The sequence below is a fragment of the Anarrhichthys ocellatus genome, unplaced genomic scaffold (genome assembly GCF_004355925.1).
Source record: "Anarrhichthys ocellatus isolate YVR2014 unplaced genomic scaffold, GSC_Weel_1.0 scaffold26, whole genome shotgun sequence".
Classification (NCBI taxonomy): domain Eukaryota; kingdom Metazoa; phylum Chordata; class Actinopteri; order Perciformes; family Anarhichadidae; genus Anarrhichthys; species Anarrhichthys ocellatus.
Genome location: NW_022280056.1, coordinates 427,452 through 498,598, shown reverse-complemented (window position 1 = coordinate 498,598; position 71,147 = coordinate 427,452). Strand labels below are relative to the sequence as shown.

At 42.7% G+C, this 71,147-nt stretch overlaps 4 protein-coding genes across 10 annotated transcripts; all 4 read left to right on the top strand.

The window, feature by feature from the left end:
• The first annotated feature begins 38,612 nt into the window (after positions 1-38,612).
• pecam1a (platelet and endothelial cell adhesion molecule 1a) lies at positions 38,613-51,924 on the top strand. Of its 7 annotated transcripts, none has more exons than XM_031862207.1 (15): positions 38,613-43,561; positions 43,670-43,693; positions 45,231-45,524; positions 46,222-46,518; positions 46,611-46,871; positions 46,981-47,265; positions 47,410-47,706; positions 47,790-48,065; positions 48,321-48,459; positions 48,605-48,672; positions 48,781-48,825; positions 49,200-49,292; positions 49,377-49,433; positions 50,067-50,089; positions 50,715-51,924. In XM_031862207.1, exons 1-15 carry the CDS (start codon positions 43,504-43,506, stop codon positions 50,862-50,864), a joined length of 2,367 nt encoding a protein of 788 aa, XP_031718067.1. In that variant the 5' UTR covers positions 38,613-43,503; the 3' UTR covers positions 50,865-51,924. The 7 variants fall into 7 exon arrangements, with proteins under 7 accessions (XP_031718067.1, XP_031718065.1, XP_031718064.1 ...); XM_031862205.1 differs by having other exon boundaries at positions 48,772-48,825; positions 50,718-51,924; XM_031862204.1 differs by having other exon boundaries at positions 48,772-48,825.
• Positions 51,925-60,383: 8,459 nt separating this feature from the next.
• Positions 60,384-62,908, top strand: ppp1r27a (protein phosphatase 1, regulatory subunit 27a). Its single transcript, XM_031862353.1, has 3 exons — positions 60,384-61,151; positions 61,291-61,441; positions 62,020-62,908. The coding sequence occupies exons 1-3, from the start codon at positions 60,701-60,703 to the stop codon at positions 62,189-62,191; spliced, it is 774 nt and encodes a 257-aa protein (XP_031718213.1). The 5' UTR covers positions 60,384-60,700; the 3' UTR covers positions 62,192-62,908.
• A 415-nt stretch (positions 62,909-63,323) lies between these two features.
• On the top strand, positions 63,324-66,557 carry mcrip1 (MAPK regulated corepressor interacting protein 1). The gene is made up of 5 exons (XM_031861933.1): positions 63,324-63,412; positions 64,088-64,181; positions 64,422-64,540; positions 65,585-65,689; positions 65,803-66,557. The coding sequence occupies exons 2-5, from the start codon at positions 64,174-64,176 to the stop codon at positions 65,865-65,867; spliced, it is 297 nt and encodes a 98-aa protein (XP_031717793.1). The 5' UTR covers positions 63,324-63,412; positions 64,088-64,173; the 3' UTR covers positions 65,868-66,557.
• Positions 66,558-66,999: 442 nt separating this feature from the next.
• alyref (Aly/REF export factor) lies at positions 67,000-70,452 on the top strand. The gene is made up of 6 exons (XM_031861930.1): positions 67,000-67,399; positions 68,763-68,924; positions 69,066-69,213; positions 69,344-69,407; positions 69,489-69,678; positions 69,761-70,452. The coding sequence occupies exons 1-6, from the start codon at positions 67,163-67,165 to the stop codon at positions 69,773-69,775; spliced, it is 816 nt and encodes a 271-aa protein (XP_031717790.1). The 5' UTR covers positions 67,000-67,162; the 3' UTR covers positions 69,776-70,452.
• Positions 70,453-71,147: the final 695 nt, after the last annotated feature.

Genomic DNA, 71,147 nt, shown 5'->3' with positions numbered 1-71,147 from the left:
TCAGATGGTGCCCACACACATTTACTACGTTGGATTTTGGTGGACAATCGCACCCACTTCATGCCGTGATTGCTCAGCTGTGCTGAAGTAATAAAGGAGACAAGGTTTTAACTTCTCCTGTCTAGACCTCTTTTTCATGTGAATAAGGTAGTGAAACACTATAAATTACTTCCAGCAGGGACTGTCAGCAAATGTGAGTTGTTATCGCCATATTTAAACGATATGGTACCCCCCCCTCCTCCTCTCTGTGAACGCCGGCGTTTCATTCCGCCTTGGGAACAACTATAAAAACTTGATTCCCGCTGTGGTCGTGTGTCCAGGGAGTTTGCCATCTTGACTGGGAGTATTGGGATTGACCTGGGGCTCTGGTTCAGGACTTATCCTGAGAACTGCTAATCTCCACCAATAACATCCTGGCCACCCTAAAGGGAGAGGTCATGAACAACAGGGCGCACACAGATTAATCATTTGACAAGGCAGATTATTAGAGCGTGAGAGAAGTGCGAGCAATAACACGGTTCAAATTGCGGCTTATCCGTTCTGTCACGACTGAAGAACGCGTGGGAGGTGCTTGGTCACCAGGATTTAGCCACTACCATGGCCCAGCAGAATAATCACATCCATGCGCCAGTGTTCATGGCACAACCAGTAACTCTCCAGCATCACTAGGAGTCTCCATGACAAATATGTTACGTCTACTTCTGCACCTGCTTCCTCTGCCACGCGCGATCTCACTTCCCCTTCCTCGTCTCGTCTCCGGGGACGCCATCAGGAAGCCACCTGAACGCTGTTCAAGCAGTTCTTCTTCTACCCTTCAGAGAGGTCTATAGTGCACAATATCTCACTGTCCACAACCACAACTTCCATCTTCTCATTGTGCCTTAATTCCTCTTTCCCTTTTCTTTTTTTCCTCTCAATAGATAATGAACCACTCACTAGCCTTTTGTAAACATGTTTATTCTTTGGTGAGACACAAAGAAGACGAGTATTGAAGCCACATTATTGCATCACTAGCTTTTACTGCAACAACTCAGGCTCATTATCTATTTGGCATGTGTCTAAAAGAAGCTTCAGTGTATTCTGTCATTTAATCTCTGGTGCAAACCAGACTGGTGCATTGACACGGCCTGAAAAGATCCACTTTGATGTGATGAATGTGTGATTTCCCCAGATAACAGCCGCGTAACTTGCTGTCAGTCATTAGAATAATGTCCTGTGACTTATATTCAGCTCCGGGTTTGTTTCTAATAAGTTAGTGTGGACTCTTAAAGCTATGCTAAATGCTTGTCCATACACACACAGTATGCTACTGTAAATACCACACTGTCTCTGCTGTGTGCCAAACGATCCACTGAATACATTGAGATGCTTTTGTTTCTCACTGCAGCTAATGTAACAACATCCACTGACCCCATGGATCCCATTAGAGCGTCTTATTTACTGTACATGCTGCTCGCTGCTTGGTTCCATACTGTCCACTCCAATGGACACCACTGTCACTAATCGCTTACAAAGTGATCGTGCTCCAACAGCAGGGCTCACCTCCAGTAACTCATCTTGCATCCCGTAATGGGAGCATGTTTAGCTGGGGCTCCCAGGGAGGCTGGTGCAGTCAGGCGTGGTGGGGAATGGGAATGAAGGGATTATGAAGGGCTCTTAGTATTTGCCCTACCCAAAGACACACACACACACACATTTAAAGGGGGCCTAGGCAAACCAAATTAGGCTGCCAAGTTGTGTTCTCTGTCTTTCCTGGCCTTCCTCTCCAGAGCCTTTGATGGTCTGCGTCTCTGAGGGCTCCGCCATCATCAGGGAGAGATGAGAGGATTGAGGGGTTTAGGCCCGCTCCGTAAAATGAGAGGGTAAGAGCCCATTCAGACTGAGACAGAGGAAGACATGACCTCTGTCAGATTAAAGTGAAAGGTCATCATGAGTACATTTCAAGCAACAAAACAAACTGCTTTGAAATGACTAAGATGTTTGAATGGTGTGAGATGGTCTCTGAGTCGCAAAAAAGCATCAACTGATTCACCGTGATTCAAACTCTGTAAAGCTTCACATTCAGCAGGAATCACCAAATGCACGGACTTTAATGAAGGTCATTGGACAGAGTACGATTTAACCATTTTCATTTCTAAGATCGCTGTTTCCAGAAGAGTTTAGGAGAATTTAAATGGCCCGTGTCTTAGAAAGTGAGATTTTCATGCCTTTTTTTTGTAAGGCAGGTCATGCAAACATGCTTGGTTAAATGAATCAATGGCATTGATTTCGTAATTCTCCTTGAGTAGGTTGAGATATAATGGTGTGTGTGTGTGTGTGTGTGTAAGCATTTCTTTTCCTGTCTGAGTGTGTTTGCATGCTCACTTACATATGTTACTTTGCTATAAGCTCTTTAAGAATAGAGAATCTATTAGCAGCTGTAGGGGGTCTACAAATGCACGCATAATGAACGTGACACGCATGAATGCACACACACACACACACACACACACGGAATACTGGTTGAGACTAAGCAGAGATAAGCCGATGGATTAAAACAGCGCCAAAATGTCTCTGATGTAGGGGACAGACAGTTATGTAACACAGAGAAATGCTGACCAAGGAGAGCAGCTTTCTGGGTGTGTTCATGAGTGAACGTGCCTGTTTTTCATATGTCTGCAGTGTTGAGTTGGTGCCACACATCTTATCAAGGTGATTATTTAAAAATCAAACTTGACCTCAGAAGAAAAGTTATCCTGCAGTCCCTTCAGAGAACACAAGCAGAACTAAACTGTAGGTTATATTTGGATGTACCTTTGCCTTTACGTACAGCTGCATGCACATACAAATTTAATCAACCAGCTCTGCTCTCGTCTTTGCTGCCTGAATGCGCTGATTCCCTTTACAGCAGTGCCATCTTAAAGCCCCACCGCATCAGGATGTGCAGGAGGAACTCCCCCTACAGGTCTAACGTTGAAACAACAGCACTTTGTCTCATTGCTGTTCCGCTGTTGCTGCAGCTGCTTTTAGATACTTGTTACTAGTTTGCGGTTCTCGTGGCCACCGTGGTCTGACCTTGACTTCTAGCTCCTCTCAGTATGAAGATATTCGGCTTGGTGTGAAAGAAGCCAAAGTGCCTCTCCGTGAGGATGAGATACAGATTGCTCATCAGGTGGACTGCAGGGAGACATGGGAGGAAAGAAAGTGACTTGAGGATGAGATAAAGAGGCAGAAAGAAGTGGAGGCAAAGGATGGAGTAGAGAAGAAGTGAGTCATGAGGATCAGATTTGTTTGCAATCTAGATTTCAGAATATGTTTGAGTGGGCGTGCATGACTTAAACATTATACAAGAAAATAAGTTTAGCATGAATTAATAATATGTAGATGTGTTCATATAAATTTGATGTAAATATTTTATTTAAGTGCTATACCACCAGACAGTTATGTATCTTTGAGACACTCTTCCCCTGCCCGTCTCCTCCCTCCTGACCCTGTTGTTACCGAGCAGTCACGCAGCACATTTGTTTTAAAGCAGAGCTACGTGAGCGAGCGTCTCCTCCTCCAGCTCTCCGCTCGAGTCAAAGGGAATTCCTGAGCGGCGCTCAACCTCGACTCTGCCATCTCATCTCCCACGCCGCCTCTCTGCCTCCCAGCCTCTCGCCACTTGTTTTTATAGAGTTTTCAGGGTTTTTATGTTTTCTAATATGCATAAGAGTAAATATCTTCGTTGTTAAAAGTAAATCTAGTGTCGTGTTTGTTGAATGACATCATGTCAGGCACAACTGGACTATCCAGTAATATCAGATCCTCTACTTTAAATGTGCTGGGTCGAGGTTTTCCAACAATGTGTGATGGAAGTTTTTAAAAGTACATCTACAGCCTGCACTTCAGCACTCGCACATCAAACAATATTCATCTTTCTTCAAGGAATAGTTTGAGAAATACAATTTTGCTCTCCTGGAAAGGGTAATAAAGATTGATAAAACTTTCATGTCATATAAATCCGTCTGTTATGATTTGACGCTATATAAATAACTTGATTTCAATTGAATGTCTGTTAGTGAGCATGCAGCTTGTTAGCTTAGCTTAGCCTGAAAACAAGGGGGAGCAGCTAACCTGACTCTGTCCAAAGATGTTTTTCAGTGAGCAATTAATGAATTCAGAGGTGTGGATCGCCAGATATTGTTGCGTTTGGACAGAGCCGGGTTGTTTCCACCTGTTTCTAGTCGTTACGCTAAGCTAAGCTCACCAGCTGCTACCTAGCAACCTGTCCACATATTTACAGCATAAGCAGGTATGAGGTATCGATCGTCTCCTCTAACTCTCTGCAAGAAAGTGATTTCCCAAAAGGTCCAACTGTTACTTTAAACATTTGTAAAAATTGAAAAACGTATTGGGGCCCATTTAAAGATATGCATCTCATGCTCTCTTGTGTACGTAGTTTGTTGGTTTTAGTTACTTGGAATAATCAACAAGTCTCTCTCAGCACTTTGAGGTCCATCTGGAACAACAGGCTTTGGCCCTCCGTCAATCAGGGAAGTTTAGCCTGAGCAGGTTGTAGACCAGACCATGCACGAGCCAGTTATTAGTCTGAACCATATGGATTCTCTGACCAACAGGAAAGATTTGGCTCCTCTGCGGACTCCGGGCATCTGCTGGGCAAGGCCTTCCCAAGATGCTGAACTTATTGTCTTTTCAGTTTTTCAGTTTTTTGTCACCGCACCAACTCGTCAGTTCATCCTCCACATTTTTCCATGTGCTCACTCTGCACGCTCCCACCTGCCCCCATAATCCTCTACACTGTCAGTCCGCTCTCCTTGTCCTGATTTCAGACAATCCTCTCCTAGCCTCAACCAACAAGGTGAATTTTAATCAACCATTATCACTACTTAACCGAGCCGCCGTTGCAGGATCCAAGCCAAAGGTCACTTTGTGTTCCACATATTGACATCATGATGACACAGTTATTTATATCATGACATATTTCATTATGTTACTATTGAGAATCTCAGAAACCTTTAGCAGTCTTAAAATGTGCTATTTTGAAGATGTGTAACAGTAATACTGACTTTATTTCAGTCAGACCTCTCAGCATAAAGTCTCAGTGCTAAATAGTAGGATTCACATTCGTCACTGTTTACATTATCTTGGGGCCCTCTACCTCCAGGGATTCCTTCAGGCAAATTATCAGTCAAGTGATGACGCTCATAAAACCCTGACGGGTAGCGTGTGCTCGACTGAGATTGTATCGATCCATCCGGCGTTCACATGAAGGCATGCAAGAGAGTGAACGTTTTAATATACTGCGTGCTCCGCGTGTAATATGGCGAAGCTCACACGGGGCGTGAGGAGCCTCATCAGGGCTCACTTTACTTTATTCCTCTATTCTCACTGGAGTTTAAATTGTCAGCTCCACCTTTGTGCTGTAATGAAACATAGAAGTGTTTAATGTCAATTCAACTAATGATTACTTACACCGTGGATTTGTTCATAGATATCTACACACTACATTAAGAGGTCTTGTTTGGCCTCGGGCGAGGTCGCTGATTTACCAGGATACATACGTAGATCCTGTGAGACGGCCTGGGAGCCATCAGAGACTTTGCCATAATGTTTGTGGTCAATGTTGCAAATTAACAAGCAGGGCTGCTCGATGAGGCAATGTTGGATTTCAATGATTTGTTTTGTGTGAATTGCGAGGTATATAACTTGCTTGGATAGACAGAAAACACATTTCTGTCTTATAGAAATAGAATGAGTAATTAGAGACATTTGCCCTGACACACATCACCTCTAAGAGGATACAGGGCCGTGTCTCATATTCATCGGTTTAATTCAACCTTCATTCGTTATCCGCAATCTGGCGCTCTAAAATGTGATTGGTGGTTGATAGCTGGTGGTCACAGCTGAGCAGCGATGGGGAACAAAGGATGAATAGAAAGCTTCTACAGACTCAGGTGTGCCTCGCCTCTGAAGGCTGAGGCCTGCTCACAGCCGCTTGGGATGGATCGAATACAATACAATAAAGAGGACGGAGAGGATATTATACGGAGGAGTGTGATACAGTAAATCTTTTAGAATAACTCACAATACATCATGAAAACAAAAACTGAATTCTGATGTGTTTCTATCTTTACTTTTCCTCACCCTTACCTCATCATATTTGTTTACATCGCAAGTGAAAATGTATAAAACATGATGCAGATTACTGTAGTAAATTATAACATTTAGATTTATTGTAGTGATTTCCTTGTCACAGAATAACATCTCTGGGGTTTCACAAATTAATCACCTCCTTACAATTCTTTTTTGCATTTCCTTGACCATCATGGAGTCACCATTGTTGCGAGTTCAACAGTGTTAATGTCTGACTGTGTGTGTGGGCGTGCACACGGGGCAGAACTGGTCTCTATAAGCACCGAAATGTTGAAAAAGAATGACACATTTGCAGTCCTTGAAAAACAGAGGTTAAGCTGTGAGGTCTTTTTAAAGAGCGGTTTGGTTCTTTCTCTAATTCTGTGAGGACCTTCACACGGCTGCCTGCCTCACAAAGCCCACACGTATTAAAACATCAAAGCCTGTTCAGTGCTATGTTGAACTGTGCAGAGATCCATGAGTTGCTGTATTTCCTAGCTGTCGATACGTGCCTCGAATCCATTAAGTGAGAGAGAGAGAGAGAGAGAGAGAAGAGAGAGAGAGAGAGAGAGATATGAATAAATAAGTGAACTTGGTTGGAGGAAAAACCGACCAGAGCGGTTCCTTTAAAATCTTTGGGCAGTAAGAATCGGATACATTTTTAATGGCATACGGTTTGCTTTTCTGTCTCCTCCCATATACCACCTCTTTTCTGCCGGTGCCCCCGCCTCTTGTGTGTATTTTTGAAAATCACCCCTTCATTGCTACAGACCGCTTAAATAATTCACGTAAAAGTTTTAAAGAGCAGTTAGATGATCTTTCAGCCTGTGAGGAGCCAAAGAAATGGTAAAAGTTTTCCATGTTTTCTTTTCCGAAGTTTCCTCACATCACGTGTCAGGAAACATTACCCTGACTGTGAAAAAGGCAAATACGGCCACGGTGTGAACCCGTACACGCACATATTGATTCTGCAATGGGCCGGTGAGGCAAGAATGCATTATTTTTACAGTGAACATAAAAACTTATGAGTTCAGGAACAAGGCTGTTGTGATGGCACAAAGTGCTGGGGACCGTGGCAGGGAGTCTTTTTGGCTCCAATATTCGCACCAATCTGCTATTTGAACCGTCTTTCTCATGAAACCTGTGTGAGTGCACTGTAAGCAGAGCCTGTATTACAAATGTTCTCATCCCTCCGTCTCTCCGCGGCTGTGATTCAAAATCTGCACTCCGTTAGGTGCTGAAGACGGGGAGCTTGTTATTGTGTAAGAGTTTCTAGCTATGAATACATCAGTGTGGACAAGGACACGAGTTTGTTCAAGCATTCGTAAAGATACGGGTGAGTCTCTGAACCACCCACCGTCTCCCACACATCCAAGAGGACCGTTTTGTAAAGTTCTGCCATCTGTTTCTGTGCTGAGCTACATCGTCATTTAAAAACGTGACATTGACTTCAATGGTCCTGGATGGTGTTTTCCTTTCACTAGCACATCACCATCATAGTGCTGAACCAGTATTGATCATTCACACTTCAATGATAACGATGAGAGGTAACAACTTTTTAAAAGTTTACCTGACTGGCTCTCGTACTTTTCTCTCAAAATATACAAAATGTGATTGGTGATTTATTGTTTATTTGTTGGGGTTTTATGTGGAGAGTTGGTCGTGGAGGTCGATACCACTCTCATATCTGTCTGTGTAGCGCTGCAGATGATCACGCCCGGAAGTTAGCGTCACACTGGTTCCCTCATCAAAAAGACAAGAGGATTTTTCGATTGGATTATTAATTATTGCAGAAAATAAGCTCTGTGGCAAACACGAGTTTACGATACCTACAGGTTTTTTCCGCAAGACAATCGTCACAAATGAACACCACTGTTGTGATTCTGAAGGGTGAGTGCAATCAGCAGAAGTAAAAGCGAACAGGCTGTGAACAAACAACAGCTTTTGTAGTCTCATTTAGCCATTTGTTAGCAAGCGCCTTTATTAAGACACGTGAAAGGTGTATTTACTGACATGTTATACATCTTAGAACCAAACGTTAAAGTCTCTTAAGCTTAAGTGTTAACCACGGACGTGTTTTCAGGCCTCCAACCAAAAAAACAATACTTTTTTTTTTTTACTTTGAGACGAGGTAAGAAAAAGTGCAAAAATGCTGACTCATTTCTTTGTTTTAGGATTCATTCCTGCAGCACTCCATAAGGCTACAGTCAGCGGCCGGCTAGCTTAGCATTTACCACATAACTCCTTGTAAACAGTGAATTGTATTTCGTATTATTGAATTTTAACAGAATAAACCTGTACGTTAAAGGAGCATTATACAACTTTCTATATACACATACAATGGAGAATGAAGTCCCTCTCCTTCTGTGTGTGTTGTTATCTGAGCTTCTCCGCTCTGTGTTCACATAGGATGCTTTTAGTGCATGTGAGCGTGCCCCACTGGTTGTACAGCTGATAACGCTGTCCCAACCGCTCAGCTCTGTCAACAAGTTCACAGTAGATTGTACTGTTAGCTGTAAAAGATTGGACTTATATTTGAGATATTTTAGAATAACAGCTTTACAATGGAGAAGAACTAGACTCAACTTAAACCAGAGATTTACTTGATGCTAAATCATGAACAGAAGAGAGAGTTAAATAAGCAATGAGACACCTGCAGAAACCTCCTGGGGTGAGGGCGATGATGAGAGGATGCTGTGAGCAACTTTTCTACTTTCAGAAGTGTGTGTCTGCTCACTTCCTCGTGTCACTGTACTGCATGCCCTCTTCATGCATCTGGTACAGATAAAGAGATGATATACGTGTGAGTACAACAACCGGGATAACAGAAGGCCCAACAGCCCAACAGCCTCCTGCAGTGAGCGCATTACCCACCGTAAGGGAAGAGATGGTTTCTCAGCTCACGGCATGTTTCGTTAAGAGAGGCGGGGAGATTTATCCTCTTCCTGTTTCTCCCCCCCTCCGATGAATGTGAGCGATGTTCCTCCATCTCCTCCAACATATGGAAACAAATGTACCTGGGTTACTGTATATGTTCATGTATGAAATTGCTTCTACAGTAGGTTTGTGTGTGCTGTGTATCAGAATAATAGCCCTCCTATGTTCCTACTATAGTAACTCCTGTCAAAGTGACAAAAAGCACCTCTGTGCTGATGTTGCACATGAAAGCCTCGGGTTTTATTTCTTGGAGAGAGAGCGAGAGAGAGCAGAGGAGAGGAGGAGGAGGGGGGTGGAGAAATGGATAGGCATAAATATGGAAATATAAATAAACTGCAACCTCTGGGGTTCCACCACCCACCATCTCCTCCGCCCTGCATCTGCTTACACCCTCAGTGAACTTTGTTATTTACCCTGTTATTTGCTATTATTACCATGTCTTCATCTCTGGTCCCATCCTGTTCTTAATGCTGCCGGTAGCTGCTAAGGTGAAGGATGTCGGTCCTTTTGTTAAGTCAGCCGCTGTCACTGCTGCCTCCTCCTCTAAGCCTCCATCTCCACATCCTCCTCCTCTCTACCTGAGGGGATACTGTTAGGAACGCTGCCACGAAAGCTTCATGTTTTCGTGCTTCAGCCCTTCATATGTGAGCGACGTCTGAAGGTGTCATACTGCACGAGTTGCTGTAAAATTGATGCAGTGTATTCATTTCTCCTCACATCTGTCAGTGCTTTTGTAGCTGACAGATGTTGTCTGATGAAGGGAGACTGCAAGGAAATGATTTGGATCTGTTACAGAGGGTTGAGGTAAATTGCATATTGTTGTTATTATTATGCATCATTATCAATATTGTGATCATTATCACCACAGGCTGCTGTCCAAAAACTGCAGGTGCTCTATTGGAAAGACTCAGAATATTACTTAAAACTTTGCGAAAGAAACAATAGAATCTTACTTGAATATAAAATCTCAGGTGAATGATCCTTTTAAATCCTTGTAAAGGATTAAATGCTCCCTAATGCACTGAGGCCATTTCAACCATTTTTAGCATGTAAAGCCTTCTCTAAATAAACTCTAATCCTGAAACTGCAACATCATCCAGCTAAGCCATGATGGTTTTCTTAGAAAAGTTGAAAATTTAGAGGTACCAGTTATTTTCAGAAACATTGTTGTTTTCTTTCTCCTCCACATTTATACAATATCTTAATAATTAGCTTTGGATTCTACATTTTAACACATGAAGAAATGAAGCTCATAATATTGCTTTTCTACATCCTACTTTCAACTCAACGACACAAAACTTATTCAACATTATACATACCTTTTGATCATTTTCTCAATCTGTAGAGGATCATTTTTCAGCTGATCTGGAAGCAGGACAATCAGTTTATTCTAATACTGTAATGGTATTATTGATACTTTTACTGAAGTAAAGAATGTTTTTGTACTTTTTTGTACTTTTTCTTCAACAAAATAATCATGCTGCTGGAGTAATGATCTGCCAACATTCAACGGTTGTTAAAGATATTACTGAGCTCATTACACATTTCTTCCCCTTCGTATTTCTTTTAGCTTTATCTGTTTTGTTGCATCACGTAAATCAAAGATAACAAATGACTCTGAGGCAGAGACCCCTCTGTTATAAATCACATGAACTATCTTCATCAAAGCATAATTTGTTTTTTTCCAGGAAGGCTTGTATATTAGAACAGTAAAGAGAAGGGACGGCGATGTTGTGATTGTAATCTTAGAAACACCTCAGCTTAATTATCACTTTGGATCCTGGCTGTTTGGGCAATGAAGGATGCTGCCTGTTGATTATTTATACAAGTTGCTCATTGGGTTAAAATAAGCAGTACAGTCTCAGTAGAGAACTCTTTAGTCATTCATATATCTGTGGTTGATTGAAGGCAGTATTCAAGGTTACTTGGAAAGCTGTATACTAGTGGCAGGGATGACATTGGTTAGAAACAAATCCCCGACCAAAATAAAGGAAATTAATGAAGATTTGTTTCAACCGCATGTGACTGATCTGATATTGTTTTCAATGTTCAAAGAGATGAAATTAAAACAACTTTACTTAAAACAATATAATTAAAGCATACAAATTATGCAATTGTTTTTGCCTAGAGCAAGTTCTAGTCATTATGTATGAAGAGACACACAGTCGAGTAATTTCAGTGTTAAACAGAGATGTCTGTATTCTTAGCAATGGTTGTAGAGACATGCCCAAAACAGTAAGATATAGAATCTCACAGTAAGAACAATTTTCGGTTTGGTTCTTATTCGTTTGCTAGCGCAGCATAGCAGAGCTAATGCTAGTAAATGGTATGCGAACATACTCTGCTGATGATAGCTCCACAAGTTTTTACGTAGAAACGTAACGTTTTTAGAAACGTACATCTCCTTCCAACCTCATTGTTTAACCATTCGTTCCGTATCCATAAAACCAGCCTGAAAATGAAAGAAACCTGAAACGATGGCATGAGAGTCTACGGAGCAGAGCCGGTTAGTTGTCGGACCCTGGCCAGAGGCGTCTGATGCTACGCTGTGATTGGCTAGTCTGAGTTTGAGGGGGTGCGAAGGTTCAATTGAGGAACTGCCGGCCCTCTGCAAAGTACTGCACTAGCTGCTGCACAATGCTGCACTGTAAAGCTCCACCACTTGCTTTTGCAATGTGATGATTGCAGTACTCTCGAGGCCAACACTTAAATGGGGTCTGGCAAAACACAAAGGCTTGCCTTAATGGTAGTGCACTAAAAGTCCATTATCCTTTCACAATGAGTAACGATAATTTATGTGAACATTGTCTGCTAAATGTGATGTTTTACAGATGGAGTTCTGAGTGCAGGGTCAGCAGCAGAGCAGCTGCTCTAAGGTGGCAGTTCTGTTGCCTTTGGACAGTCAGGTTAGCCAGGTCCCCCATGTTTCCAGTGTTCATGCTAAGCTAAGAGAAGTCACTGTATATTTAGCATACAGATGTTGAGAGTGGTACTGATCTTCACACCTGTCTCGTGGCCCAGAGTTTTGTTCATTTCCATTTATTTATTGTTGTGTTTAATGATATATTATCATTGATTGGGCAGCGTTGAACTTTTCCAACCTTACTTGGAAATGCTAATTTGCATTTCAGGAACGTTGACATCTAGATCGCACTGATTATTTATCAGCTCCACATTAGGCATAAAGCTGATCCAGACACACTCTCGATCAAAGCTAGCCGCTCTGTGTGAAGATCCAGCATGTTTCAGTCGTCTGAGACTGATGCCTTTCAAATCTGCTCCCGTCTGCTGAAATCTGCTGTCAAAGCAGATTCCAACATACAACAGGGATAACCTATTTAGAGATTAATCCTTGTCTCGTAAAACATTTATGTATATCATGGCTGCCTCAACCATTCGGGAAGTTCGGGCTGTCTGGGGCTCTGCGTGCATAGCTGAGAGATGATATTGCACTTAACATGGTTTTGTTCCCTGCAGTGACATGTTCTCAGCTGACATCCGGTCAGCTTTACTCCACGTGAGTCCATCTTCTCCTCACTTCACTTAACCTCCTAAATAAAGCAGCCTGAGAGCTCAATCCATTAATGTCACTCAAGCACTCGCATATCTTGTGACGCTTCCAGAAATAGACTTTTAAAATACAATTGTTATTGAGTTACACCGTTATATTATTTGCTTTATGTGTGCAGCCACAATTTGTCTGAGTGAGAAATAACTTTTTTTTTGCTCATTTAATTTGTTTTTCTTACCCTCGAACACCTTCGTTAGTGTCAGCGGAGAGCTTTAGCGTCACCAAATAATCCACAAAATTACAGTTCTGGGGCAAAACCAGTATTGTATTTTTTTGCTTAAAATTAAAGAATCTATTTGTGTGTCAGTTTTCAAAGCCCATGTCAATTATTTTTCACTAAATATTTAATGCTTCCGGTATCTTAACTCAAGCAGTCGTCAGGATTCTCATTTGTTTTTTCTGCCTTTTAGAAACTAATTCAGCGCGACTAATTGCTTTCTCTCTCATACTTCAGGACGTCTCTGAGCGACCGTTTCTCCGACGCGGGTTGTGTTTTTTAATAACAAGCGGATCTATAAGTAAAGATCGGAGGCTAGCCGCCTACCAGGGCTCGCAGTGATGAATAAGTCTTGACAGCGTTATTGAGGGATATATTGTTTTCTGGGACGTCGGAAAATTTAATCTGGTGAGACTTGTGAGTGGATCCCAGTGGGAATTGTATCGATACACAGAGTTATGAAAGCACCGTGCCACTTCTGAAGAACAGCTCAGAGGTCACACTGTGTTGTAATCTTTTTTTCTTACTAAGGTATGATTCACTCCATGTTCTGAAACGTGAGGGTGAGCAGATTCCCTCACGTAAAAGGCTTCATGCATATTAACGTCATGGTTGTCTCCTTTGGGGAAATAGACACTGTTTACATGAATACGACATCAAACTGATCTCTCCACCCTTGAACCTCCACATGAACTCTCTATAATGTGGTTCTGCTGCTACAGCCTTCCTTGGTCTAGTATGACCAGTGCTTTTTGGTGGCTAATGTTAGCAAACGTAGACATTGCTGTGTAAATGACATCACTGAGTCAGTTCACTGACTTTATGTCTCGTCTCTGCTTGTTTAGGGTCTCTGAATTCTCACTGTGTAACATTTATTCAATCATCTGTGCCCTAAATATTACCACTATGCAGTGTCCCAAGCATGTACTGCTGCGTGAGGTCAGTAAGGCCTGCATTCAAATACTGCATTCAAAACTGAAACAAAGGGTACACATTATGACCCTCTCTCCCAGTGACCACCTGCAGAATATCTGAGCTCATTGCTCTGTAGCAGGTCACAGTCCCGGGTTGGTGGTTGCTGCATGATCGGCTGAAGTCCATAAACATGAGTGACAAAAGGAGACCGTAAATTCTGATAGAATCAAAGAGTAGTTTGCTTTTAATACAAAAAAATAAATAGGTGCATGGGGCTAATATGCATGGTGTAATACTGCATAAACACTCGAATATGGCATTCGCTGGGGAAATATAAAAAACAGCCACTTCTGCATCTTTTATCTGTAATTTCCGTTTCATTGCGCCAGGCGTTGCGTTTTATGTGAATCTATAACAATTCTGAAAATTTGCACTGATGAGGCTCCAGCTCTCCGGGGCTGAATTAAGTTTATCATAGAAAAGCTGGACAGTGCGAAAAACAAAAGTTTAAAAAGTGAGATAGAAAGATGGAAACGTGACCAAACATTGAACATGAGCTGGAAGTACAGAGCTCTGAGTATGGAGGAAAGCAGTGGTGCTGCTAGCGCATACATCAGCGCTGCTTTATTTACAGTAAAGCCACTCTGACATGTGATTATTAATTATTAATCTTCATGACATATAGATTTTTTTTAGTGCTCCCTCTCCCTTCCTACATCAGAGTGCAGCCATTAGGGTAACATGATAAATAAACTGCCTTTCTGTCATGAGTATGCCTCTTTACATTTAAAAAAGCATTAAGACGATGCACTCTTCTAAAACTCTGAAGCATGAGGTTATTTTTAATCTACAGGTACCGGCCAGTTGTAAGGAGACAAAGCTTTTAAAATCCTATTGCGTTGTAATTGTTAAAGCTTTTTGCACGGAAGGAGCTTCCTTGTTGTTGCATTTATTGAACCAGTCCTGCAGCCGAGTCCCATTTTTTTTACTTATAACCCTCAGTGGAGCTATAGATCACCGAGACAACAGGAGACGGCAGACTAAAATCCTTTTAGAGCAGTAAAAACTTCCTTTAAACAGCCGATGGTAACAATTTCATCTGATACTTTTTTCGACTTACAGTATTGAGGACACCTGAAAGAAATATCTTTCTTCTCCCAGCTCCTTTACCATATTATTGAGACCATTTATCACCGTCATCTACCGGCCATAAAGACGTCACACTGTACACGGGGACGTACTTTGGTTGCTAACATATCATTTTCCTCTTCTCTTCCTCACCTTTCCCCCCTTCAGTGGATCGTTAATGCAGTCCTTGTCTGCAGGATCCAGCCGCCTGCGTGAGTATTTATAAGCAGCTGTCACATATTGGCTGCATCAATAATTAGTCACTGTAAAGCCATTTGGGTCCTAATTACGGGCGGGGTCCACCATGGGGGTGACAGTGATACGTCACATGTATATCGCACATGCAAATGCAGGGCCTTTGAGCATCATCTTCTGAACATGTTAATCTCTGCAGTGCATAAAGAGGTGACGCAGGAAGCAGACACTGTAATCACTCATCTCCTGCACAGAAAGAGTACAATACATTTAGATGCAGTCACTAATTTTAACTGCAAGTGGTGATGCGAGCCATATTACTGTGATTAAACACTGTGGAACGTGTATATCTCCATCACTTATCAGCAGTTCTTACTTATGCATTGCTGCGCTCAATTACATTTTGGTAAATGGAAGAAAACAAAGAAGAGGAAACAATGTGAAACTGGTCATTTCTCTCTATAAGAGTGCAACATTTAGGTGTCACCCCTTTTGTAACTTTATTTATTGTTATAATTTGTTATTATAAGCCTGCGCCCCCTCATGAAATCTCTAATCCAAAAGATACTTTTACCGTTGTTTGTAGCATGACAGTTACAAATTTAGAACAGATCCTGCATCCTCTTGAGAGCGACACAAGTAATCGGATGTTTACCTGCTGTAAATAATTAGCACAAAGGATTAGCAGCGGCCCTGTAAGTGTCTGTGTACACTGTGTGATGCGAATGCATTTCTTGTGTGCGTGCGCAAATGTGTGATGCACGGCCTGTCGACAGCCATTGATCCGTAACATTTCTCCTGCGGCACCATTTGCAAAATATACAGATTTCTTTAGCTCTGCATGCTGTAGCACCTGGGAGCATCTTCTGTATATCTATGGCTGTAAATAAGTGTGTGTGTGTGTGTGTGTGTGTGTGCGTGTGTGTGTGCGTGTGTGTGTGTGTGTGTGGGCTGCACATGATGCCTCGTAAAACAAACCTGATTGGGGCTCTGGCACGTTGATGAGCATGTTGTCATCAGCTGGCCCCAGACTTTTATGACCTGCCACACCTCTCAGTTGTACCACAGCTCACCGGTGTTTAATGAGAGCTGCTCCCACACACAAGACAGCAGAAACGGTGCAGAGGAGGGGGGGGGGCTGAGATGTAAATTCTAGACTGCCGGCTGTTGTGAAGGTACCGGGACAATCGCAGAGCTCTTGGCTCGTGAAATATGTGTCCCCTGATAGAGAGGGACTGATAAGGTGGGCAAGGGGATAACATGGGAACTACAGCATCGACTGACATTTCACTAACAAGATCACCATTGCGAGCGCACCGCGTGGATCATTACTTTCAGACATTCAGGCCTGTGCACATGTATAACAACGTATAATAATGATCCAACAGTGATTAGATGCTGAGACTGTGCATTAGAGGTTAGTGTGAACTGGAGGCTTTAATGATTTAGTGCCATGTTTGGCTCACCAAAGCTAAATGCCTCTCGAATTCCATTTATCCTGAATTTCACAGTCAAGAATTTTCTCTTGGCCGGGGATGCAGGTAGTCTGACCCAGATACTGTGCAGTCTGATGAATTATTTTGTCTCTGATCTTGGTCTAATTCCAGCTCAACTGAGTGTAGTTGCAGCAGCAGCTAAAATTATGGTGCTTTTTTTCCTCTTTTTTTTTATTTTTATAAATGAGTCCGTGTTGTCCCTATCGGGACCTGATGCTTTATTCAGCTCCTGTGCCAAAGCGCTGCGAGTTCATGTTCCCTCGGTCTGATATTTGAGAGATTATGAGATCAGCAGAAATTAGGACGCTGCTGCTGTGACGGCTTTTGACTGACATTAAAATATGACTTGTATGCTGATGCACACACACCATCATCCATCATCAACATCGTTGTCTTTGTTATAGTACCTGAATACTTTTCATTTAGGGATAGTTTTACTGCCCTTTAGGGGAGTTACCTATGCTCACAATAAACAGCCTCCAATTAAGAACGTTTGGTGCATCTTGAGTTGACTTCTCTTATTCTTTCTCTTCGCAGAACATTAAGAGAAATTGAAGAGAATGTTGCTGCCTGATGCACATTGTTGTCTAATTACTTAGCTATCTTCTACATTATTGATATTGTTCATTAAGGTGAGATTAATTGTCTATCGGCAACCCCATCCCCCAGGGTTACCAGTGCTGAGTAGCGGCGCTGCTGACTGTGCAGTATAGCTGATGGTAACGGGCTCTTTACTGTCACTATGAGTGATGCCACACCTCCGGTCATCATGCACCGCCTCAGTAATGTTGATCCCAACCTGTGGGCCACGCCGTCCTAGACTACTCCACTACTCGCATGCACGACATCAAGGAGATGTTTGACTTGTGCAAAGAAATGAATCAGCATCAGTCCAGAGGGAAATGTCTGCTGTTTTCACTGTTTTGCTGAATTGACATTGATTTGAGACTTTCTAAAAAATAAACCGGAGTCCTCGCCCTAATCATCGATACCATCCGTCCGTCTCTGTTTTGCTGTGTGCGCCATGAGTCTCAACATCTTTAGCGTGTGGTTGTTGTGAGCAGTGATGAGCCACCCAGAGGAGCGAGACTGGTTGTTTGGCTGGGACCGAGGTTACCGGAGTGAATGTTGTCCACTCACTTGGTCCGCGTGCCTTCAAGAGACGTGTTTGACCGAGTGCCATCGAGTCTATAAAGAGGAGCCACAGTCCAGTGAGAGTGAAGCGCCAGCGTGAGCAGAAAGTCACATTAGAGGAAACCATAAAAAATAATGAGCGTGTTATTTTTCTTTTTCCAAATCCATAAATGCTCAATATTTTGGTTTTACAGCCCCAAACTTTCAAATCACTCTCACTGCTCTCATCAGCCTTGTTTCCAGCCGCAGCAGACAGCTGTTTTCACTGGAAAAAGCTGCAATAATCCAACTGTACCGATCTGTCCTGCCCAGAGCGAAATGGCACACAGACATGAGGTGATAATATGTTGTCTTTATAGCTTGGTCCGCTTCCCCCATGTGGCCAAAAGCATCGATTTATACTGCCTTAACACATATTCAAGGTTTGTTTGGGGCTTTTACTGATTCCCCCAATTATTTTGATATGTAATACTTTGAAATAGATTAGTTTAGAATATGCTTTACACAATGATAGAAAGTCAATATTAAAAAGGGGATGAATAGGAAATACAGTAAACTGCTTATCATGCAGGTGAGATTCTTTTAAGGCTCTTCGTCAGACTAGAGTGGAGAAAAAGAAAAAGAAACATTGTTGTTATGAATTCCATTCACATGTCAGCCAATGTCACCAGATGCAATATCCAAAGCCTTGTCTTCCCATGTCAATGGGACTCATGGCGAACTCATTTTGAGCTGTAACCTTTATCCAGCTGACCACTGTGTTCTCTGATAACCAAGTCATAAATCACACATGACGCCTGTCACAACGAGCAGAGGTGCAGCTCGGGTCTGGTGATGCGGCTGCTTGGATTTCTGCTTCGGTGGCTCTCATCAAATATCATTCAAGATGATAATCCCAGTGGTGGTGGAGGCGGATCTGTGCTCTGAGATGTGGGAGGTTTGCCATTTATCTTCTCTCATCTTGTTCGCGTGTGTGTGTGTGTGTGTGTGTGTGTGTGTGTGTGTGTGTGTGTGTGTGTGTGTGTGCGCGCGTCACTCTGAGTCAGTGTCTCTCGACCCGGAGGAGCAGAGTTCATTCAGACGCCCATTTGGTTGACGCTTATTTTGACTTTTGCCTCAGTTCAACTTCTGGCAGGATTAATTCAGGTTAATTTATTTAAATTACAATAAATCTGGTTGAATTTATACTCTACTCTGACATTTATTTTAGTCATAGTTTTGCCGTTGTATTTAACACTTAACACTTGTAGTATTGCCTGAAAGATGACATCTATTAATTCCCAATTATTTCCTTGGAGGTTTCCTGGAAAGATTTGTGCCATTTTGTACTAACCGATACAGATACAGTTCTGAGTTTAGGGAGGTGTGCTGAGTTTATAAGCCGTTGTTGATTTCGGGAAGAGTTGTCCCGTCGGAATTGTTTTTGTCTTACAACTTCAACCCTTTCACAGCGTGTTTTCAGTTCATGAAAGTTAACTTTAACTTTTCCGGATGCCAAAAAGTGTCTTATTCAGCTTTTGGCTGTACGTGTCACTTTCGGTTGCAAAAACAAAAATGTCAATGGCTAAATTGCCGAACTTGAGGCTTCAAACCCGCAGTCCACAAACCAATGGGTGACGTCACGGTGACTACGTCCACTTCTTATATACAGTCTATGCTGCCGACTGTCCAATAAAAGCATGAAATATACACAGGTGTATGCATTTTACTAACATGACGAAATAAATGTCCTTGAGCGCATGACTACAAGCTGCAACTGTCCTGATGAAGTCAGTGACCGTATATATTTTATCAGATCATCATCATTTTTCTCTTACTGTCAATGCCATCATAATTTAGTGGATATTTTAGTCGTTAGGGGCTTTCACTAACTTCATTACCAGTCGGGGAGCTCTGAAGGGGCGGTGAGAGACGCAGAAAGCCTCTGCAGCAGAGGGGAATAAAACCCAGAGGCATTAAGACCTTGTAAGAGCGGCATGTGAGCAGGAGGTAGAAGATCTCTGTAATCCACAGGGAGTAAGAGACAGGGATTGAAAAAGAACAAATCAGAGTGGTGGTGGAGGAGGAGGGTGACTTTCCATCATGACATCTGAAGGAAGGGGAGACGCAGGTGGACAGAGCAATCACGTCCTCCGCCGCTTCTCCCACCCGTCGGCTGTGTGAAGTGTGAGTTACTGCAACCAAAGACGGAGTGTGGCCAAGTGTACAGTACATCAGCCGCAACATATGGCCGCAAGCACGGCACCGAATACAGTAAATACACATCAGCATGAAATGTGTCCTGTTTCCGCTGTGAGCACAGATTGGAGCTCAGCACAGACAATAATTCACTCATGTATTGGTTTGTACACGGGAATGAAATGAGCTTTGACGCCCACTGAAGGGCTGTTGCAGAGCACAGAGGTAGGGCCGCTAACGAGCGTGTTGCAGCTGTGATTTCACATGCTGGTGTCTGAAAGATGCTTTGCAGGATGGAGTTTAGGTTTGTGGCTTGCCTGCCGTCTTGTTAGATGGAGCCCAAAAAATACCAAACAATTTTGGCAACACTTGAGTTTAGGTTGAAAAAAACAAGCAGTGACCTCCACCTCTGAGAGTTCCCTCTCTTCTGTCAATTATGCAATGTTCATAACATTCTCATTATCTCTGTATTTTTTTGGCTAAAAACTGTAGTTTCAAGTGAGAAATTGGAGGGTTTTCCCATCAAATGAAATACTGGCAGGTTTGTTTTGGAGGCAGCCTCTTCTTGGACGAACTGCATCAGAAGGCACCTTCCCCACAAGGCTCCAGCACTCGGCAGCGGGGACTGCTGCTTGTTATCCACACACGGGGAAAGAAATCCTGCCAAACTGACATGCAGGCAGTTTAAAAACACATCACGTAGTAGTCTGACTTTTGCTGGCATCAATGTGAATCTCACTGTTGAATATTATTGAAGCTGAGCTGTCTTGAGCCTTTTTATTAAAATTTCAGAGAATGTCATCATCCTCTGACTGAACATCAGAAATCAGGTAAAATTTTGAGCCCCAAATGGACGTGCAGCATTTTACGATAAACTCAATGGTGTGTTTCCAATAGAGTAGAATATATTTATGGTTTGTCTGTACGCTGAAGCGGTGGAGATACTGGACTTGAATTTTTCTCCTCCGTGCCTGCATTCGACCTGCCACTCTAATCCCCTCCCTGCTCATCGCCATCTGTCATCTCTCAACCACCACTGCCCCACCCTCTACTCATTTTCTACGTGTTCCTCTGTGTCTTTCTCTTTTTCACCCCCCACATTATTGGCTGAAAGAGACTGGGACCGGTGGGGTGTTTTAGACTGAGCTCAGGCTGTGCACGGAACCCGCTGAGAGGAAGACAGAGTGTGCGCACTTACCTCGACATAGAGAGACTTCAGTAAATGTCAAACCCTCTGAGAGAAGTGCTGATGGGGCACCCAACCAAGTAGCTCATTATTTCCTGCATAGGCTCTAATTAAAGAGGAATAGTATATATCACATCATGGCCTGCATTAAAGCTTGACAACAAAAGGCCGCAATCTGAACTGGTAGAAGCCGTTACTGTAATGTGTGAGTACTGATGCTATATGAACCCTGCTACTCACTGACCTGTTACTGGTTCTCTGGAAACAGTGAAGACCTCAGTCTTGACTGCTCTCTCTTGCTCAAAGTGGACTCTACTTTCTTACAATTAACTGCTCTAAAAGTGCAATAAATGTGTGAAAATGTACTTCGCCAAATTAGTTACTCTACTGTAGTGTGTGTGTGGGGGGGGATAACTGGAGGACGAGCAAAGGAGACAGAGCAAGAGAAGACGGTCAGATACTATCAGCACTGTTTGATATCTTTTCACCAGTAAGAGAGCCCTGCATGTTTCTGGCTGTAGCATTGTTGTTGGTGTGAATGCACCTAACCAGTTTATCTGCACCGTTATGTGATGTTTTTGTATTTTGAGGCCGTTATCACCAGAAAACGCATAAAACAACCGACCTGACAAGGAGCTCCTGCGGCCGAGCAAATTATGAAAATCAAAACCTTAAAGGTTTTAAATAGTTTGACCTTTTGGAAAAATTAGCTTATTCCCTTTTCTTACTGAGAGTTATATGAGACAGCAAGTTGGGTTTTTATTTTACAGGTGCAGTGACTTCCTGGAGTCTCTGCTGGTTGCCTGGTTATCACACGGTGACAACAAGAACGAGATGCTGTCAGACAGCGTGCAGGTCGGCTCTCGTCTACCTGCGATGTTACCAGTCTGTACAGGCTGATGCTATCCACCTATAATCATGCAGGTCTGGGGTCAGAGTAGAGGGAAGGGTTAGCACTATGGCACGATTAAGACAGAACATTTTGGGGAAATAGCATCACAAAAGATCGATCAGGTAATCAGACGTTGAAGCTGATCTTCATCTTCATTTCTGGTATCTGCTGGTGAAGAGGTGTGTCATTCAGGGAACGCAGATACATTCAGCTCCTGTATTGTGTCCCTCACTGTAGTTTCTGTGGTTTTCATGGTCACACATGATGATTCAATGTGTCATGAACTAGGCTCTCATCTTTATACTCAAGAAACCTTTCTGACGTGCTGCACACCTGCACGCTCAGACACACGTGTGCCCTGCAGTTTCCCTGGAACGCAGTTGAGAAATCTCTGGTTTGTGTTCTCGGTTTGCACCTGATGGCTTTGAACTGGGCTCCTCTGGGATCTTCCCTGTCCTCCTCCCGATGCACGTGGAGCTCACAGGCCTGATTCTCACCGCTGTGAATTCATGAATAATGACAATTCGCAGGCTATATAATACGATCTGATCAGCGTCATACCCATGATCCTCCGTGGCTGCTGGGGAAGACGAGGCTAAGAGGAGGAGAGGGATCTGGGATTGTGTGAAGATCAAAGGCATCTCTGCTGCAGGACAAAGGCGTTTGATCAGAAGACTGGCGAATTCAGTAAGATGTTAGATTCAGGATGTTGCCAGGTTGTCATTTCCCTCATGTTATGATATACGGAACATCATATCAGTATGTTTCCCCAGTACAGACTAACCCCCTGCTGACTCTTCCGTTCCCTCACTGTATTCAAAGGCCTCCACATGCAACTCAGCGTGAATATGTTTCTGAATATAGCCAAAGGCCATGAGGGGGTTTGCATAGCAGTAGCACAGGGTGAGACTCTGAAGGGTCTTTTGTCAGCTGGCTCTCAAACACGCATCCATCATCTCCCCTGAGAGTGTCAAATTAGCGATAAGCTAAACATGTGGCTTGCCAGCAGATGTCAAGGAGCTAGCAGGAGAGAGATTGTGGTCATGTTTGTTTAATCGCCTCGGGGGGGTCAAATACCAGATGGATTTAACTTATTTTTCTTCTGAAGCAGGAGAGAGAGTTGTGTAACAGTTAATTGGAAAATTAGAGCTCCCTGCAAAGTTTAATAATATGGTGAATGTAAAACTGTATATTCGACTCGGAGTCTCCTGAGTTGCCGTTTACGCCCGCACCTTTAGGCGACAAGGAATGCAATGAAAACAGTGTCGTTGGTTTTCTGTTAGCGAGTGTGAATATTATCAGTGCAGCTCTACGTTATTGGGAGCAAAGCTGGCAAAGATCTGAGGTTTTATATGAGTTACAAAAAATGTATCATCTTATGCAGAAACTTATCTGTACTACCAGAAAAAGTTAGACAACTCTTACGAGACCGTTTTCTGGTTCAGTTGAAGTTTTGTCAAAAGAAATCTGTGTGTTTATTTATCAATTGCTTTAACCAAACACATTTCTGCCCTTTCTGTAGCCACATTAACCAAGAGCCATGTAGGCTTATCCTCAACTTCAGCCCAGACTGAAACATGTTAACAACTGTTAATGGATTGGCATGAAATCCTACTGACTTTGGTGATCCATTTCCTTTAGCATTTTGCTTTTTTATTTACTTTTATTGACTGTTGGATGCATTGCGATGTCATTTGGGGCACACATTCCTGTTCCACAGTGATGAACTGTAATAACTTTCTTCCCCTCACCTTTCATCCAGCTCCAACATCAGGTCGACATTTTAATTTGTCCATTGCTTTGGTTTATGACCAGGCCTCCGCGTCTGAAAAGTGAAGCCAATGCGTTGGTGTCCTAAACCTGCATTCTCTCTACTGACCAGCAGGGGGCGTCTCTGATCGTATAGAAGTCTATGAGAAAATGACTCTACTTCTCACTTGATTTAATACCTCAGTAAAGGCTGTTAACATGAGTTCATGGTCTCAACCGCTAGTTTCAAGTCTTCTTCAATACAGCATGATGTTCATTTAGAAAACGTTAAAACTTTAACCTTTTCATAGCGTTTTCAGTAACACAAACCAGTGGGTGAAATCATGGTGACTACGTCCATTTCTTATATTCACTCTATGTTTACGACCAAATTCCTGCGGAACTAATGATGCCCATCATCGTAGCTGTGAGCAGGTTAGCATGTTAGCATGCTGATGTTAGCATTCAGCTCAAAGCACCGCTGTGACTGTGAGAACAGCCTCACACAGCAGCTAGCGTGGCTGTACGACAGAGAAGATGAGGAACAGACCACTAAAACATAACACGCATAGCTCATCCAGACTGTCTTCCTTTTAAAGATAGAGTTAATCATTTCAGATCTGACGAAAGTTCAGTCCGGGTATGTGAACCAATGCTGATGAAAGCTGTGGTTTGTAAATGTGCTCATACTGTCGTATGATGAGGCTTCATGTGTAAAAGAACTAAACCAGAGAGACAGTTTTTTTTAATATTATGACCCATTATCTTAAACATAACCACCATACAATATATCACATGCATTACATTTGTATGTACTATCAGATATTGCATGGCAAGATTCATATTGAAGGTTACTTTTCTGTATTTTTAGTGGAAGAACCCGACGGCACGCAAGTTGTTTTCCCTCGGCCCGACACGTGATGCTGTGGTGGATGCAAACATAATGTCCAGAGGATACAGCGTAATGGCATTCTGGCTGCTGAAAGTCTCATCTTTCCTGTTTTTCTCAGCGTGTAAATTGGATCCAGTAATCGCCTCAGTCAGCAAATTAGATGATTTAGGGAGTAATTTGTGGAAGACAACTTTGAGGTCAATTGCATTCCGTTCTGTTTTTCTCTGGTCTTCTCTGTTGTGCCAACCCAATATTTTCTCATATTCAGATTTTTCTTACCAGCTGTCAGACTTTAATACGTGCAGTATCATCCTATTAGAGAGTGTTCCCTCTGCTGCACACCATTTAACCACGATGTTGCTTCTAATGGTACTAACACGCAGCTATTACTTTATCCACCATTTCATCTCCTTGAGTTCCTTCTGCAACTTTATTCAGCTGCAGAATATGTCACATCACATAAATACATCGCATAAATATACAGAATGCCTGGTGGGAATGTTAAAGACATAGGTTGACATTTTAGGAAATGAGAGTTAGATGAGAAGATTGATGGCACTAGAGTGGTATTGATCTTCTTTTCCCAGTATTGGGTCGGCGTATCGACAGCCCCAAAGCTCTAATCTGAGAGGGCTCGACTAAAATGGGGTGTGTGGTACTCAAGCGTATATTTTTGAACACTTTGTATAGTTTTTTCACACTTCACTGGTGTTGAAACGGGGTGAGATTGAATTCTACAAAATTGCAAACAAATCAAGCAAAGAAATGTAATAATATTGCAACCAACAGAAACAAATTAACATTGCTGTGCAGACTCAAAATAAAATAGTCTTTTCTACACTGATTTTGATCAGGTGACGAGTATTATCAGAGTGAGAGATGTGTTTGAGCTCTGGATGGGTGGACATGGGGTTTTGTTTTACAGATAGTGTAACAGTGCTGTGGGGATTATGGGAAGGTGATGGGGTGAAGACGCCACATCATTTCCAGTTGCAGCCACTTGCTTTTGTAGCACTGGACTATTACCATGAAGCTGGGTCTTTACTTGCCATTCTGTTTCTTTTGTTATTAAATTTAGCTATTGCATTATGCATGCAGGGAAATAATACTGCAGTCTGTATTCGATTGTGGAAGTCGTTGCCCTTGCTCGGGATGGCCTGAAGGGTTTTTCCCTTCGGTCACTGAGCTAGTTAACCACATCGTCACACAATAACTCAAGCCCGTGGCCTCGACATCATACGATGTGTTTCCACTATGACTCCCTGCAGCCCTCTGCTCACAATTACCATTAATGACTCTTTCAAGCTACCAGGCAGTTCCTCATGAACTCACACAGTTGTAGCGTCGAACGCTGCTTCAGCACTGCCGCTGCTGTAAAGGTTACTTTATAAATGTAATAGATATCAGATCACTAGTTACCCTGTTGAAAATGTAATAAGTAATGTCATTATTTAAATTTCCTCATCAGAGTAATGTAACTTATTTGATTAGTTTTATTACAGATGTTTTAATTTGTATGATGAAAATATGTGAAAGCAGATTTCTACTCTTTCTTTTCACTCTGCCTTCCTTCACAAATTAAAGAGGGAATAGAAAGTATTCATACTGAACCGTGCACTTTCAAATCCCTTCCAGTGCTGTCTTGTTTGGCCCCTGGCTTGCCCATTCACCCGTTATGTTCCTCCTGACTCCCACAAAAATGTGACTGCTGTTATTACACAGGGTGCGATTTTAGCAGTTTGAAGCATCTTTTTGTAATTGTTTTGCATCTTTTTGCGGACCATTTGGTATGCTGCTTTGAGCTCCAGGCACCTCACTTTTATCCACCCAGCATGCCTTGCAATTTCTGGAGGATTGCCTGTAGCATCCAAAAATTGAAAACGGTTCAGTTGTGAGCACGAATACTGCGGCTTATCCTCCGCTGTCCAACCACGAGTCTTCCACGGGTCTGTTTTAAACGAGGAACATGTAAATGTTGGTGGAGCAAAGTTCCTGCTTGTGCATGCTGCTCAACATGAAAACTGATGTTTTCAAGCCTGCTTAAGATTTCCTGTTTGATCAGTCCCAATACGGTGCAATGATTAGGCTTTAAGATAATATTCTACATAATTATATCGTGATAAAGGATCTTTAAAATGTTACTGTCAGACTGCTTTAGATACAGCAGTCATTCCCAAAGACTGGACTGAATGAATCGGATACATTTCTTAGTCTTTTATTGAACAGAAATGGCTGGTTTACCTATTTAAGATAATATAAAGTGATGTGGAAATGGTCAGGAACGTTCATTTTTGCACAAATTCCCTCTTCTCACCTTTAGACAAGCCCTAATGTAAATTCGATTGTGGTGGTTTGTCATTTTTTAAGTGTTCTTCAGAAAAAAAAGTTTAGGAAACCCTGAATACAGTATTCACATTAATCCGAAATACAATACGGTTTCCTCTATTCGCCACTCTATCCATGTTGAATTAGAGATGAACAGCTCTTGAAGGCAGCTTTTAATTTGCTCTTAATGGGATTCAGCCCTAAATATACAAACTGAGGATCCCTGATTGGGCTTATTGAGCCGTCAGAGGTTTCCCTGTATTTTGTTGTGAAGAAAAAGAGAGCAGAGCTTTCTGCTGGCACGGCATTATTGGATGTGGAGAGTCATGATAAGTCAGAGTCATCTCCTATCCCAAGGACATGTTCATGTTCAAAAACCCTGACTGCACTCCCACGGGCTCGTGTACTGTATCCAGACTACATTCATGAGTTGCTTGTTGTTTTCGCTGTGTCGAGTGTCTGTGCAGCCTTCATTGGTTGTTTAAAAGAAGCCTGCAGCGAGAGCCTGGGATTTGCATCTTTTGGCCTTGAGAACAGGAAGGAGAAAGTGGAAAGGGTTTCCTGTGTTATTGATCCTTCATGGATCTGACTCTGCAGGCAACACAACCTTCATTGTTATGTAACTGATGCGTTCCTTGAGGAATCTCAAAACTGCCTACATCCACACTTACAGACACCTGAAACTCAAAGCACGGGCTTGCTTACCCATGCCTGCAGTGTTGGATGACATGGAGCCGCAGCAGTGGAGAGAGTTCCTCCCCAGAGTGTTGAAGAGTCTCGATGTTCTCCAACACAAACAGACCGGCTGTCAGCCGGAGCAGAGTTACCTAACGTTGATGGTAAGAAGCGAGGCATTGTTAATGATTCATTGATAACTTCATCATTTTGTTTTATCACCTGTTACGTCACTTTAATATAATCCAGAAACGTTGATCTTGATAATGTGGGTTTGCAACAGCTACTAATCATGACTCATCATGTTTCTGGCTAGAGTGTCACCAAAGAATGTTAATCAGCTGCAATTTGGCTTCAAATTGCAGCTTCCCTGGCTAATTATAATTTAATATAATGTTGGATAAATGTGTAAGTAGCCAGCTGCTAGCTGTAGCTTCATATTAACTGAAGCCTGTATTACTGTTGTTGCACTAATTCCCATTCAAACCAACTGCTTAGATGTTGTATTACCACCTGTTTTCAGCTCCTATAGTTTATTTCTTTTACTTTTTTGTCTTTCACCTGTCCTCAGTTCACACTAAAGCCCTGCAGACCTTATGTAACCTCAGACAAGCCCTGACTGTTTCCAGAGCTGGCAGCATAGTACACACACACACACACACACACACACACACTTATCCTTAGGGAAAGAGCTGCATGGACTTCCAAAATCATGCCAGTGTTCCTGTGCCACACTGATTGGGACGTGGTAAACTTCACAGCCTTCCACATGCAATGGATCGGTTCCTATTCATGGATTTCAAATTCAAATCCCTGTCATATAAGTAATTCCTCCTGCTTCTCACCTCACACATGACTTCAGTTCTAGAGAGAGTGTGAGATGAGCGGAGGGAGGGGATGATTGGATCCTTCCCCAGGATTTTACACTCTAGAGACACAGAAATCCCATAATGCATCACACCGATGGGGACGTCTCTGCCGCTTTCAAGTTGAAAGGGAGGGAAGGGTTCAGATCACCTGAAGATCTGTCGCGTCATTGGCAGCTTAAACCCCTCATTATGAGGGATGCTAAAGAACATTGGTGTGATTATGCAAACAGGTTTGTGTCGAGGTGAATCTGCCACTCCCACCGGTTGTTCCTGCAGGCTCAGTGGCACCTTCAAAGCCAGACCTGTGGGATTTTAGCAAAGTTGATCTGTATATTTGTTCGGTAAAGAACGTTTTAATTCCTGCATGTTTATTTCCATCACCAGTTACTGACTGTTTTGATCTAAACCAAGGGAAGAGGGAAAGCTCTCTTTTTTTCCCTAGAAGTGTTGTTTTGCATACATGTTTTATACATATACATATTAATAATATACATAATATATACATAATATACATAATAATATATACATAATAATATACATAATATACATATTTTGGTCAACTAAAAAGAGAACAAAGACACGAACAACAAAGTTTGCAAACTCTATGCGTCACGTTTGATGGGCAGTCCTGTCAGGGTCTCCCAGTGGAAGGCGCACGTCAGGACGAGGCAGATTGTTGCCACTCTTCCTCGGGTTGCTCCATGCCTGCCTGCACCGGACTGACAAAGGGAGGGTCTGTGCCTTTCAAAGCCTCCTCGAATACGTGCCAGAACACTCTGCTGCCTTTTGAAATCACACCTGAGCCGGAGCCAGCGGGGTCTGGCCTGCTGTCGTATGAGTAGCGCGCTTCTCATTTCTGTTCCTGGCTGGAGTCTTGGCACTCCAGGTGAGGTGGGGGAATAAAATAGGATGTAGAGTCCACTTCCATCCTTTGTTTCACGTTGACTGACTTCACCACGTGCATTTTAAGTTTGGGATCAGAGAGGGGAAAAACACAAGGCTGTTTACTGAATTCTCTCACATACTTAAGTAAATCCTCCTCTTCAAAGTAAAGGGGAATTATCAGTGACGGCTCACACCAGCACATAAATCTGTTAGGAGCACAGAGGAAAGTTAGAACTAATGCCGGTGCAGCTACCAAAGGGCTTCAGAGTTTGGAAGACTTTCCAAGGAGATGATGATAATATGAGAGTTATTACATTTTCATGACTTCTCAACACTCCCTCAACTCCCTGCAGGTTAAAAAGAAACAAATGCTCCTTCTATGTTGAAACACAGTGAACTCAATTTCCTTAGAAAAAGGTACCAAAGATGATATGAATACCTGCAGAAAAAGACATGCTTGGTAGTACATTATACAGTATATTATACTTGATATGAGATAAATTGTCAAGAGAGTGAAGCCAAGCTGGCACTGAAGATGCTGCTTTTAAGTGTTGCACTTTCTTCTTTTACTGGGGGTTGTGTGAGACTGATGTGAACTCCTTGATGTTGTTCAACTGACGATAAGCCGCTCTGGCTCAGGACTCCAGCAAACTAGAACTCAAACATGAGGCTTTCTCATGTTAGTCAAAAGTGACCAGTATACGAGGCTCATTCTGGATAGCTGCAAAAACAGCAAGCTGTTTACAAAAAGCATGTAAAACCTTTACGCCTTATAACAATGCAGACACGTTCAGGAAACAAATAGATGTTGCAACAGTCACTTTTCCAAACTTCTCCTTCACAAACTGTCCAGTAGCCCGAGAAATTACAAACATACCAGTCGATTCCGCACCGTGTGATTTAGGTCCATATCATGTTTACTACAAATACAGGAAGTAATGTTAAGTAGCGAGTTGGAAATTAATGGCAGGATTATGCTTGAAAATAATTAGTTGTACAAGGTTAACGAAGCTATTCTACCATCTTATAACGGGGTATATGGAGGTGTTGTCAACCAGGAGACCAGAGTTAGTGTCCTGTCACAGACCTGCTTCTGTGTATATTCTGTGGTATCCCTAATTATATTTTAAGCGTAGTTTATTTGCCATAACCAAAATATTTCCCCAACTTAAACCATGCAGTAGTTATGCCACATATGTATTGTAGAATTAGAATAAAAAATGTGAATCACGTGCGTCAGAAATGAAAATAATCTGTGGTTTTGCTTAATTTTTCCAGTATTGACGTTCTTGTCTGGCGACGAGGTTAAAGAAACCTTTTGCTACTGAAATGAATCAAATCAACAGAAGTTAGTAGTGCACAAGAGTCAGATGAGAAGCCTCACAAGTGTGTTTCTGTCCCAAAGCATTGGAAGGGCTGACTCTGTGGTGATGTATAGAAGAACCTTTTGAAGCACTGTTAGAATGGATCCAGTTCCCATTGACTGTAGCGGCGCATTACAAAGCCAGACGGGAGTATCAGAGTTTCAGCTGAACAAAGGCATTTATGATTTTTCGGAGCCCTGGAAGCTCCGAGGACCCCCTGCTTGGGCGCTGATCCCTGTTCTTTGAGAGAAAAGCACTTATTATTAATAATTCAGCACAGGAGCCACTTCATTATCAGATGCAGTGCTTTGTCCTCTCAGTCAGTCAGAACATCAGTGACGGGGAACACTATTAGGAGGTGGAGGCAAAGTTTAAGCAGGTGTCAGTTAGTTCATTAACGCTCTTTTCAACATAATGTAGTCCTCTGTCCTGTATGTGAAATCTGATCTACTCTTTATATCCATTCAGTGAATTTAAAAGATTTATTTTCATATGCTTTTAAAGGCTAACTTTAATTTTTATAATTTATTAAGTTTTTCTGTCTGGTGACGAATGAAGGCGGGCTGCAATGTAATCGCAATTCCGCACCCTCAGTGTACGTCCAATAAAATGGCTTTTTTTGCCATTGACAGGCTCAGATTGTTTGATTTATTAGTGTCTGTCAACATCATGGAAAGGACCCTACAGTTCAATACCTTTTGCTTGATCCGGTCTGTTCGTTATGGGTCATGTGACTTGTTGCCGGAAGACAATGGTGGAAACGTTAGTGAGAGTTGGAGAGAGGACAGACAGCGTAGTTTAGTGTTATCTAAAAGGTTCTCCTTAAAGTCAGATAATAACAACCTGAGCCTGTCAAAAATATTTAGTGGGCGTACATTAACGGTGCTCAATTGTCCCCGAGCGATTTCGCCGCAGCTCGTTTAGCAGCTGCTGTATGCAGCTTTCTCGCTCAGTACTGGACCTCATTGGTCGCTTATATGTAGTCAAAAAGTAATGCACACCAAGGGCAGTGATGCGGTGTTGATCACGAGAGGTAGGCTTGAAAGAAAGTGTCAAAAACTTTCAATTGTTGATCTTGAAAAAGGCCTGAGGACCAAAATATCATCAGAATAAAATAAATGCATTTGTGCAACACTACTTATTCATTTAGATTGTAAAACGTGGGAAAATAGAGTTCAGGTTGGAGGATTCGAAAAGGACCCTTTTAAAAGGAGGATCGCCCAAAGAGCAGGAGAAGAGAGCTTGATGCTGGATTTCCTGAGGTTACGCTATTTTGCAGGCAGCACAGATGGGGATCGCTGACTCAGCACAAATCATAAACATTGTTTTGACTTCATCATTCATGTGACCACCGGGATGGAGCTGGCTGCAGATCATGAATTATTCTGTCAATTGATTCTGCTTGATGAAATTCAGCCTGAGCTCACAGGACCACAACAAGTGAAAGCACCACAGCCCTCGCGGTGGTCATTTCACATATTTCTGCGAGATCCCTTTTGATAAAATCGTCAAACTGTCAAATACTTAATAATAACCTGTAAAATCCCTAAATGAGCCCGCTGTTAGAAGCAAAGACGACAAGACAACCGTAACCTAAAGCAGAGGACGCACGTCAGAGGACAGGACACAGAAATGTACACATGGTCGTGACCTAACTCTGCCTCCGGCTGTGTATCACTGCAAACACTGGCCTATTGTTCCTGCCTCTGCATTACTTTGCATATCCGTTCCCTTGAGTCATTCTATATATATGTATTGGGCCTGATACCACAGCACTGCAGATGTGAATACGGTGTGCTTAGCTGTTGCTATAATTAAATCCCATAATTGAAACCTGAGGGATTATATGTTTTTGTTCTCTGCTCTAATCACCATGCGCTGCTATACGTCACCCATGCGGGTATACGGCTGTCTTGCTCTTTCCATTATACGCTGAGTGTGGAGCGGCTGTAATGTCACAGCGACAGACCAGTGGGTGAATGCCAAAGCCTTGCTTTGTCCCTGTGCTGCAGCCCGGGTGGGTGGGGGGGGGGGGGGTTCGAGCCGTGCACACCTCGTACAGTAGCTCATACTGTAACAACCAGCCACACAGACAGTTTGTCCTCCTTTTAACATCCTAGAAATCCCCGCGTCAGCTTGTCTCCTCTCAGCTGGATGAATCTGCCTCACACTTTCAGCTCAATCTCTTCTTCTGTTCTTCATCTAATAATAAGGCCGTGTGGAAACGGCCTCTGAGGTCCATTTGAGATATCGAGTGCGGATGAGCGCGTGGCACTTTTTTATCCGGGTTATTATGTTCTTGCATCAGTCAGGAGGCCATTTTCTCCACCCGAGCATTTTCAGCCGGCAGTCATCAAAGGAGCTCAGCCACTGTCTGTGGCAGATGTGCCCTCTGATCACACACACACACAAACACACGCCTACATGCAGCTGTTTATTGTTCCTGTCAGGTCAGGTACAGGGCAGGTAAATAAAAGTAAGTTGTGTTTCTCAGCTCTGCATCCTGATGGTTTTCCATCAAGCATTAAGAAACTTAATGTGATGGAAAACAGCCACCATTTGCCCCTGCATGCTTCCTCTTCCTCACTTTGATGGCGACCTTCTTTATGGCCCATAACTCCTTACTAATTATTCCTTTCCGTGTGTGTGTGTGTGCGCGCAGTGTATGCCCATGCATGTTGAAGAGCACTCGCCCCGGATTAATTAGAAGCAGTGAATGCAATCTTTGCTAAAGTGAATGTTTTTAGGAGCATCCTTCACGTTAAACAGAGGAGTTTAAAGCAGGCGCAGGAAGTCCACTGCTGATATAGTCCCTAACGCATCACCAGAGCTTTCAACCGGCTGCTCTCACACGCACACACACACACACACACACACACACACACACACACACACACACACACACACACACACACCTCCAGCTGCTCGAGCAACCCAACAGGCAGAGTTTGTTTACTGGTGGGGAGCCGGGGTGGGCCGGCGCTGACCAGGATGAGTTAGGTTTGAGCTGAAAGGAGTTTCTGTGCGCCTACACTGGAAATATATTTTTCTCTGTCTCGTAGTCGCTGCCGATGATCAGCATGAATGATGGGACTGGTGCATTGCAACACAGGAATATGGTTGCTTGCATACTAAAAAGCAGCCAGGCTTTTTGTCTGTCTCTAAAAGCTAAATTTGGATCCATCCTGAAAAGCAGCACAGAGAGGATTATGCACACTTTGGTCTCTTCTCACCTCAGCTACTGCAGAGTGTTGTTTACGCCTTTATCAGAAAGAGGTGAAACTAAGAAGAAGAACCATATCTCCTATTTTAACATCTCTCTGATGGATGTTAGGTGCTTTAGAGGTGCAAGAACATCAATTTTTGGGTCTCATCCTGTAAAATGTACACGGATACGGTAATCAAGAGGTAATAAGGAACTGTTTAGTAAGTATGTGCCACATACTTGGGGTGCAGGAAAAGAGTAACTAATGATTAAGTAAGGAGTAATTAATGAATCGTTGGCAGCTTGTGTCACTCAGTGGCTGTTCAGAGTTAACTACCCAAGAAGAAAGTGGTCGTTTTTCCTATGAGCTCATCATTACCAGATGATTTATTATTATCTCCCGGTCTGTTCTCAAGTAACTCATCATTTTCTATTCAATCGTCGAATCACAGTTATTCAGGAAGAATTCAGGAACTGCTCGTTAATAATTAATTCTCAGGTTGTTCCTGATTGGTTCCTTAGCACTCTGAACCCCGAGCAGTTTGGGGCGTTTTTCGCTCCTCTCGGCGGCCTTGTTTTTCACTGCAATGCATAAATCCTCCACCTCTATGTGAACAGCACATTCATGGCTCGAAGCTGAGCGAACTCAAAAATGTAGTTTGTGCAGTATTACACAGTCACCAGGTCATAAATCATAAAAAAAAGAATTTCGTTCATAATTTATTTTACAAAAATTGGAAAACAATGGAATCTATCAACATTTCTCTAAGTGCCTACAAGTGTTACCAATGTTGGCTCTGCGCGCTATATTCATTCAACTATTTACATTTTTACAGCCTCTACTGACAGCCTCTCCTGTCCTTAATACGGGTTAATAACTACTCACATGTTTGTGTTTTAAAGTAAAGTAAACGGAACATCACTCAGGATCAGATAAGTGAGATACGCCTCATCAATATATTGTCATTTAATGATCATTTCCAAATCCTCCGTAGAGAGTAGAGAGAGCGTAATGCCAGTGTGTGACACACACACACACACACACACACACACGTATCTGATATAAAAAGGCTAAGATGAAACCATAATGTGTGTGGGGAGTTCTTCAGGGCGGCGTGGGGGGGAGAGTGTCAGTGATTTAAAACAATGAGATGTTTTCAAGTTAATTGGAAGCCGACGCAGGATGTCCCTGCCTTGTTCTGCCTCCCTCGTTCACGGTCTCCTGCGACACCTGGCCGCTTTGTGGAGCTGCGTGCGAAGGTTTCTGTGCTTTGCTGCAGTTAAAAAGACCCTAAGTGAAGGCTTTTCCCCGGAGCCCCCGAGAGAGGTCAGCGTAGGTTTTCACCTCGAGTATACGAGGAAAGAATTCCAATTCACATTTCTGTCCTCGCTTTCACTGTGAACCCACCGGGGCTGCGTACTTCAAAATGCACTAATGGGACATCTATGACGACTCATTCCTGTATTTATAGCTACAAATGTGTTTATTGTGTGGATCGTTGTGGTTCAACATGGTCTGTGCACTTGGAGAGGATGACATCATGAGTTTCAGTTATGTCCAGAGAGTTGATCTCAGTTTGAAAAGAATATATCTATATTTGCATTACACATTTAGAGAACACGTGTTTCTGGAGAAGCTGCTCCCAAATGATCACTCATCACTTGGTGCATCTCTATAGATCTGATGTGATTGGCTATGATTGATACCAGACACTAACAAGTATGATCAAATGGTTGTTCTTAAACTGGGATGCTTTGCACATTTGTTGCATTTAAATGTTTGATGTGATGTGGCAGCCTGACTGCACTTTAACAAACTGAATATATGAGGAGGTCGAAAACAATGTCTGGAGGTAACAAAAACCAAAAAAGTCAGATATTGCGCAAGGATTCTTCCTCACCCACTGACAGCTCAGATGCACCCAATGCTGCCACTGATGATCAGAAGATATGTATACAATAGTGTCGTGTCCACCAGCTACCAGGACACTAAGACTCTCCACTAAACGCAGGGACGAATACAGAGAGCTTCTTAGAAAGTCTTGTTTTCATGTTCAACGGTGGGCTTATGAACAACATTAACTCTGAACTAACAGCGTACTTCCTCTCTTTGACTGAAAACAGTAAACGGCTTCTCTTCTGACTCCACGTCACATAACAACGGTCCGTCCTCTTCCAGTGGTTGGTCCCATTAAACCAGTGAAATCAGAGGAATTCTCTGCCATTTTTTCATCCTGCCGTTGTTCAGCACACACACGAAGGTAGAAAGGCCTCCTGACAGCTTCCTCGCTATTAGCAGAGCCGTTGCTGTGGTGACCATTTCATTATATTCTGGTCCAAAGTTTTGTCTAATCATTCTTCATCACAAACATCCACTGACATTCATTGAATACTTTCTGCGCGTGGGCACGCCATTAGGGCCGCACCGAGGTCACTTTGCTCATGCTTCATTGTGTGTCGTAGACGTTGCGAGAGGAAGTGAATAGAGGGAATGTCTCATTGTCGTCACATCTGAATGGCTGGAATAAAGTTTCTCAACCAGCAGATTACATAACATGTTTTACGCCTGAATACCAACGCTGCCAAAGCTGGGAGGATTCCTGTTTTCCGATGTTTCGATAATTGCTTCGGGATGTCGGTAGTCAGGTGAAAGAGAAATGTCCTTGTTAAGCCGTGTTTTTACCTTTTCTCCGTCTTCTTTCCAGCTTGTTCTTCATCTGTCCGATCCGTCCGCACCCCCCTGCTGGGTCTCATTTCCATGTTGGTGCTGAGAGACACTCACCTCCACTTAACACTGTAATCAGTCTCCTCCGGCTCAACAGACAGTCGAGTGCTGCAGTTCATGTGTTCTCCCTCTGCCTCTCACCTTGCATCCTTTCTTTCCTCCCTCTTACGTTTATTCCTTGCTCATAGTTAATGAGCCTTTTCAGTATTGATAATAGGGACGGGCATTTTGCATTAGTTCCACATTCAAGTTCGGTGCATTCTATTATTATACAGATGCAATATGTAGAAATGTATGTAAAAAAAAAATAAATAAAAAAAATCGAATGTAAGAGTAGGGTTGGAAACACCCAAGCCAAAATGGGTTTATAATTAACTAGGCTCTGCAGCCGCATTAATTGTATTTTGAATTGTATTTGTATTCATTAATAACTGAATCAAGACGTGTTTTTGTGAGTGTGTGTGGTGCGGTTTCTTGATGAGCCTTTGTTCCTCATCCTGAGCCTCGATCTTGAGTTGATCACATCCACTCTACGCTTTTTGAAACAGATGATGAAATAAAAGGCAAAGATTGTGAACGCATCCACGCATATGCAGAGAAACAGATGCATGTTCAATCAAATTGAATCATGCAAGGTCTCTCCTGCAACATCTTTGCTGCAAAGGGCTTCGCAGAAAACAATGGATCCGTCCTCGCTAAAGGCTGGGGTTGGTAATCTTCTTCAGAACCATTTCTGTTTTATTTTTTTAAATCCTCATTACATCCTGACAGCAATCAAAGAATCAAAGGATCTGACAAAAATAATAGAGAATACAATCCTGTGTCTGTGGCTGCAGATCTGTAATCAGCTCATTCATCCTGAATGTAATGATTGGAGTCTTCCACGAGCTGCTCGCTCCATCAACTCTGGGATGTTTAGAGAGATCTATAGACTTTTATTTCCCTTTACAAACAGTGACATTGGGAAAACCCATTGCACAAAACCAATGTTTACACCTATTCCTAAGTCATCAATGGTGCTGCATTGACTGGGTGCTGCAGTCACTGCTGGGTGCATGTGACAGGAGCTCGTTGGCAGTAAATTAGACTTTTAGTTTCTTCCCTTTCCTCCATCTTCAAGGACGGTTGATTGACTTGTTTTTTCTGATGAGACTAAAAAAAACTAAGTCCTCTGTAATCTATGCTCCACTGAAACAAACACAAGCTTAAAGATCATGGTTTTTCAGCATTTAGTTTGCCAAGAGCTGCAGAGAGCAACTCAAAGCCTATAGAACATCCATTTTAACTTAATTTCGGCCAACGATTTTTCCAGCTAATTAGTGTTCCTCCCAAATGAGACACATTGTTCTGCTATAAAGGCCAAGAGCCGCCAAGACTGGGAGTTATGCAATGCTCTGTGCTAACTCACTGAAATAAATGTCTTGACCTCACTTCCCTTTTAGTTAGACACTTTTCTCCAACTGCTTCTCTCCTGTGTGCTGGTATTTCACTTTTCAAAATGGGCCGTTATTGACATTCACTGAGAGAATAAGCAAAAATGACAAGCATTGTACCTCCGACTGAAATCATGTCTGCATTTGCAGAGTGGTTTCATGTTTCAACAGTAAAAACAAAAGCTTAAAGGTACAACGTGTAAGATTTGGCAAGAAGTTTAGTTCAAAGCATTCAGAATGTGACAAAGTAGCAGTGCTGGCGTTATGTCAAAGACGTCTATGTGTTACGTTTCATTGATATTTAGTCCTGTCTTGTAATATCACTGAGGTGATAGTGAGTCACTGTAGCGTCCATGTCTGTCCTCAGTCCAGCATGAGTTGGAGCACGTGGCTACATCTTACACACTGCACCTTTTTTAAAAGTTTCAGAATTTTTAACACATTTGCAACCTGAAACATTTCAGTATTCCTGGTGGCAGTATTAGCGGGGGCACACACACACACACACACACACACACACACACACACACACACACTCGTTTAGGGTTTCCATAGCTCTAAATGAGTCCTGAGCAGAGCTGATGAATACTGCTCGTATTGATTGTGAGTGGGTTCTGCCAGATGCCCTTTCACTGAGTAGAGACCGCAGGACCTTAACGGAGCTAAACACTGAGGTTAAATGCATGCTTTAATCAGAACCTTCCCGATTAACTGAGCCCTGCACTCTATTGGGAGTTTTTAACTTCACATTGCAGTGACTGGTGGGAGTAGAACATGGGGTCAGTGTTTGTTGGGCTACAATACAAAACAGGTTTTTTTAACACCGGATGCAAAAACACGGTGCTGTGTGAGCGTGCGAGGTCTGAGCGGTGACAATAGGCCTGCGTGACGGATCACGAGGCTCTTCTCCGACTCCCCTCATGGCTGTGCAGAGTCTTCTTGATTTGAGTGTGTCAGCACTTTACTTTGAAGATGAACCAGCATCCATCTCATGACGTATGAGACCCCAAAGAAAGACTTGCCTCTCTGGAGAGCCTCTGTTCTGAGGAGGCTATTTAGAGCTGTTTTCCAACGCTCACAACGCTGAGGATCCTCGTCGGCTGATTCTACATCGGTCTCCAAATGTTTGAGTCAAAACAAATATACAAAAGTTTTTGTTTTTATTGTGGGCCAATGGTTGTGAGTTGCTATTGATTGTATGAAACTAAACCCCCTACCTTCAACAGGCTGTATTCAGAAATGAGACTGTAACCTACTTCAAATGAATACATGAAAAAAAACAGAAATGTCATATTACCTTTATATTATCCACATGGTTTCCCACTGTTTGAGGTTTTAATTTCCTCATCTTCTTTGTACGGACACATGTCTTTAGTTTTAGAGATCGCAGCCTCTAAGGCCCTCTCTTGTCGCCCCACGAATGAGAGAAAAGATACGCTGTTTCAGAGGAGCTGATTGAGTTACAGGGCAATTAGTTTTTATGTTCTTTGGTGCACGCATAATAGATTTTGAGAGTCTCGCAGATGTGATCCTCTCGCTGCCTCGCTCTGTCTCACCAGGATCTGCAGCGGCACTGCACCCCTGGAGTGTTTTGCTCAAGGACACTTCAGCACGGGGACTCTTGCAGGGGTCTCGCAACAAAAAGGCGGTGGAGAGAGAGAGAGAAAGAATTAGGCTCATGTTCAAACCAGCATGTGAACGGAGGAGGCCTTGGATCCAGGTTCTTGTGGGGAGCGAGCACACAGCAGGCTTCTCAGAGCAATAGCCCCCTGTGGAGTTTCAGATGGGGCTGTCCACACGCCACGGATACATGCATGCATCGGGGAGGTTTGAAGCACACATCCGTGAGAGCTCACCGTTAATGACCTGCAGTACGGAACAATGAGCACGACTCTCCTTTATGTCCCCTCTGCTTCGTTGTCCCACTGTAAAGCTGCTGCTGTACCAGGACCCGGAGCATTGTGTGATTCTCCACAGCTACCCTGAGAGAGTCGATGCTGAGAGCCTGTCGCCGCCAAGCCTCAGACATCATTTATTGTTGATTCAGCAGATATGAGGTGGGTGGAGCGAGGAGGACAGAAAGAGACAGAGAGTGAGAGAAAGTCAGTCATAAGACCTGTTCAGAAAGAGAAATACAGCAGCGAGAGCGTGGAGAAGAGGATAGAAAGTTAAATATATCAGTGAAACAGAACAGCGATGTTGAACAGACAGTGAAAGAATGATGGAGTTGAGGTTGGGCATGAGGTTGTGTGGGACTCGTATAGCCTCAAAGCTTTGCCTTGTAGCAACACGCTCCCTGCTTCCTGCAGGCTGTTGTGCCAGAGGCAGAAACATCTCCATGTTGTCCTTCATCCGCAATGTTTCCAGTCACCCTGCCCCCGATGTGAGGCGGGGGCAACTCTCCAGGGACGCAGCTGGCTGCACTCTGTCAAAACACACCGTGCCAGAGAGGAGAAGATGGAGAGTGGCTTTTCAAAGTCAACAGTAGTCAGTCAGACAGATCTGCAGAGCGCAAACACTCTGAAGGTGAAAGTCTCGCATACATTAAAGCTCCGTTAAGTGGGTTTGAATCCACCTGCTTTTATTCACATTTTTTATTTGCACGTAAGAAAAACTTTGGAAAGTTAAAATATCTCAAAAAGAGTTTTTACGAGATTGTCGTCGCAAGACAAAGCAGCAGCATCGGTCATTTCAGTCGGTGCCTCAAAGCGACACATGTTTATCCAAGTGAGGAAGCCCTCTAACTGCTACAGTAATTGTGGCGGAAGAAAGGGAAGTAATCGTAAACAAGTGTTTTCTTTAATCGTCACCATGATGACGAAGCTCCCCTAAGCTTAAGGAAAGAGTCATTATAACCAAAACCTTGATGTTTGGTTGAACCTAGCCAAGTCATTTCTGTACACAAACAAATTCATTTTTCACTCAGTGATTTGCGCTTCTGTCCCACTTCCAATTCCTCTCTTTTGGTTTGTCATATTAAACCATTTGTTCCAGTATGTGTCAGATGAAACCATGACTGCATGACTGTTCAGGCTACATTTTCCACTAAGCCTGAACAGATTGCTTGTAATTGGACCTGAAGATTCTTTCCTCGGAGTAGAAAAACATTTTGCATCTTGTGTTTCATTATCCCTAAAACATTTCCCACAGGCCTAAATAATGTAAAAATCAATATTTCACGCCGTCTTCAGACTGTTACAGTAGGACGTCTTTATTTAATTCAGAAAGACATCAGCACAATTCATTGTGTTCAATTTGAACCTTTTTTTTAATGCACACAGAAACACTGCTTGGTTGAGGAAGCTGTTTCTCCAGTTGTCTCTGGCAGAGGCGATATTGTTTGTATTGATATGCATCATTGCGATGGTTGAATCTCAATACGCTGGGATCCATATTACAGTGTGTGCAGCAGAGCCAGAACCTGTTTGGCAGTCAGAGAGAAGTGCTGGCAGGAATAAAGACATCCATCACACCGCCGCCCTGGACCCAACGAGAACTGACGGTGTCAATGGCACCACCATGGCCGCCATCAATCTCCCCCTTCAATGCAACACTCTCTTTACAGTCGTGAAAATACAGTGAATGCATGCAGGGACTATCATCCAGCAGAGTGAGTCAGTTCTAGAAGTGGGCTGTATTTTGAAGGAGGAGAAATCAAGCTGATGTGTCAAGAAGACAAAATAATTGCAGATCGTAATGTCAAGTTATCACATCATTACCACTGTCCAGCGCTAACACCTCCAAACCGGCCTCTCTGCTCAACCCCTGAGTGTGTATCCAGCTGATGCACAGTTAAACTCTAATCCTCTCCAATAAATGCATATTTGGAGGAAATATGGCGAAGCAGTGAGCTCAGTTTGAGGAGCCGCAAACGTTTTCCTGCAGTACTGCCCACACACAAGTTTCAAAGGGAGACTTGTAGTTGGGTTTATTCATTTATAAATAATATTAAGCAATTGCGGGAGAAGTTTAGCAAAGTAATGTTGTGTATATTAATGCAGATCTTTGAGAGGACTCCAGAATACCTAATAACTGTCTGAATGGAAACATGATGGGAGCATGTTAGCTTACTTTGAATGAACATCCCACCCTGAAATACACCGTGATTCAAACGCTTCACATTTTAGAACAACGCCCGACTGTACGTGCTCTTTGTGTTTTTAAAATGCTTACCAGAAAGCTGAGTGAGCTCTGATGAACCACAGGCTTCCATCAACAGCAGGACGAACTAGTCCGTGGACCAAACACAAGCCTGAGCAGACTCTTTACTGATGCTGACCGGTATCATTCATGCAGTGATAACAGCAGAAGTCAGAAAGGACAGTGTGTGTGTGTGTGTGTGTGTGTGTGTGTGTGTGTGTGTGTATGTGTTGGAATAACATGGCGGTCTCCCATCAAGGTCACCTCTGCTCTGTAGATGATGAAATGCACTTCTGCACAGCCTGAAGACATATTTTGTTTGTAAAAATGTGGCAGAGCTGAAAGTGACTGGGAGCAGTATGCAGATATGAGCAGACCGTTCTCCTGCTGGTCTTCAGCAGCTCTTAGTGGTCACAGTGAAGGCCTGCAGGATGCTGCACTGAGTCGCATACTCGCATCTGCAATTTATATACAAATGCAACCACGTTCTCAGTGTTAAAATACGTGTGCATTTGTGACAACAGGAGCTGGAATTCCCATTGCAGTCTGTGATATTGACATTGTACATATTGCTTGTGATATTGTGGGAAATATACATGTGTTGAGTGACTGATTCTCCAGAGGAACCACATAGCCTAAAGCTTTTAATTTGATGATGAAACGCATACTCAACGATTACAATACTTGTTATGAGATTAATCTACAACTGTCCAACCACAGTAGATCCAGTGCAGGATTAATATCTCAACCTGTAGCCATAATTAATCTGACTTTCCCTATTGTTGTGTATTCCTCCCCAAATTGCCCAAAGACTTGGTCATATATAAATCATCTTTAACGCTCTGCAGTTACTAAGATCTTAGTTTGTGTCCTCTAAATGATTCACTCAGCGTTGGAGGAGCAGATGAATAAGTACGGGGTGTAAGGTGGTAGGTGGTGTTGTCAAAACACTGAATGCTTTGATACAGTATATCTAATTAGAGTTTGGACCACGACTCTGGAGGAATCGCTGCAGTTCAGCAAAGAATAAACACATTAAATGCTCGATTCCTGAGGAAGTAACAGCCATTTCCTGCTTAGTCAAGCAGCACAAGGAGTGGGTATGATAAGACGAGGAGCCACCCCCCCTTCACCACCACTAATGCCTGAAACACCACCCACTCCACCTCTCCCTTCCTACGGCCCTCCCTCATCCTTCTGACTGGCCCTTCTGGCCTCCGTCTTGTCGGCCCCGCAGCTGTATTTGAATCTTACAGCAGTGAACCACTGTCACTCAGGATGGACTCCAGACCCCCCAACCTGCCGCTGCTGCTTCTCACCTGCCTCCTGCACTTCTGTAAGGACCCCAATGTTGTGCTGCTTCCAGGATAATCAATGTCTCCTTCAGTTAAACCAAATCTTCAGACTCTCACTTCTGTTTCTCTCTCTTTTCCTCCAAACACAGGGCAGAGTGCCAGAGGACAGTCATGTAAGTAGAACTGCATTGTGTATATTCGACTCTTGTTAAGTAAGTTGTCTAAATGATTCTAGTTCCTCCAGTGTCGAGACAGTTTCAGGTTATCCAGTCCTCGCTATAGAGAAGAAAGCTATTTTTACCTCGCAGTTATTTTTGGCAAGATGGGCAATGTATCCTGCTCTCCTGGCCTCCTTCATATTTCAAAGTCTTTCGTGAGATTCACTGAAGATATTTTCAGTTGCTCAGGTTGAAGCTGGGTAATCTTTCAAATCAGTTTGAATGAACCTCACACATTCTGAATGGCTTTCAAACAACATGTGTTTGATTCAAAATGCTTGTTTGGTTTTTTGGGATAGTTTGACATTTTGGGAAACACACTTCTTGCAGAGAGTTAGATGAATAGATTGATACGTGTGTCTGCTCAATAAACGGCAACAGCCAGCGGGCCATTAGCTTAGCTTAGCATGAAGCCTGAAAAAGTGGGGGGGGGGGGAACAGATAGCTCAGCCTGTTCTCATTTCCAGGGCGTCAAACACCGACGCTTTGTGCCCCTCAGCCTCTGATACAGACACACAAGGCAACCATTAGCGTCTGTGTGAGATGCACCGGGCTTTCAAGTGACTACAGTGTAAACGCATCCACTTCATTATTAGACACTTTGAAAATGTGCGTGATGATGTATGTATGAAGACTGAAAAAACCCTGCACGGTGGGTGGAAGTGGAGGCTGAGGGGTCAAACAAACACGAGACTTAACACTTAGGAGACCAGTGTTCACTTTGTTCCCAACGTGTTTGTGACGTGTTTACTTATGTTACGCTGTTGACATCTTACTTAGTTTGTATAGTTATTTTAAGCCCAACCATGATGTTTATTCCTAAACAGTACTCAGTGGTTTTGCTGCCTAAACCTAAGCAAGGGTTTTTGTTTAAATTCAAAACTTTAACTGTGTTTACTGCAACCGTACAACCGTTAGCCTACCAGCACCTCTCAAGCTCACTAATGAACCTAAAGTCTGTGGCTTTATATTTAGCGTAGAGTGGTATCAATGTTCTCCTCTAGCTCTACATATGTATTTCCACAGCGTACCAGTTGGTCATTTACTGCCTCAGTCACTCTCCATCACTGAGCCCACACTAACCCGCAGTACTTTGAGGATGTGGACTAAGTGTTTGTTGAGGCAGGTTACACAGTGCTGTTGCTGCAGAGGGAGAGCAGAAGCTGGGATAAATCAACACAGCTGTCCCAGTGGTGGTGGGGGGGGGAGGGGGTGGAGGTGGAGGGGGAGGGGGGGGTTGAAGCCCTTTCCTTTTCCTTCAGCAGCTCCTGCTTTCTAAACAGCAGACTGGAGGCCAGGGAGTGCCGTCCTTCAGACTTCACCTTTATTATTATGGAGAGAATAACAGACCCTGTCTGGTAGATTGTGTTACTTTGCTCAGTCCCTGATGTTGATTTTTACACAAACAAGACAATTATTTCTTTCTCATGCATGTTTGTGTGTCTGTCTGTATGTGTGTGTTTGTTTGTGTGTGTGACATTTGGACCTACAGCGTACACTATAGACACCGTTGACCTTACACTCCTACCCAGCAGCACAGTTCAGAGCGGGACACCGGTGACCCTGTGCTGCCAGGTCAGAGTCAGTCATGACAACATCCCTCACCTGAAACACGCTTTCCAGCTCAGACAGGACGACATCCTCTTCTACTCCTCTACCACCAAAGAAGACTCGATCACATATAAACTCGACCCGGCCAGGGCAGCTGACTCTGGAAGTTATGAGTGTCGAGTCACAGTCGAGGACAAGAGCAAATCCAGCTCCGGCAAAAAACTCGTAGTCGCAGGTAGAGCTCCATATTGCTACAATAGATTATTTGTTTTTATTTGATTACATTTGTTTGTTGTTATTGCTCTTGTCTGACAAGATAGTATAACATGAACAAATGTGATAATAAAGCTGAAATTCTTCCATATATCAGCATGTTTGGGGATGAAAAATCAACATAAACTCGTTGGACAAAACTAGTGGTATTTTGTTTTTTTCTTCAATTGATGAATTATTCACAATACTGTCAGCCATTTTCCACAGCACGACAGATTTCAGACTGACGTTCCGCCTTCTGCAGTATAAGAAAAAACATTTTCAGACTTTCTTGAGTTAACAGTGAAGATTCTGGCTGCGTTGTCATTTTGTAAAAAGTTATGCCGCAACTCTTAAAATACACCCTTGGTGTTGTGTTCAAGGAATAGGACGTCTGAAAAGGATAAAGAATAAGCAAACATACTATAGATGCAGTAAAAATAATAATTAGAGTTTTTCATTTTTTATTATTTGAATGTTAGAACCCTGCAGCATAACAACAAGGTTAACGGCTAAAACACAAACCCATGGGAATGGCACTTCAATTAATTGATTTGAGAAAGTTGTGGCATTATACCGACTTTTCACGCGTCATACGCAGGCAGCTCATGTATATGTGTACTATTATATCTGAACAAACAGTAATGGCTTTACTTCCTCTTGGCTCGTCCTCTCCTCAGGCCTGCAGACCCCCGTTCTGTATTTGAATAAGACTTCACCCTATGAGAGTGAGGAGTTCACAGCCACCTGCAGTGCTCCAGAAGAGAGAGGATCCCTTATCTTCAGCTTTCACCAGAGATTAAGGGGCGGAGCCTTGACGAGGATAAAGCAGACAGCGTTTACGGGGAACTCATCAGAGACCACGCTGGTCCTGAGGAGTATTGGAAACAGCACCCTGTACTGTGACTATGAGGTCAATTTGGTTTCTGGGTTCAGACACTCCAACCGCAGCAACGAGATTCTAGTGATCGTCAAAGGTTATTAGTTCAAGAGCTGATATGTCTCCAAGAAAAGATCCCATTGCTTAAAGAGGCTTGTGGGATTGACTCTCCCGAATTGTGTCTTGCAGGACTCTACATTTCCCCGATCATGAACGTGCTGCCCTCGCCAGATGTCTATGAGGGTGAGATAATAGAGGTGGTCTGTAAAGTGATGAGTGAACTGAAGAACATTGACGTATTCCTGACGAGGGACAGGAGGATCCTCAAGAAAGCCCCAGTCAGCCTCAGCCATCGGTTCACTGCACAAGAAGGCGACTCTGGGAAGCTCGTGTGCAAGGCAGAGTGGGGCAACGTGCAGAAAGAAACGAATCAAACAATCACAGTCAAAGGCAAGGACTGGATAACTTTGTCATAAAGTGTCTCTTCTATTTTCATGATTAAAAAGTACTCCATGTATTCATTGTATAATACCTGATTTCTGCTGTCCCACTTCAACAGAGCTCTTTTCAAAGCCACAACTGACTGTGAATCCCACAGACATATTTGAGGGTGACCGCTTCAAACTGACCTGCTCTGTCTCCATCTATGTTCCTGAGAGGATCAGCAATGAAAGCATACAGTTCTCCATCTACAAAGATACTGTCAAGCTCATCAGTGCAGAGACATACTTCACTGTGGCACAACCTTCTAAAAATGGCAACTACACCTGTAAAGCCCGGGCTCTCAGTCTCAGGCACAGACCTGTACAGAAAGAAAGCCAAGCAGTTGTTGTCAAAGCAAAAGGCGAGTCATCAAATGCATGCTGACATGAGCATTTCGATGCAAGTACGGCCTCACAGAGCTGCTAGCGTGGCCGTAGACTCTTGTTTATCTTTGCCTTGTTCTTTTCTCTTGCAATGACTAAGCCGCTAATTGTCTGATCCCCAGTTCCTGTTTCTGAACCCATGCTGAGTGTGGTGGGGGGTACGCTGGTGTTGGGAAAGCGCTTCCAGCTGCTCTGTCACAGCGACAGTGGCACTCTGCCCATCATCTACACCCTGAACAGCCCTGACAGGCTGGCTAAGAGCAGCGTGGTGAGCAAGCCCGGGGAGGAGGCCATCTTTAACTCCTCGGCCATCTACAAGACTTCAGACTTAAATAACTTTCTGTGCCATGCGACAAACGGTGAAAACAGGCCTCCTATGAGAGGAACAGGGCAACAGCTGCTACGTTCAACCATTATAGGTGTGTTGGATGACGACTCATTGACACAAATTGATGTTAACATGCTAAAAAAGCTGGTCTAACGTGCATTTAACTCCATGCAGAGCCTGTCTCGAGACCAGTGTTGATCGTGCAACCCGGTGCGGGGGACGTCTCCGAGGGGCAGGACGTGACCCTCGTCTGCTCTGTTCAGAGAGGCACTCTTCCCATCAGCTTCACCTGGTTCCACACTGAGACGGAGGTCTTCTCCCAGACCTCCAACAATCTGAAGGAATCCTACAGCATCAGCAACGTCAGAGGAGAGCACAGAGGGGAATACTACTGTGTGGGCAACAACCCGGCCAACGTAACCAAACAAAGCCTCACCGTCATGATCGGAGGTGTGTTCTCTCTTCAGTTAATAGCAGAGGTGATGGTCATCGATGCCTACCTTTGTCAGGACCGAGTAGCGGTTAAGAGAGTAAGGATGTTTTGTAAAAAAAGTGAGGACATTTGTGTGATAAAGTCTAAATGTGTTATTGGATAAAATAATAAATAAATACTTGATTAAATGATGGATGTATACGTGAAAGGTAAACTGTGTTTAATAGTCAATTCATGCCCATCCGTATAATTCATTTAAATGTATTCTGCAGTGAAGATGGCTGGCTGGAAGAAAGGTCTCATCGCTGTTTTTGTCTTGTGCATCCTGCTCATTCTGGCACTGATCCTCATTATGGCCTTAAAAAGACGCCTTCTTCTATTCAAGAGGAAGAGAACTGGCGAGCTGTCGGTGTAAGTAACATTGCTCATGTTCTTACCAAAAATCTGTGTGTTGAAAGTGAAGCAAACTTTAGTAGCAAGAGTAGGTATAGTGGTGACGCCCGTACAGTTTCCTGTTTTAAGAAGCTGATTGTGTTTTGCGTCCACCTCTTCTTAGGAAGTCAGCCAGCACCAAAACGGAGCGGCTGAGCCTCACCCAGGCGGCGGTCAACGAGGCTGCCAATGGTAAAGTCTCTCTTGCTGATTGAAATACTGAGCTGCAAATATGAGTTGGTAAACTAGTTTTCAACGAGTCTGGTGCCATTTTTTGTCCTCTCTGTCTAGTCACTCCAGGCATGATTGGAAAGAGTGTTTGGAGTGAACATGCATCAGGCTCGGGTGAGTAGTATGTAGACAGTTCTTAACTCGTCAGCAAGTCCCACGAAAAGAACAAAACTAACAATGTGTTAGTCTGTCGTCAATCATTTCTGCCCCTAAAGATGTAAATCTTTAAAAAAGGGGACACCCTAATTTAATAAAGGAACATGTCAGCCAGGGCAACCGTGTGGCTCATGGCTGTGTTTTTCATGTTCTTTTGACAACATTTAAGTTTTATCAGACAAAACATATTTGGCACATATACACAAAGTATATAGAATATCACCAGCATTATTGTTTAAATGTTACCTACTTTGACTGCTGCACTGTTTGATTTGAAATAATATGAAATGCTATGAAGTTTAACTTCAGCTTAGTACTGTATTGTACTGCAGAGTCTGAGGACCAGAACAGTATGAGCGCTCCAGAAAAGCCACCAGAACCTCAATACACCGATGTGCAGACCAGACAGGCTGATCCCAACAGAGGTGAGGCTGCCTCTGAATTTATTAGGTTAATAATTTTGAAATGAAAAACACGGTCTTGAATAGGTGCGTTTGTGTTGTCGACAGCTCCGGTGAAAAAGGGCACAGACACGGTGTACAGCGAAGTGCGGAAGTCCAAGCAAGGTATGACTCACATCCTGCTCTTCGTTCAAATCCCACTTACGTTATGCGGTGAGAGAAAATCAGGCCACTCGCTGACGTTTGAAAAAGAAAAAGCGCCAGGAAACAGGATCAGCTCCAACTGTAAACATCTGCATTGTTAGTGAAAGAATGTCCCATTAAAACAGAAGGCCCAGTTGCCAGGTGTCCACTTCCTGCTATCGTCAAAGAGAACTTCCTGTTCTAACAATCAGAGCCAAACAGTATGTACATCCGCTAAGACTTGGTGAGCAACACTCCATTGTTCCCTACTGGTGGGGGAAACTCTCAACCATTGTTCAGTCATTGGCTCCTAATAACTGCTGACGGTTTAAATGTCAGCTGTAGTGATACAAACAATGATGCAGCAGAGTTAGAGGAAAACACAATATAACACAGCAGGCATGTTTTTTGCTCTATGTGCTCTAAAGGGAGACGTGCTTGTAGATAAAGACTGTTAGCACAAACAAATTAGCGTGAATGTGTGCGATATGATAAGCTCACAGTTTCCTGGCATGTGGGAGCTGTTCATGGGAGCGCTGACGACAATACAAGCCCTCCTTTAATCCTCAGACTCCTTTTGTTTCCTGAGCTTGTCCTCTGGCTTTGTTTTCGCAGGTGTTCCAGAGCAGGGCGATGCTGTAAGTGGAAACACACACACACAAACACATCACACACACACAGTGCATGCACACACTACAAAAAGGCAGAAACACACTCGTGAATCTGTTGTGTCGGAGAACTTTGCAATTTGACACAAATATTTTCAATTGTTAGACTTCAATTAATGAATTCCAGTTAACTGGATTAAAGTCGGTTCACAGGAGGTCAAATGAACACTCAAAGATGTGTCTACAGAAACTAAACTATCTATCTAACATCAGCAGGTTACAACCACAATGTTGTGAGCATGTTAGCATATTGATGTTAGCATTTAGATCAAAGTGCCACTGTGCCTACAGTCTCATGGAGCCTCTAGCATGACTAGAAATTAGGACATGTTCATGAAATAGTGTTACCCAACACTTTGAGTAAATATATATGTTTGCTTTGTGTCTCACATTGTGAAAGACAGATTTTTACCAGCTCTGAAACTGTAGCTGTTGCTGTTAAGATATTATCGATGCTATATTTATTTCTGTGCAAGACGAATTACTTGACACACAAACACGTGCGTTTCCATTCGACACAGGCATGGATGTGGTGCAGTAGTCTTTCAGCCGGTGTCGGTCCGTGCCTTTCTTTCAGTGTCTTGGTCCCTCTCAGCAGGGGGCGGTGGAGTACGCGCAGCTGAATCATGACACGGATCGCCACAGTGACCGCGGTAACCATGGTGACCACAGTGTCCAGGATGACCACATAGATGAGATCGACATCGACAGTGTTCACATCGGCACCGATGACCACGGGAAATGAAAACACGACCCGGCGCCCACCAAGAATATTTATTCCTTTATTTATCCGGCTCGTTAATGCAGCTGGAGTCTTTTGTCCTGAAAGGCCTGAAACAGCTCTGAGCATTTATGTACTTTTTGTATTTTTGTAACACTTTGCGAGGAACATCTCACCCTGTAGATTCACTTGCTTTGCCTTTGAAGGGCAAATAAAATGTTTTCGTTAAGTGAAGTGTTTCTCTGTCCTTTCTCTGGTGGTTTTCTTGCCCAGACGCACAGAGAGGATGTGAGTTGCACCGAGAGGATGTGAGTTGCAGCCACAAAGGAAGAGACATTCAACTCTATATCCTTACACTGGTGTCAGTGGTGACAGAATCCAAATAGAAAGAGAGCTCTTTGAAGTGGAGCGCAGTAGTGATACTGCAGCTTTAGTGGTGGGGTTGTGACTGCACTCATCGACAGTGTGAGAGTCGGTGTTTAAACAATGAGAGGACAGACTTCAGGCGGCGCTGCGTGGAAACTTAGTGCCACCTGGCTGTAATCCGCCTCACTGCCAGGACGGCGTTCACCGTGTTGTCACAGCATCAGTTTCCTCACAGATATCCGTTTCATGTTCCATTATCTAAGCTTTGATTGAATGATATTACATGAACGTATTCAAGGTCTCCATACACCAGATATGTTCAGCAGGCAGACCTCTTGCTAAACTCCACACAGCAGAGGAGGATAATGCACATTCATAATTGGCATGAACTCTTTAAGACTTTTAAGCCACACTTTGAGAACATAACGTAACAACATAATGCGTCTTAAAGTGAAAGTGTGTTTGATATGACCGCAGCTACCAGTTACTTACATTGCTTTAACTGTTGGTTACTTTTTTAGATTAATTAATTCAGTCTTTAAAATGTTAGAAAATAGTAAATGGCTGTTGCAAATTCTCAAAACCCTGGTTGACTTCTTCAAATTGTTGATTTGTCCAACAACATTATCACTTTACTGGTGTCTTGCTTTTGCTTTCAAACTGACTTAAAGGATTCATTGTTGCTGATTCATTTTCTATTGATTGACCAACAGTTAGTGTTAGAGCACTTTCCTGCAATGCTTACAGTTATTTCTTAGTGAGTGCAAAGCATCTAAATAATCTTTCTTCATGTCCTATTTTAGAATTATTATAAATGATTGTTATTTAATTTGGCTTTAGAAACGTATCTGATCTTTTACAAAGACCTGTGGGTGTGAAGAGTGTCATTGTGACATTGTGCACCTGTCAGCAGGTGAACTGGGGCTAGCGGAGCACATTACAAAGCTGCTGGACCTGGATTCGAGGGCATACGTTGGGTTCACTCAGTACACGGCAACTGCTGTCGACAGTCTGGATTATGAGGATCTGCGTTTTGACAGGAAGCTCTTATAGGAACACTGATCAGCAGATAAAATCCATGTGTAACACCTGACACCAGCGCTAACACCGACAGCCTGCCACTGGCTCTCACGCTTTCATCTCCATTCTTAGCACCAACCAACGTATAGATTGTTCATCTTCATTATCTGCCTGCCTGGCGTTTCCTCTTGCTTCTGTGTGTTCACAGAACTGTCTGATCTCTCCTCCTCGCCCACCTCTGAGCTTTGTTCACCGCTGCAATTGTGCTTCACGAGTGTGTGCACAATATGTGACGGCGGGCTGTGCTACAATATTTCCAGGGTTTGCACCATTCCCTCAGGCCTCCCAAAGCTCTCACATGCACAATGATATGTGTGTGCTTCTTGGCCTCTGTGGTGTCCTCGGAGGCATCTATGAATGCCTACGACTTCAGATCCGTGCCAAAATGAAAACAAGGCTGCTACTGCCGCGTCTCAGTCGACTCATGGTTAATTAATCACATTACTTAACCGGTCGGCCTTGATAGGAGGGAACAGCATATTCTGAGCCACACAGGAACTGATACTATGGGACAGTAGAGTAACATGTACGGTATCAAAGTTGTTAGAAAAGGAGTGTAATTACACAGGGATCAGAGAAAAGTGTAGCCTGAGCTTGCTTTGGTTTTATTTTTGGATGCATTTGACCAAAATACAAAACCACAAAGCCATACAACACCTGTTTTAACAGGATATGGTTCAAACCAGTGCGTTTGCGACAGCCACAAAACACATGTGTGAGGCTGTCAGGAGAGTAGAGGGTGCTTTGAGTGCACACTCGTCTCAGACACCGAACACTTTGCCCAAGGATGGTGCTGTTCTGCCTTTAGATCGTAACTGTCAGGAGTGAGGATGGTGGATTTACTGCTGTTCCCAAAGCTACAATGAGCGAGGTCATGTGACCTGACACACCTTTAGGGTTCCTGTTACAAGCAGGCACGCACCGCCAGAGTAACTCTGTCACATGATCGATGCTTATGGGGCCAGTTGTGTGGCAACTAAGGAAGGCGGCTTGGTTTTGGACATGTGGTCAGAGTGCTAGAAGGGTCTTAAAGGCCCGGCAGAGTCCAGCGTCTCCTCTTTATTGCTGCACGTACGCCGTCTGTGTCTCCGCCACGTAACCTGATCCAGCTCCTTCTGTATCTGGAGCACAACTCCTGAACTGCCATTGGCTGCTGTGCTAAAATTAGCATATCGACCCCTGTGAAATGCATTCTGGGAATATCCTGCCTTTGACTTGGCCTTATGGGGCCAGGGCTGTCGGTGGTCTGCAGATGCAGCAATGAGGTCATCGCGTAGACCTCATCTCTCCTGCTCCTGCAGAGGAACGTTTATGTTACAGAGTTGTTCTTAGCCACCATGTAAATCTATGTGATTCCACCACATAGATTTAAATCAAAGACATAGAAATAAAATTACTATCTGCATCATCTGAAGTCTGGTTGTGCAGCATTACTTCTTAATTCCCGAATAACTGTAGCGGCAGAAAAAGAACAAATGAAGGAGACAAAAGAGTTGAGACGTGCTCAATTCAATGTTTTATTACAGGCATTTTTATTCATATTCAATGGGTGTATTTGAGGAATGGCTATAAGTCAAACTGGTCATCGTTGTTTCTAATCTTCACGATTTATTACAGAATATTTGCTTTAAACTGTGAAATTGTCGATGCATTATGCAAAACTGTTACAATGCTAAGCCTTCCAAATAACTTTCAATAAAATGAATTTGGAATCCGCAGAGATATTTATCAAAAGGCTGGTATTTCATGGCTCATTTGTCTTCCTACATACCACTCACTGGTCGGAGGCTCATTAAAGAGTCGTGCTGGGATGTTAGAGATGAGTGCCTGTAGTGGTGCACAGTCTGTGTCTGAAACCAATTAAAGTACATTGATATAACTGAAGATCAGTAATTATTCATGCAAGTTATATAAGTCAGGTGTTTGTATAATGCTGCATTTGACAGTTTTCTGGTGGGAAAATGCTGCCAGTAAAGATCAAATAAGTGAAGCTTTGAAGCCAGTGTCACTTCGGGTGTCCCGACACTTTGTAACATTTTTTATTCTTGTCATTGACAAGCAGCCACATGTCACCGTGCTGCAGACTGCAAAGGCAGCTCAGGCTTGCCATTATGTCAAATACTCTTTTGTCCTTCATATGCTGAGTAAAGGTTAGATTTAGTAAGTCCACCTGCTGCATGTCCTCCGTCTTTAATTGCTTGAGCTCTCACAGATCCAGGACATTAATTCGACATAACCTTGTGCAACCTGCTCAGAGCAGCACGGCACCGAGGGTTTACGTCCTCTTCTTCATCGACCACCGGCTGAAACACTCGATTGTGCAATCGAGCATCAACACATTAAGCGCACGTGTGCACAACTTTTAACCTCTGACCTCCTTTTCCAGAGATGCGGGCTTTGGCTAAGGTAACCCAATCCTCACACAAACAGTCAGCCGTGGTACTCCCACTCCCCTCTGTGCTAAGTCTGAGTCCGAGTGCTCTCACTGAGTCCCGGACAGCTGCTGCGTCTGTTTACTGCCTTTGCCTCTTTGCAGGGCGGCGCTCTCCGTGCTCGGCTAATGTCAGCAGCAGTGTCTCCCAACGGGGACGCTTTTGCTCCCCCATGTCTGCTGGACGGCTTATAATTATCCTAAACAGTCTATAAAAGCCTTGAACCTTCTCATGGGACTGTTTATTCAAAGCTGTACTGGAAGCCTTTTTTAACTCTGGGTTACATGGGTCACTGGAAGATATTCGAGTGTAAAGTGTTTATGAGGGGATATGTGCAGTCTAGAGGTGCATGGGTTCAAACGCTCTGCCGTGTCTTATGCCAACATTTAGACACGGCCTGAGCAGTTCTATGTCTCTTGGAACAAAAGACTAATTTACACTTACCCAGAGTTCATCCACCCCCAGCAGTCTGCACCTGTTATCTACATGACAGCTATGATATTAATGATTTAAAACATGTTTAACACCTACATTTGACCTCAGACCCAGATGAACTGAACAAAGGTTTATGCTTTATTTGAGATCATGTACATAGAATTTAATCCAATTATATCGAGCTGCTGTCTGATGGAACCACTGTAACCACAGCTCTCCAGAGGAACAGAAACAAGTCTGGACAAAAAAAACACTTAACCACTAAAACCAAATCTTAATCTGGGAGAAAAGGACGTATATTACTTAAATATCATGGCGTTAAAAATATATCTATTCATTCCGTTTAGTAATGAATCTGGAGCAATTCCCGTGGAAACTATGTGCTCGTGACTCGGGGGGGGGGTTCAACAGGTTAACAGTCTAGAGGCATGGGAACCATGAGGGGCCACGCCATGTATTTTAGGACCAGGAGGCAGTTGGACTGTATCAACAGCAAACGGCTCAGTTTACTTTTGGTTGGCTTGTCTAATGTGCTCATCCTTTTGTGAATTCACCTGATGCCAACTGGTTTTATAGTCTACGTGCGCGCGAGGGTCCACTGAGAACATATTGCTCAATAAAAATGCTTTTGCTGTGTTAGCTGCTATTTCATTTACATGACAACGCAAATGTTAGAGGAAGAATTGATTTGCTTTTCTCAAATACACTGTCTTAGAGTCCCTGGTGTCTGTAATGTTATTTGTTTCCATCCAAGATGATATTAAAAAGTAATGCTTCTTATATACGAAGCATTATTATTGAATTGTGCTCAAACATTACATACTGTAACCTTAATATTTTCATTGTGTTGCTGTTGTATCAGTTGGAAGTTAAACTATATAAGTCACCTGGTGTAACTTCACTATGCTGATTTCACAATTGGTAATAAACAGAAGGCCGTGAATATGAAGAACTTCCAGCTGCATCAAATACTTATAATATTTAATCCCATTTCTTCCATGAGGGTACAATCCAAGATCTTCTATTAAAGATCTGTTACAAATCTAATTATTGTGATGTCTCATAGCTATTCTAGTTTTAAATGTTGAGACCAATGGGTGGCCTCCGGTTCGAAAAGTGAAGGATTTTTCTTTTCTTTTATTTTCTTTTTTTTATCCTGCAAATGTTACATTTTTTTTAGGTTTGTTAATTTCGTTATAAGCATCTAGCCAAAATTAGCATCCCAATCGATATCACAGTTCATGTAAATCACAGATGTACCTCGCTAACCTCGCTAACTAGTGCTAGCATTAGCTGGTAACTTGTGTTATTGTTGCCCTGCCGGGCCTCGCTCCTCACCAGCTCCTCCACCTTCTCTTCCAAATATGATCACTTCTGGCTCCAAAGAATAAGATGGTGACGGACAAAATTCAAAATGGTGACGGCCAGAATGCCAAACTCAAGGCTCAAACGATCCACAAACTGGTGGGTGACGTCACAGTTACCACGTCCACCTCTTTTATAAGTCTATGGTTGAGACTGAATATCAGGGTAATTTAAACTTTAAGTTTCTACAGATGGTTCCATCTCCACAGCTGCAGGCATCACGATGTCTCTCTTTCTCGCTGAACGACAGACTCGCTCCAAATTTAGATTCCAGACCCTTTTTCTGAGCGCACTGGTCGTATTGTAACCAGATGTGAGAAAATGGGACCAGAACAGGAGATGTTTTTGTAAAGGTTTTCTAGACACTTTGTTCTTTACTTCTATTTAAAATTCCTGCTAAGAGTCCCAACAAAGCTGTGAAGCTACAGTTTGTTGAAGCACACGATTATTCAAATGTATGACTTGTGTTACACTGACCGTTTTAGACAACAATGTTTATGAGGATGGCAGCCTGCATTCAAAACATGCTAAACACAGACAGGATGCTTCACAGCTCTTATTTTTAGGCAATGTAGTCACCAACCTGCCTCCTACCTGCTGCCCGCGAGTCAGTTGGGTGTTATTAAGGAATGCATAGCTGGCTTTTTTGTAACATGTATTGCCCACTGATAAGCCTCTGTGACAAGTCGCCATTAAAATTGCCATTCTATTGGCTTCAGCTCCATGTTTCCTGAACAGTTTGTCCCGGAATACTTGGCCACATGGAGCAGAGAAACTCTCTGTCACACTCACTCAGGGTAGTGATGCAAATGGATCACTGGTGGCACCAACTGACAGATTGTTTACACCATTTTGTTGATTATAAGTCAGAAGATGTAATTTGAGTTCCGGTTGTCTTTGACCTAAAAGATTTAACGACACAAAAACACTTTCTGTGAATGAATGTTAGATGAGGTGCCATAATATCAGGACTAGAATCTCAGATATCAATAGTGATGCTCCTTATGATGAACAGCAGTTAATGTGTCATGTAGGGCGAACGCATCATTGATAGGCAGCTTGTGATGGAGCTTGTTTGTAGCAGAGGCTCGACCAGCACAGACAATGTGAGACGGTTTAAAGATTAATGTTGTTGATGTTCCTGTTGGAGCAAAGTTCCACATTACCAGCAGGTCATTGTGCATTTATTTTAGTGAAACATTTATTGTGAAAATCTGTCCCACAGAAATATGTTTATGACCAGAGAGAAAAAAAATCATATGACGCACAGCCTATGAGGAAGAGGAACGGGAACGTATAGATAAGTAAAAAATAATAATAAAATACAATACAATAATTTTGAAGAACGTTTTAAGAAGAGATTCATAAGGAGTGTTCGATTAAGGAGACATTTAAAGCAGCATATAATTAAGCAGCAGAGAAGCAAAGAGTGCATGCATCAAGTGTTCATGTCTAAAATGTGATATCATTTCTTCTTTACTTTCACAGGCTGCAGCTATCGTTGAGGGCATGTCCTCTCTATTTTTCACTTTATTCTCAGGGAATGTGAGATTTTTAAAAGCCTGTGGGGAGTTTACATTCTGTCATTAAAATTGAACACTCGGTGGATTTTTTTATGAGCTGATTCCTGCACTTTCTGGTCGCACTATACTTAAATCTGAATTATTTCAAACCAACAGACAATATAGAGAGACTTTGAGTCCTCGCAGCCTAAAGAGAGCGTAGCAACACAATCTAAATGCTTTAGATGTTAGGAATAAAACAATATAACTAAACAGGTACCTGAGTACGTGTCTTACAAGCTAATACAATTTTTTAGAAATGCACATTTTATTGTTGGTGTCTGGTCAAAACCGCACCATAAGAAGAGCGACTATATTGCTGAATAAAGTGGTCCCTGAGCCACTGATCACAGAGATATGATTGTGTTAAAGCTTTTAATAAAGTAAACATCCTTAAAATCCTGACTTGGGACCTTGTTGACGAACTGAAAAAGTCACATTGAGAAATCTGATGACACCACGTAGACGTGTGACTTCATCCCTGTTCTGTCAATGACTGTTGTTGCCAACATTGTCCTTGGCGATGCTCCACACACCTGGATGTTTTTTTAACTCTGACTTCTTGGTAATTTGACGGATTATGCACACGGGGCAGCCTGGGAGTATGTGTAACGCCAGAGACCTCTCTCTGGCGTTTATCCAACACCGGGCTGTAACAAACAAACATTTGCCACACGCTGAGGTTCTCTTTTCTCCTGGTGAGATAGTCTCTCTGGAGAGGAGTGAAGGGAAGCTGGAGGGAGTATTGCATCTGCACCCCCACAATACCATATAAGAGACTTTGAAACCTAATAGCTGTTGCTAAAAGTCTCTTCCTCAAGCTGTGAACATTCAAATCCTCCCACTTCAATTTGTCTTTAATTTGTTTTGAGACCAGTGCAGGGAGGTGACTAATAATAATTTGTATTGGCATTTAGAACTGGGGTCAACTCTTAAGCAGAAATGAATTGAACATTTCCTGCTGGGATAGCCTGAGTCACGTGATCTCCCTCCTCTGGCTGCGTTAACCGGTCCTGAACAGTGCATGATAATGTGAAAGTCCTTTGTGTTCTCAATTCTGAAATAAAGTTATCTGCAGGTAGTAATGTGGAATATCCTGCAATGCATTAGAATAGCTGCTAATATCGACAGTGGAGATCCAGTTCTGGAGCAAGGTCACATCTTAAGTGGTGGGAGTTGTGGTCAGAAACACAAACCTGAAGATAGCAGCTAGGTTATTTCCTCTGTTACATTGGCAGCATCTGTGAAATGCCCAAGACCTCTTCCAAAGTATTAGTAAACCAGTTAAAACCAGCTCTGCCCGTCCTAGGAGTCTGTCCAGTTGAGAGACAGCTGGAGCCACCAGCACAGCGTTATACAGCAGCATTAACACGTTGTGTAGAACAGATAACAACCTGTGTTATTCTACATTTTGAATATCAAGTTTACAAAATCAGGAGAGCAGTACCATTTCTGTTTTAGAGAAAAGCAACATTCTGCTCGCTGTGCGTCAATGTTATTTAGGCAGTCAAAGGTTCAGTGTTGTAAATAGCTGCGTTTCTGGCAACTGTGTGACTTCTCAGCGGCATCTGAAGGGAGGGGTTACATTTAGGGGCTTCATGACTACACTCCCATACATAACCTCCTCAGTGAGAGGACGTTTATGATGTATCTGGTTATGATGCAAAGGGCAGCCATAGAGTGTCACATGACGGACCTGCGGGTCAAAGGAGAACCATTACTCAAAGATCTCCACTTTATTCTAAAAGTTAAAGAAAATGTGTTTTTCAAATCAACTTCTAACGACTCTGGTCTACTAAGGTTATATTGCACCATCAGGTATGACGTAAGCAGACAAATCAACAACACACGCCAATATTAAACCACGTGCTATTGCTGTTTGCTGTTGTTTATCTGTCCTGCAAAACATCTCTGACGTTAATACAACCAAAACCACTGAAAATTGGCCTACATAACTGCTTCTAATGACCCCAAAAAACATAAATAACTGGGCTGTGCATTTGAGTTACAGTCTCCCTCTTCTGTCAATTTAACTTCAATATCATGCATGACTGTTTATTTGGGAAGATGTCGGTCTCAAGCAAGACTCAAAGGGAACATTTTGGTTGTCAACATTTTTTATGAGGGGTGGGTGCCGTGTCAGTGGACATGTGACTGTACAGAGGTGGGTGGAGCCCAACAGAGGCCACTCATTTCTAAGCTGAAGTCACTGGATATTAGGCCCTAAAATAGCCCTACAGAGGGTATAAAGGGGTCCTCTCCCACTTTCCCCATCAGACAACGATTCTGTGCAACAGCAAACACATTGTGCAAAAGATCAATTAGAATTCAGATGGGAAAAATTCACAGCAGACGAGAAAAAGAGGACCGTCCAAGCTAAAGAAGGGGATTGGATCACAGTGAAGCAAAGGATTTGAGAGGTGTTTGTATTGTGCAGAAACACCAGGAGATACACCAGCTGGGAATCAAAGGGATAAGAAGCAAGCGAGGAGAGGACAAAAAGGACACAGAGCAAAGGATACTGCTCTTTTCTGTGGATTGGTGTGTTCTCTTGGGTTTCTCACTTCCCCCCTCCCGGGCTTACAGCAGAGGGGGAGGCAGAGTCGCAACCATCGCAGGGATGAAGTACAGCTACCATGTGCCGGTGTCAACGTACACACGCAGCTCACAGTACACGCCGACATCCCACACACCTAGCTATTTATCAGCATCACATTACACCCCAACTACACCGCACTACACATCCGCATACACCTCTCCAACAAAGTACACCCCGACACAGTACAGCACGGCGCATTACACCCCCTCACAATACACATCCACTTACAAGGCCGCATCGACATACATCCCCTCGTACAGCAAAGGGTCACGGTACAGTTCAACAAATCGCACACAAGCACAGGAAAACCCTGCACCGGTAGCACCTGTAACACCTGCCGCGCCCGCAAAGAGAACTGTGCACTTCCCCAATGACATCATCTTCCAGGATATTGTTAGACGAGGTGATTTGGAGCAAATCGGTCGCTTCATGAGAGCGAGGAAGGTTCGTGTGGATACAATCTTCCACTCGGGTATGTCTCCACAGCTTTTCCTTTCTTGTTACATTGCCAAGCAATTTTTAAATTTGATTTGACCTTAGAAATATTACCAGCCGATGAGGAACTGACTGCATTGCTGCAGCAGAGGACTGACATGTAGTCTTATGTGCAGGTATGGCAGCGCTTCATGAAGCCGTGCTAACGGGAAACATGGAGGTGGTGAAGTTGCTGGTGAAATATAGCGCTGATGTTCACCAGAGAGACGAAGACGGCTGGACACCGCTACACATGGCCTGCAGCGACGGCTACCCGGAAATTGCCAGGTGACCTTTTAACCTTTTACCCTTGAAAACTGACCGCACAGAATCAAACATGAAAGACTTCATCATCTGCTGATAAATTGTCTTTAATTATTATATTGAACAGATATCGGCATTTAAAACCACTGTGAACTTTTGCACATTTTCTATGAAATGAGAATGCTTCAAATATTCCTTTAGAGATTAAGAGGTCATCTAATCACAATTACCTTACTGAGACAAAGTTTATCTGGATATGACGGCTCTGAACATTGACATCAGGGAATAAAAAAGACATTTGAAACAATGACATAATTCATCACAATATACAAAAAAAAGAGAGGATGATCATTGGATAGGAGAGAATTTAAATGTCAAAATATGAGGGAGGATGTTTTGTGTTGAATTATATCCATAAGAAGTAATTTGGGAACTGATCCTCAAAACATGAAGCTACAATACTAATACCACTGAATTTTGACAGTTCCAGTTATTATGAGCCATTGAAGAAGATCAGTTGCAGTAATAATAAACTATTCTATGTTTTTTTAATATATCTGAGAACCTCTGGTTGACAACGCTGTGCTTCATTCTCCCCTCAGTTATCTGCTGTTGATGGGCGCCAGCACAGAGGCCGAGAATGAAAGCGGAGAAAAGCCTGCAGACCTCATCGACCCGGACAACAAAGAGCTGGTCAAACTGTTCGAGATGGGCTGTGTGGGATCGGGCACCAAAAGGACCCAAGACAAAGCAGCAACCAAGACAGAAGGCTGAGCAGCCACTTGGAAAAGAAAGAAAAACACATTTGACAGTGTTAAACAGTGCAATACCAAAGAAACTTGTAAAGGGGGGCATAGTGCGGGTTTAAGACCATGTCACTGACCCTGTAATGCAAGATGGTGGTTCTGTGTGTAACTTTAAAAAGTTATTTTTTAAGATGCAGCCTTAAAGCAATACACTGTGAGGCTGTATTTCTTTTCTTTATTTCGCGTATTTATCATATACTGCAAGTGTCTATGCAGCAAATGTTAATCTGCTTTCTCCCTGTCTTCACTCTCAGTTCATGTAATATAATACTAACAATGTGTCACTGTGGTCCAGAATCAATTGATTTCAAAAGGAAATACGATTGATCTGATCATGGCATTTTGGTTTAAGTATTTTAAGTAGCTGGTAGCGCCCTGCAGACTGTATTTTTTTCAAACTATTATTATAATGTGTATTAAATTTAGAACATGTTGTAAATGCCCAAAATGTTTGTGTTCTATAGTCTGAGCTATCTATCCTTGCTGCTGGGCAGAAGAGGATCAGCTGAATGAATAATTGATACTTCATTGATGGTCAGAAATAAAATAAAACAATTAAAATAAAATTAAGTGTATGCTGTTTGAGCACTTTGCCTGCTGCAGTATTCCCCCTGGTGTATTGCTGTTTATTGCAAATGTCAGCAAGGAAAGTCTTATCATTTTCTCCTCAATAATTATTTTTGTACCTTTTCATAAATAAAGAAACATTTTATAAATATGGTTGAGTTGCTGTTGTGCAGTCTGTCTAACAAAACGTAAAATGTATCAAAGAACTATATTTTCACCAGCATGTCTTCAGGCTGAAGTTTAAAGCATCTTTAGAGCAAAGGTTACAGCGGATATAATTATTATTATTTTTATTGTTATTATTGTTGTTGTTGTTAATGATGTTGTTGTTGATGTTTATAATATCATACATACATTAGTATTATTATTATATTATTATCATTATTGTTGTTGTTTATGATGTTTATAATACAATACGTACATTATTATTATATTACTATCATTGTTGTTGTTGTTGTTGTTGATGTTTGTAGTATCACAGGTACAGTCTCGTTGTGGAAGCCCTTTCACTTCCGTTCTGTTTTCCCGGAAATGATTGGTTGGCATTGGCAACGTTTTAGCAGGTCTAACGGCGTACTCAGTCTCTGAATAAAGAAACCGAAAGGAAGGGTTGTAAAAAAAGGTTTGTTGAATATCTTAAAACGGTGTCCTTTACTGTACACGTTGACAATGTTCTAAGTGCGTTAAGTGCATTTCTAATAAATATTTGGGACCGGTAAACCAGCAGAAATATTAGCTGATTAAAGCTAACGTTACGACAAGACAATGTAAATCGCCCGGCTAGCTAGCTAGCTGGCTAAAGTTAGCTGAAATCATTTTGTCAGCACATCTACAGTCAGCTGTCCGGGACACAGCTATAGGGGGGCACGAATCCCAATAAGCAGAAACGATTTGAGAGGCAATAAAGAGTCTTGTCCACGGGGATGTGACCGGTGGTTAACGCACCGGGTTAGTCTCTGTAGCCTGATGCTAACACCACTGAAGCTACTGGAGCAAGAACGTAAACAAAAGCCTCTTTGGTTTGCTATCGTCACTGTTTGTATTGTTTCCATACGCACAGCGTCTCGTAGATGTATATAAATTAGTTAACGTTAGAAACTGTGAGTTAACAACACAACAAATTAACCTGATTTATGAGAACTTTTCAGATGATATAGTGTGTTAGCCGTCTAACCAGCACTTTAACTAGTTTACTGTTTCTAAAAGTTAGTTTTGATGTACATGTAGATCTGTGTTGTTTCATTTAGAGAGAGTTCTTGGATCTTGTACCGATGCTATATTTGTTGTTTGTTGTTAGAATTCAGCTGAGGACTTCTGAACCTTTTTATTCTTCAAATCTACTCACCATAGAGGAGCAAGGAGCGAGTACAGACTGCAAACAGAATGACCAGGTTTGTAACAAGTTAATGCACTGAAGTATATATATATATATATATATATATATATATATATATATATATATATATATATAATGCACAAGTACAACTAGACCAGCGTTAATAGTGTTTATTAAAATGTAATAACATTTGATTTTAAGTATGTACTGCTTCGGGCTTGAAGAATATTATTAGACTTTAAGGAAATGAATGTCTATTTATGCTGCTGATTTAGCTGTTATTATGTTTGTGAAGCTCATCTGCTCCCAGGATGGTGAATAGTTACAAGCGGACTTCAAGCCCCCGATCCCCGACAAACAGTGGGGAGCTTTTCACCCCAGCACACGAGGAGAATGTGCGCTTTATTCATGATAGTAAGTACACCTTCTAACATTGATGTGTTGAATTACTTTGAAAATACTCGTAAGTATTTCATTTTACTATTGCGGATCACTCATCTTTTCGTGTTCCAAAACTACAAAGAGTAATTATTAATGTAAAAGCTCAAGAGTAAACCAATCACGACATAAAGAGCTCAATACAAGCGTGTTAAAAGGATCATACTAAAGTGTGTTTCTGGATTCAGTATATTGTTCAGGTCACATCTCTTTAATCTGATCACCTAATGTGCAGCATGTAAACACAATGTTTACTCTTCTGTTTATCTTGCACGAACATTGCCAGTTCAACTGGTTCGTGTAATTTCAGTTCATATTGCTTGAATCTAGAAGTATACTGTTAGCTCTTTAAATTTCAAAGGTGCCCTATGGAGTTTTCTTGTGTTACTCACCAAAGCTCATCACTATGCTCATTGTGTCATTAAATGAGATTTCATCGTGTGTATCTTTGAGGTCTAACTGACGTGTCAAATGCATTTCCTGCCTCAAAAAACATTTGTATCTTGGTGTGTTACTGCCACTTGTAGATCAGTCAAATAATGTGAAACCATTAACTGTCGTGTCACCTGTTTGTGCACGCTTGCACGCACAAGATAAATAAAACAGGGACCTACTCAATAAAACACTTCATAGTGCTTCTATAGGTTAAAACCTCCACAGGGAACCTTGAAGTCCTGAGAACAGTATGCAACGAGGTAGGTCAGACAGTTCGGACAGCGATCGTGTCGAGCTAATGACTACAGACCATTCCTCAGATTTATTTCTAAGGATCACTTCAATCATCATCGTTAAAAGTATAAATAGTGCTACATTATCTGAACCAGACAACTTAATTGCCCACTTTGAGTACATATATACTGGCACTGAAGCACTTATGTACTGTGAATAGTACTAAAGAATTAGTTTTACATTTCTAAACTTCTTATTTACCTTGAGTCGGTCTTGTCATGTCATTACTAACAAGTCTGCATAACATTTCCTAAATGTAACAAAAGCATTGTTGTCTTTGCTCTTTCCCAGCCTGGCAGTGTGTTCTCCGAGACATCAGGTCAACACAGAATAGTGAACGTAATGACCGTGGACCACAGGAGTACGTGGAGAAGAACCCAAACCCTAACCTACATTGTAAGTAACAGTGTCACTTAGTGGTGAAGTGGATTTTATTTAGTATGTCACACTAAAGGATTATTTAATCAATCACAGGTCAGCTAACAACTTGTTTCTGTCTGCTCTTGCAGCTTTCACACCAGTGGACCTAAGCGACCTTAAGAAACGCAACACACAGGACTCCAAGAAGTCCTAGTCTTTCTCACGACGGTCCGGTTGCTTCTTTCCACCCATTATCCTCGAGAACTTTTCCTCCATCAGCCAGAAAGTCAGCCCTGTTGGCCAGTCTAGCACAGAATGCCAATCTCATTTCTCAACTCTGGACCATAGCAATGCCTGTCTCTTTCTTTACCCTCTGCCACTGACCACGAAGAAAGGAACCAGGATTCCAGGGAGCACAGATCCTCTCGTCTCTTGGTTCATGTTTTTTCAAGTCACTAAATTTTCATACGTACATTCTTTATGTGGATGGGACTGATGCAGACTTTCATCAAAATTTGCTGACATCTGATGCTGAGGTACAAACTGTCAACACTCCACAGGACGCAAAAGACTGCAGTCTTAAACATAAACCTTTTCTTTACTACTGCTACTTATATGACTTTGGAGGAAAATGTGAAAGGGCTGACTTCTTTTTTTTGTTTGTTTTTGTTCTGGAAGGTAGTATGATCAGTAAATTGTAGAAGTAATGGAATCGTCACATTAAGGTATACACTTTATGGGCAAGTTTTGGACGCCAAATGCAACATAGAAGGCCAACGTTTTTATTATATATTTTCTTGCCCTCAAATGGACTTTACTAAGTAGAGACCTCCCCGAGTATGCTGCCCTTGGTTAACCCCCCTAAGCCTTGAAACAAAATGTTGAATAAAAGACTTTTACAGTACTTCTGCTTGTATTGATCCTACATAAATATTGACCATGGAAAAGGGAAAATAAGTTAAACTTATTTGTTAAAGCCAGATAATTAGAAGCGAGTATGCTTTATCATGGTTAGATTAATTGATTAATCATTTGGTTCTTAACTTATCAGACAATAAACAATTTCTTTGAACCACATTTGATGTTAAATTTGCTTGTTTTGTGTGACAGGTATTTAGTTTAAAGTCATGGAAGGCTGAGAAAGCCAACAGGTATTCATATTTAGGAGGCTTGAACCAGTAAAATGTTGACATTTCAGTTTAAAAAAGGATACTTGATTTATCAATGAACAACATCGTTGCAGGTTGATTTTCTGCCAATTGGCTTTGCTCTGTGAAGTATGAGTTTTTGAGGGAGTGTTCAGCAACGCGTATTACGTGATGACGTAGTGTTTACGTGCGCTACGTACCGAACCAGCTTGTCTATATACAGTCGACACTCCTGTATTGTGTATCGTCGTCAGAGCAGAGAGAGCTGAGCTGTGAAGAGACAAAGGAGCAGAACCAGTCGAGTCTAGGGTGTATTTTTTATATTTCGTTGACAGTTTAGCATTATACGAGCAGCAGCATAATGGCCGATAAAATGGATATGTCTCTAGACGACATTATCAAGCAGAACAGGCAGCAGAGAGGTGGAGGCCGCGGTGGTGGAAGAGGCCGAGGCCGCGGAGGCTCCGGCGGCGGACGAGGAGGCCCCGGGCGTCTCGGAGTCAGCGGCGGAGGGTTTGGAGGCCGAGGAGGATCCGGGCCCATGAGGAGCCGACAGAACCTGAGCCGCGCTAGAGGCAGACCAACGCCTTACAGCAGGGTAAATTAAGAGGAATGGGCAGAAAAAAGGAGCAAACCGTCGGCAGACCTGAAAATGCCTGGTTAACGTCCTTCTATTCTCCATAGCTAGCCAGCGTGCTAGTAAAGCGAATAAAATGTTCGCTCTAACCGCCGAGTGTCCCTCGCGGATGCTCTATGGTTTGCGGTTAATGGCATTAATGGAAGTTTATTGCATAGTGTGTCCCTTCTTCCCACAACCCGTATGTGTTACATCATTTTTTTTCCAAGAGGAGGCCCGTTGGAAGAGCGAACGTGTTGGTCACATTAGGCTAACTAGCTCAAGTTGGATCAGGAAGGCCTCGGCGACGCCATTTTGAATCCAGTATTTTTTTTTTTTTTTTTTTTTTAAATTAGAGCTAGTCGTCCAGGGTTTTTAACGGCTTTCCACTCCAACTGTCAGAATGACGGTGAAGGGAAACCACATCATCGAGAAAATTCACCCTCAAATGATTTTTTCCCACCACTTTTTGTCCGTGTACCGGTGCAGCGTCCAGGCGGCTTTTGTTCGAAGGTGGTCGGTGGGTTTCACAACAAGGCCTGTTTGTGTGGCTGTTACTTGTGGATGGATCAGTGGACTTCTACCCCCTGATAAGTGTTCATTTGAGGCACGCCCTTCACTCCTTAAGTGTGAATGAGTTTAGACGAGCCCAAACAAAGCCCCACACAAAATGGCGTGGTTTCAAAATGGACGCACAGATAATCCACGCTCTCGTAGAGGAGATGGTAGGCCCTTATCTAGTTTTCTTTTCCAAACCATCCACCCCCTCATCTTATGGACACTCCCCCTTCATGATAGCCCTTTTCGTGGCTTGGTAAAGAACTTTTGATCGTGCCAGGAAACGCGGTGCAACGCTGGAGGCAACACTGCTTCAGATGGCGACCCCCTGTGTGCCCCAAGGATTACATCTGGAGAGCCTTTGGTGGAGGCGCAGATGGCAAGAGAACAATGGGCAACATTGGTAGCTAGCCGGGGTGGGCACGGTGTTCATGGGTTAGCATAGACATTGTGGGTGGATCATTGAGTAAATGTATACAGTCTCAGCATATGTCGCTAGACCTCATTTTTTAAATTGTATACATTATAGAAGTGTTGTACAACACATTTCCTTGCTGTTATTGTTGTATTTTGTCCCGTGTATGTCCTGTCTGAACTGATTCACTTGCTTGTAGTGATGGGGTGGGCAGGGAACATTTGGGGATCCTCTTGGGGGGGAGGGGGGGGCTGAGCACCCTGTTGGAAGTGGAGCCCCTGCTTGCCCCAACACCCAGCCGTGTGGACTCTGTGAGTGACAGAGGCAAGGGATCCTGAAGTCAGCAGGTTCGTTCTCTTTCATCTGTTGCAGCCCAAACAGCTTCCAGATAAGTGGCAGCATGACATGTATGACAACGGCTTCAGTGGCTTCAGTGGTCCTGCTGGAGGTGGCGGAGGAGGAGGAGGTGTGGAAACTGGAGGGAAGCTCCTTGTCTCCAATCTGGATTTTGGGGTCTCGGATGCAGACATTCAGGTACTTGGGATTTTTTTTAATTTTTTTTTTTACTTTTTCCATTTATTTTTGTTAGTGGAGCATATTTGCTACCACGTGTGCATGATTTTAAATGGATGGGACAAAGGAATGGCTACTCAAGGCATCCTCACTTTTTTTCAGGAACTTTTTGCAGAATTTGGGACTCTGAAAAAGGCTGCAGTTCATTACGACAGATCGGGGAGAAGCCTGGGAACAGCAGATGTCCACTTTGAAAGGCGGACAGATGCCCACAAGGCCATGAAACAGTACAATGGCATCCCGCTTGATGGTATGTCTCAAACTCAAATCATATGCTTTGTATTATGGCTGCACAAATATTTTTGTTTTTATCATATTGCTGACCGTTTCAGCACTACTGCCCTTACATTGTGAGGTTCATGGTGTCTTTGTTACTTTAGGGCGGCCTATGAACATACAGCTCGTCACGTCACAGATCGACACACAGAGGCGGCCTATGCAGGGGTGAGTGCGCTCGTCTGTTGTTAAAGCAACTTGACTGTAAACCGCTGTGGACACCTTGTGTGATGGGAACTGTTGTATCAGTCTAAACAGAGGTGGTGGAGGAGGCATGAACAGAGGCCGCGGGGGCGGCTTCAGAGGCATGCAGAGAGGCCGCGGAGGACGTGGTGCAGGCGGTGTCGGGGGAAGAGGTCGGGGTGGTCGCGGTGGTACCAGCAAACAGCCTCTGTCGGCAGAGGAACTCGATGCTCAGTTAGACGCCTACAATGCCAGGGTACGTTCAGCAGTCCATGAAATGCCTCTTGTCAATTTAATAAAACAGCGGTCTTAATTGATTCTTTTGTTTTTGTTTCCAGATGGACACCACTTAAAGAATGAAGCTCCTCTGGTTTTGTAATATCTTACTGTCTGCACAGAAGGGTAGTTGTTACAAATGTGCAGCATATTTTACACATGGTTGTCTTCTGATGTGTTTGAAATTATTGTTCCAACCTCTTCTTTTAAATGCCCGACATGTTTTTTACCAGTACTTTTTGTTTTTTCTCTTCCTGACTAAAATGGTTTTGGCTGTAGGTTCATGTGGATTGGGGTTTTCCCAGTTCGTTCTTCTACCATGTAGTTAATGCCGCTTGTAATAAAACCTACAGTGCATATTAACCAAATACTGTCTCTGTTTCAATGTCTAAATCTTTGTCAGTTGTTTTTCAAATGCTGTTAAATTCAAAGACTCTTTCCAGTTTCATTGTGCTGAATTTAAAAGGGTGATTTACACTTGTGTGTTTTTTTTTTTTTTTTTGTGATTACATTTGGTAACAATATGCATGAAATCAAGCTTTCCATTTGATCTTAAGCCTCAATGTGAAGAACAGGATACATTTGCCTGTTTGTTTTTTGATCGTTTGGAATAAACATTTGTAATGTTTTTACAACAAATTTTGGAATCTACAATTCCTCAATAGATATTTTGATGAAACTAGCACAGGGTCAGCTTTTTACCCAAGACACCCAATGAAATACTGTTAAAGCAATAAAGTAACTGCTGGTTGTATCTAAGTCTATATTGCTTTACTTGAAATGGGGAATTTCCAACAGCTGAGCATTGTAGCGATGAAACTGCTTTTATAACACCATTCACGCTTTAAATGTCTACCTCATCCTCACCACTAGATGTCGTCATGATATGAGCTGAATCCTGTTGTGGTCCTCCTCGGTGGATAAAGGACTTCTGCTGTTGCCTAAAGACTGAATGTCAGCTCAAGGAGTGAGAGATATTGAGGTGGAAGTGAAATGAAAAGTGTAGGTCTGAGCGTGTCTGTGCATCACATCTCTGCGTATCCACACGTGTCTTTGACGCAACTTTTCCGGAGGGGTGTCTGAAGACATGAAGGCACCACTGTTTAAATCAACAAATACTGTTTCCGGTTACGTTTTCATGATTGAAACTTAAAGCTTTTTATATTTGATACGGAAAGCATCATTAGTTTGTATTTGTGTCGGCACATCATCACACAGTGGTTTTATTTACGGGTGAGTGAACACAATAACCGGAACACCTGACTTTAGCCCTAAAGTATTAAGATATTGACTTTAGTGACATAATACCTCAATGTAAAAATAATAGTTAAAAGTCCAGCTTTACATTTCTTAAAATGTCAAGTTAATTATTTAGACTACTTTCATTGCGTGTACGTTGAGTACAGACTTTAAAATATGCTTTTATTTTGAAGGCAGTACACCGGATGT

What these genes read in the sequence shown, in the direction of transcription:
- pecam1a (XM_031862204.1), top strand. Translation starts at nt 43,504, where the DNA reads ATGGACTCCAGACCCCCCAACCTGCCGCTGCTGCTTCTCACCTGCCTC. An exon ending in GAGTGCCAGAGGACAGTCAT is followed by an intron (nt 43,694 to 45,230) that starts GTAAGTAGAACT and finishes TTGGACCTACAG; the next exon opens with CGTACACTATAGACACCGTT. An exon ending in ACAGGCTGATCCCAACAGAG is followed by an intron (nt 49,293 to 49,376) that starts GTGAGGCTGCCT and finishes TGTTGTCGACAG; the next exon opens with CTCCGGTGAAAAAGGGCACA.
- ppp1r27a (XM_031862353.1), top strand. Translation starts at nt 60,701, where the DNA reads ATGAAGTACAGCTACCATGTGCCGGTGTCAACGTACACACGCAGCTCA. An exon ending in GGATACAATCTTCCACTCGG is followed by an intron (nt 61,152 to 61,290) that starts GTATGTCTCCAC and finishes TCTTATGTGCAG; the next exon opens with GTATGGCAGCGCTTCATGAA. An exon ending in GGCTACCCGGAAATTGCCAG is followed by an intron (nt 61,442 to 62,019) that starts GTGACCTTTTAA and finishes TTCTCCCCTCAG; the next exon opens with TTATCTGCTGTTGATGGGCG.
- mcrip1 (XM_031861933.1), top strand. An exon ending in TGTGCGCTTTATTCATGATA is followed by an intron (nt 64,541 to 65,584) that starts GTAAGTACACCT and finishes GCTCTTTCCCAG; the next exon opens with CCTGGCAGTGTGTTCTCCGA. An exon ending in CCCAAACCCTAACCTACATT is followed by an intron (nt 65,690 to 65,802) that starts GTAAGTAACAGT and finishes CTGCTCTTGCAG; the next exon opens with CTTTCACACCAGTGGACCTA.
- alyref (XM_031861930.1), top strand. Translation starts at nt 67,163, where the DNA reads ATGGCCGATAAAATGGATATGTCTCTAGACGACATTATCAAGCAGAAC. An exon ending in TCTCGGATGCAGACATTCAG is followed by an intron (nt 68,925 to 69,065) that starts GTACTTGGGATT and finishes ACTTTTTTTCAG; the next exon opens with GAACTTTTTGCAGAATTTGG. An exon ending in CAATGGCATCCCGCTTGATG is followed by an intron (nt 69,214 to 69,343) that starts GTATGTCTCAAA and finishes TTGTTACTTTAG; the next exon opens with GGCGGCCTATGAACATACAG.